Source organism: Lolium perenne, chromosome 2 (assembly GCF_019359855.2).
Source record: "Lolium perenne isolate Kyuss_39 chromosome 2, Kyuss_2.0, whole genome shotgun sequence".
Classification (NCBI taxonomy): Eukaryota; Viridiplantae; Streptophyta; class Magnoliopsida; order Poales; family Poaceae; genus Lolium; species Lolium perenne.
This window is the reverse complement of record NC_067245.2, coordinates 106,556,456-106,628,544: the sequence shown is the minus strand read 5'-3', so window position 1 is coordinate 106,628,544 and position 72,089 is coordinate 106,556,456. Positions and strand designations below refer to the sequence as shown.

Below are 72,089 nucleotides of genomic sequence, written 5' to 3'. Positions count from 1 at the left end.
TGGAAACCCTAACTCGTGTATTAGATGTGTTTCTGCGGTAGCCGGGCAGGAGATTATATAGGCTCGGGAAACCCTAGGCAACGTGGGCCACACCCACGTCGCACGAACGTTTCGAGTCGGTTACAGATAGCCCACGATCCGGGAGCGACCCGAACCGACTAACTGCGACGCATCCGTCTAGGACTCTGTTCGTTTTCCTGAGCTGCAAAAAGTAAGGAAAGTCTCGGCTCGAGGCTCAATCCACTCACCACGAGCGCGGCGCGCGCGTCGTGTCGTGTCGTGTCGTGTCGAGACGAGCGAGGAGGAGGAGGAGCGCGCGCGTGTAGCACTCCTATTCTCACTCACTTACTAGTGGTGGAACAACCCACCTTATAAGGTGGTCTAACTTCCTCCCAACTTTCCATGTAGGACTAAACTTCCCACCTCTTGCCACTCCCTAGTGAGTTGCCACCAACTTGGGCTCAAACTCACAAGGCTGCCACTGTGTGGGCTTTGAGATTTGTAGGAAAAACTGAAATCTAATTTGGGCCACTAAAAGTGGGCCCAATATTTCAACAATGTTTGTGCGTGTCGAGAAAAAATCCATCGCACTCCAGAGTTTCGATGAAATTTGTATGTCACGGCAATGAACATCATGTCCTTGAATAATTGATCGAGTCGTTATCACCTGAATGCATAGACATGGTTGTGGCCCAATATCCTTGAATAATTGATCATGTATTTTAAGTATACATGGAAACAAACTGTCTTGGAAATTAAGCAGATGGCCTCGCCCGGCGAGCTAAAGGAAAATAATGGCCGCGGTGTGTGTGGGAACTGGGAAGGGCACCTGATGGAGTGGAGCCGGCGGCGGAGTGAGAGAGATGAGCAGAGGCGCCGGGACCGACGGCAGCTAGCAGAAATCAAGTGATCCATGCGGCGAGCGAGCTCTGAATTAAGGAGGGGTGAACGAGAGTTGCGGCGCTGAGAAAGGATTAGCAACGCGATCTACGGTGGTTGTGGGAACGAGCAATGGATAAAGTACGTATGGGCCTCTCCATCCTGCTGTGAACGTGCAAGGGGTGAAGCACCTTTGGGCTTCTTTGGCCTGGAGTTTGTTTTTCGCTTTTTTATGTCTAGGTTTGGCTCAGACATACTCATCTGATCGGATTTAATCGACGCATTCCTAACCTAGCCTAATTAGTATACACACTCGCGTCAATCTTATCAGACCGGAGTGAGTATGTGCCAAATGAAGGAATAAAATGAATGGGCAAATTTGAAAAGACAACTTTTCTAATGAAATCAATATCTTTATGGAAACCGGTTTTGCTCACTAAATTGTAGTCGGTGAAGACAATCGGTTCCCCTTTGTAGAGTGGCGCACCAGGGATTCGAGCTGGGCATCACAGGGTGAAGGCCACCGGAACCTCGATCCATGGCGACACACGATGCAAAATGCTGGTGTAGGCTAATGGGTCTTCAAACAAGATGATGCGTAGGGGAACCCAAGAAAGGGGAGGGCAGGACGGCACTACGTACTTAGTGAACAGGAAAAGAGGAAGCCATAGAGATGACACCTCGGAGCTTAGGAAGGTGTTGGAACGCGTGTCTAAAGAAGGAGATGGAGAATCCGTAGCAACGCACGTGCACTTTTGCTAGTCTACAATAAAAGCTTCAACTAATTAATTTTTTGATCCAATAAAAATAGGTAATAAATATTCCTCTACACATTCTACAAAAGAATTTCCTCTAAATAACAAAATTAATCATGCTCCATAAGAAAAATAGTTCAAGACAAGACCTTCTAGAGCCTCTTTGTTTGGGCTTTTAGATGCTTTCCACGAAAATAAGTAGGGGAATTCAAACAAAGGGTGTGGTTGTGCTGTTGACTGAAGCAGCTCGATCTCCTTCATCTCCACTACTATTAAAAGAGCTAGAGCGGCAGATCCAGTTAATCTTAGCCATCTAATCACCAAAATCAGCGGCTCAAATTACTGCTAAAACAGTGTTAGACGCTGCAATGGCCACATCAGCGAACCGTACGAAAAGAAAAAACCCGCTATGCACGACCCCCACTCCCCCAGCCCCAAGTGACGCCTCACGTTGTCAGGCCACCCCCGCGCACGCTGCCCCCAAGTACGCCGCCGCACACGCTGCAGGCTGCCTCCCCTGCAGGCCGCCCCCAAGCACGCCGCCGACTAAATCCGAAGTCACCGCACGTACGCTGCCGATGCCCTGCCCTGTCAACCTCGCCCTGGCCAACGCGATTTGGGCTTCGCACTGCACGCTACCGCATCCGAGGTCACCGCATGTACATCGCCGGCGCCCTGCCCTGGTTAACGCGATTTGGGCTTCGCACTGCACGCTGCCGAACCAGGCGTTGTCCGTGGGTTGTTTTTGAGTCGCAAGGTTCGACTTCACACTCTGATCTTCATTTGTTCTTTGGAGAATATTGTGCTATGATTTCACTCACAATCTTCGGTTCTGAATCTAACATGTATTCCTTCTCTTATATCTAACTATGCAGGGAAAGGTTTTGGGAAATGATGAATCTGAACTAAATTCTTTCTGCCATATTGGATGTTTGTGCTACTATTTAGTAGATTCTAATTTATGTTTGCATCAATTACCAGTATCCCAATTTATGTTTGCATTAAAAAATTTATACCTGCAGATTATGCAAAATGTTTAGGAGACTGAATATGTACAAGACATCTCTAATAAGAAATGTCCAGAGAAAATAGTTTTAATTCTAGAATGGAGAATCTTTTATCAAGAAAAATCTCTACATGTTGATTTGATTGCTTATGCTTATGGCATGGGTTTGTTATCAAACATTGGTTGATTGGATTGTTGTCAGCAGCCTCAGGAACGATGGTGCATGTGGTGTCGGCAATTGAATTTGCCTGATCGTACATGCTATGCACTATCGTTTCGTTTGCTGATTGGACATGAGCTATAGATGGAGTGAGGAGAAACAAAAAATTCAGTTACAAGAGTTTGTAGTATGTATATAAACCATGTATTAGATGGTTGCAACTATTCACGATGGTAGATCAATTTTTTATTCAAGGATTTATCAAATGTTTATATGAGTTCTTGATAAATTGTTTAATCAGGGCTTTATCAATTGTTTAATAGGTAGGAGTATGAGTATCAGTGCTTCATCAGTCGCTTGCTTAAGTGCTTGGTGTTGTTTGGGTATCGGCTTCCTTTCAGTTGGATTATTTGTAAAGCATTGTTATGCATATAGTTTTTGCTATCATTTATTGTATTGAACTGCTATCTTGTGGCCTTCTCTGTATAGAATGCAACTAGGTCCAATCATCTTATGTTGGCAGGAAGCGAGTATCGGAAAGCTGATAAACATGATCTGAAGTTTGTCGAACAACACAAGGTTAGTCCCTGCTGTGCTGATGTGTTTTCACACGATTATGTTTCTGGTGACAAAGGTTTTGTGGATGTCTTCCTGTGTGTAAAATGCATAGAGAAAGAAACTGCTTTTAAACAATATTGAGAAGTTGAGAAAACAGTTGCATGCGAAGCACAAACTTCATCTTCATATAAAGGCTAGGCAGGAAAATGCAAATGAGAAAGCTCAAGCCAGGCAATTAAACTTTAAAAACTGAGAAAAGAATGGATGAACTGACAATAGGAGGTGCATGAAAAGATCGATGAAATGCATCATACAGAAATTTACGGTCAAGGTCTAATCATGCAAGAAAAAACTGCTGGTACTAAGTTGCAAGAAGCTTGGAAACTGGTGAAAGATGTATGGTACTTCAAAATCTTTACTCCAGAGGTTCTGCACTCTTCTCTGAATATTCATGGTTTGTCTAATTGCAGGATATACACCGCTTGAGTGTTCTCAGAAGTAGCCAAGAACACATATAGGTGTCAAGATGCTTGCTCAGAATAAGTTATGACTTGCTTCAACTTTGCATGCAGGAGCGAAAGAGGGACAGAACAAAGGAACATGTTAAAATGCGGGCTGGAGAAGCAGAGATTCAAAATATTCAAAACGCAAATGTAGATGCAAATTATCATACTGAATTGGCAGGTGGAACCAGCCACCCACCTGAACGGTATGCGAAGAAGTTATTACTTCTTTCAAAATGCATAGGCTAAAGGTGTTCTGGGTAGTGTTGTGGATAATGTTTGTGGTAGCACATGGTAACTGTATCACAAGACTGCTTCTTATACTATGGAAGAAACACTGTTCCTTTTGTTCTTCAAGAATTAGGAGCCGTGAGGTGGCCTCCATTTTTGGGCTCCTAGCTAAACAAATTGCAGCAACTTACGGGCCCACTGTTTTTCTTCAAATCCCAGTAAGGATATTTTCAGACATTTTTTCAACCTCTAATAGAGTAATTTCTGAAGTTTCAAACACTCTCTAACACAAAATGTGATGGTTCGGAAAATGGTGTGCTTCTCTCACTCATCATGGATCTTACACATTGAAGCCAAATCGAAAGAAAATATGCTTCATTTCAGGTATACTACCCTTGCTATGTCCTAACATGATTCTTTTTTTACTTCAATGTAGATGCCTATCTAATTTTCTCCGCCATAGCTAGCATGGTTGTTGATGAGCGTGTCGAGGATTTTTAGAGGGTAAGGTAATTTAATTTTGCAACTCACTGTACTTGTTTACACATTTATCATCTACAACTTTTTGTGTTGAACTATGATATGGTACTGTGGCCTTATGGGTCCATATTTACTACACTGTTTTATTTTATGTTGAGGTGGCCCTTTCTGTCCATGCTTAGATATGTAGAGGGCTGCAAAAATAAGAATGTAGAACTTTGTTATTTCTGGATGCCTACCAAAATAGTTAGGTATGAGATTCCCCCTCAACTGAAAAGATGTTCACTTTGCTACAAACTTTTTTTTGGTGAAGCATAAAATGTTTGGCTTGCTGTGCAGCGATGAACCTATCTCAGCATGAAGGTGCATGGATGAAGCTACAGTTAGTTTTGGAGAAGATACGAGAATAAGGAGCTGTCTTATATTACCAGGATAAACTGTTGGAGGCACTGGCTTGGACAACGGATGGGTCTGGGTCTTCCATGTTACTATTTGTGACATTTGTTTTATGAAGGCAAGCTTGAGATTTGAGGCAGTTGTGCCCAATATCTACTCACATCGTCACGAGTTTGTTTCCTTAATGCTTGAGGCAGTTTAGAGCCAAATAATGTTTTCCAAATTACATTGTTGCGATGTTGAAAAGAGAAAAGCTTTAATCATAGTGTTGTTTGCTCGACCGAAACAAAAGTTGTTTATATGAGCTATATGTTCCTGTTGAACCCCCATAATTTTTGCTCACATTTTTCATCTTATAAACATAGAAAGCATGCTAGATTGCATGTCATTTCCTGCAACATATGTTCATATGTACATAAATGATTAGCATTTCAATTTGCATTAGTTGAAACGTGTGTGCACGTGCAATCTTACTAGTAGAAGAAAAAGCACGTATGAGACGTGCTTCCCGAGCTTTTCCCCCTCAGCCCCAAAACGGTATTCTCCTTTGCCCATATCGTTTCGCTTATTTACTCGAGCTTGCCATCGGAGGACAGACCTGCTCGTTTGTGAGGAAAAAAAACAAATAAAAAAGTAAACAGTTGCCTTATCTTCCTCGCGCGGTCACACGACCGAGGTGTCCCCGCCGCCGCACGCTCCATCGCTAGAGCTCGACCCCTGCCGCTCTCCTCCGCCGTCCCGCTCCTTCACCGCTGCTCTCCTCCGACTCCGTCCCCTCCTGGTCCCGTTCCGACGTCCCTCATCTCCTCCGGTCACCGGTAGATCGACCGCGCCGCCCGAGCTCGTCTAGACTGCCGCCAGTGCTCGTCCAAATGCTGCCAGTGCTCGTATGTAATCGTCTCCAAGCTTGTCGCAAACGCTGCCAGTGCTCGTACGTAACCGTCCCCGAACTCGTCTCTGACTGCCGGAGATTGTCCAGATGTTCACGACCCCCGTCCGCTACTCTCGTGACGTGAGCTGCCTTTGCATGTTTGTACACGGTTGGAGGATACGGCTCGGGATACTTTTTCCCTACATGGGTGGCAGCATAGTCTACGGATAGTAGCTCCACCTACACCTTAGGCGTCATATGATTCATCGTTCCGATATGTATCTCGCCTAGTTTTTTATGTAACTTTGGTCACTTGAGACAACAAACGGCTGTGTGCATCCTGGTTGTGCAGAGGCTGGATGTAATTGCTTCTTGAAGTAATAAAGCATCCTTTATTGGAAAAAAAAAATCGACGCCGACGCATGCATTGCTGGATTGCTAGATCAATGCTAGTACTGATGGTGATGGATGCTTGTGACGCCGATTGTCAGTCCCCTGCCCATTGCTGGTTCAATGTGTGATAGCTAGTATAATATAATGGTATGGATCCGTTTTTTTTTAGTTATCCATGTGTTATTTATTACACATGTAAATCCGCAAAAAATATACACATTATTCTCCTGATTTGGAGGGTATTTTAGATAATTTCTCGGTTTACAGCTAGACAACCTCAGATAGCCAAAGAGTAAATCTCAAAACGATAGCTTTTCCTGCACATCAGCTTTCTCTACAAAGCAGCACAGCCAGCCACAGCCAGCCTAAAGACCCCTAGATTGATAATGGCTAGAGATGGATCGAGAAATTGATGCAAATAAATGAGAGATTGGAGGAGAAACATACCTTTGATTGTTGGTGTGTGAAGAAATCATAAATTTCATTTACTCGGTTGCGTCCGTACCGGTGCTCGGTAAAACCTCTATTCCCATTGTTAAAAATCAGAGATTCCGTTGGCATGTGGTACGTTAAGGCCTCTGTGAGTCTGCAAAACTAATTTTTCTTCGTAGAATTTTATACACGGATTTGCACATCAACTAAACTTTGAAAATGGCATTAAAATATATAATCAAAGCAGTACTTTCGTTCAGCACGTGTTAGTGAATAAAATGGGGTGATATTCACATGTTCTTTTCTTCTTTGCATAGGATCTTTGAGCACTCCTTATTAGCACACATAAAAAAAACACTAACAAAAAACTTCTTATTTTCACGTGAGTTGCCTCCCATGAAGCGCTTTTAGTTAAACTCAATTAGCTTGACCTAGATGGTGATTATTTTGGTTTTAGAGTGGAACACCCACTACAAAGTAATTAGCTCTTAAGGTTATGATCCCATCTTCATTATTTTTACCCTTCTTTCTAGGGAAGTGAAATACAAATGATTCTCTAGAGGGTAATCATATTCTCACATTCCCTTCATGCAAATTAATCAAGGTTCATTATTCTCAAAAAATGGCCTACTAAGAATTATAGGTGGTATAAGATCTTCAAAAGAAGATCAATAAGTGCGGGACATCCTTTGATGTTTACAACAATATTTTATTTAATTCCCACAGATTGTTTATAAGTAGAATGAGCTAGATGGATTTTTAATTCAGTAATCTCAAATGGCAAAGGTTTAGTTTATCAAATAAACTTTTAGAGATTGTTTAAACACTCGCACCAAGATCACAAGTAATCTCCAATGTGTTTTACATTCTCAGGTTTGAGTCACCATGAGAGGGTAAGAGGAGAAGGAGCTGAAAAACTAATTACGGTGCCACAACTGGTTAGTTGACACTGCCACCAGACCGGGGAAAGAAGACTAGACCGGTCGATGCCAAAACCAGTCAACTAGCAATGGAATGGATCCAAATGGAGGGTTCAACCGGTCCCAGCTTGGGTCAACCGGCCCGGACACTAGACCAACTCACTGGATCACCTAGTTCATACTAGACAGTGGCCGAATCAAGACCGGACGGGATAAAGTTTGCATTCGATTGGGACCTGCTCCCACTCTAGGTTGACTAGACCAGCCGGTCCATTAGTCGGTCTAACCAACTTGAAACCAGATGTTACTGCCTTTCGTGTAGATTTTGGGTCATGGCCATGTAATTTTATCCAGTCGCATATCCTTTTGTCTCTAGCACTATAAATAGACCCTATGGTTCAGTTTTGAGATTAGAAAATATTGAGAATAGACACGAGCATGTGCTCTTGTCCCAAAAGGGATTTGAAGGCCTCCACCGAGATTCATTTACTAGAGTTGTACAAGACTTCCCCAAGCACTTGATCTCTCATGTTTGTGGATTCTAGTAGCCACTAGATATGATGAGGACATGACATCTATTGATACAACCGTTGTACCTATGGCCACATAAATATAAGGACCAATCACTCGAGCTTGTGCCAAACAACTTAACTATCAGATACTTTCATTTCTTGGAACTATTTCTCACATACATGAGAATATGATGCTGCCTAAATCAGATATGTTTGTTACTCTCAGGAATAATGGACCTAGCATGGATGGGGAGGACAAGCATTGGAGCATGATCACACATGGAGGAGATGGCAACAAGCATTTGAGGATTGAAGAGGATGCCGTAAGTGGAGATTTCAGAACTTTGAAGCCACCATAAGAAGAGATGAAGACATGGACGAAATATAGAGTTCTCCACTTCATAATTTCGTCCATAGCATAATGGGACATAATATGGTGTTGCGTCACCTTTAGTTTCGGGCCATGCCCATGTCATTTTCGCAGGAATTAAGTCAGCCACTTTTTAGAGTCCGTATTGAAGGGGGGGAAGGGCTTCTAGGGTTTTGGTTCGGCCAACATACGTATGGCTGGCCGAAACCCCACATTTTCCTCCTTTAAATGCCCCCATAGCCGTCACGTTTAGACTCGGATTTTGATTAGACTAAAAGTTAGCCATTGTTGCAACTCTCGCGTACTTCTTTTGAGGCCAACGCCCAGAATAAGACCGACTATTCGGAATTCCACCTTTTCAATAAATATTTCATCTACATTCGAAATATTCTGATTGCGTCATTAGTTCTTACTTGTTCTCGATTTCAGGTAGAAATTAAGACCCTCGCTGGTCAGGCTGATCGTGCATCCGCAAGATCAGTAACTCCTGGATATTGTCCTAGCGATTGCATTGGCGCACGAGCTTTCCACGTGTAGTCGGATCGTCAAGCATGAACTCCACCAACAAATCGACACTATCATACTCTCATCGAAAGATCGGCCACCTTTGCCCTATCAAGTGGTATCAGATTTCAGGTTGCTCAGTGAGATTTTACTGTTTTCCTAGTGTAGATTGCATCTGCCATCATACCCATAAACAACGAAAAAGCCAAAAAAAAATATTGTTAGGGTTTAGATCATATCGTCCCATAAACCCCCTGCCACGCATTTGCATTGTCTTTTCAGTTTTGCATAGTTGAATTTGTGTCTGCATCTTCGTGTCGAGTTGCTGGTCTTAGTGTCTAGTTCCTTTAGAGTTTCGAGTTCTGGTCATATTAGTCACGTCGCGGCCGCCGCTCGCGCCATACGCAGAACACCACCACCACTGCCATATACACCACCATATACACTTCCACCACTGCCATATACGCCTACGAGATTGTTTCCGCCACTGCTATATACACCACCATATACACTTCCGCCACTGCCATATACGCCTACCAGATTGTTTCCGCCACCGTCATATACATCTGCCATATACCTTGTGTCCTACCGCGACACGGATTTGTGTTGTTTTCTCTGCCGCGACAGAGTCCGTGTAGACTAAGGTTTTCCTGTTTTCCTTAATAGTTGTTGCCTTCTAATTTCGTCGGTGTTGTACAAAAAATTTCCGTGAGATAAGTTTCGGTCGCCGGTAAAGAATTGTGAAGGAGAGCAAAAAAAAGTCTGGAAACGCCTCCGAATTTTTTTCTGCCTACATTGGTTCTTCACCTTGGCGATCACTCTTCGCCACTAGCCGTTATAGCGACATTTTTTTGTGCCTGCGCGCTTTCCGGAGCACTTCCGAAATTTCGACAATTTTTTTTCTGAGGTATCCTATTTTTAGACCTCAGGGATCAGTTTGAGACACTTGCCATCATAGTGATTGTTCGCATCTCGGTTCGCCACATCGTCGCCATCTCATCGCTGCTAGTTGCTTGTGTGCCGCGCCGTGACCTCGTTAGTTTTCTAGGCTCGCGTCTCTAGTATGGTCTAGCCTAGGACCAGCACAGCACCATTGTTGAGCATATTTTCAATACTGCATCGCTGTTTTGACAATTGCTGGTTTTGTTACCCTATATAAGCCATCCTACAGTTCCACATATTGTCTCCACGTGCTTTGTATCAACACCTGGGAATCTCTTTGGCAATCTTTGGAGACGCTGATCTTGTTGGTTGTTACATTGCCTTCCTCCTGTTTGGTAAGAACTTGTAAGAGCTTTGTATTTTGCTTGACGAATTGTGCGTGAACCACCATATTCCATAGTTTGTAGGCATATATGTTTGTGCTTTTTGCGTACTAATCATGACAGGACCTACACCGGGAGTTGTTGACCCGGCAAATATGATGATTGAGGAGTTGCATGCTCACTTCACCCACCTTTTGGGCGCGCATGCACGTGATGTCGATGCGCACATTGGTGATCTGGACGCCAAACTCGCCGACACGCTGGACAAGCTGGATGGCCTCGAGACAGCTTTCAACTCCAAGCTCGATGCCAAGTTCCAGGAGCTCTTGACTCGGTTGCCGCCACCTCGCGACAACGTGCGACGACGCGCGCATCGTGTTCCTCGTGTGGAGGTGCCTGCGGGTACCGCTTCTGCTGCACCAGCCGCACATGACGCACTTTATGATGAAGGATACGAAGACTATAAAGGGGACGCGGACGAGCGGGTAGATGAGAACATGTTGGACGGTGAGGAAGTCGAACAACCTGCACCGGGTCATCCACGACAACTGAACCGCAATGCTCGCTCACCTCTACGACCGGTACGTGATGATGATCATGTTGCTAAACTGAAACTGAATATTCCGCCATTTGAGGGTACATATAATCATGATGCATACCTTACTTGGGAACTGGAAGTAGATCAACGCTTTGCATGTTTACGCTATCCTGATCATTTGTGTGTTAGTGCTGCTACTTGTGAGTTCACAGATTTTGCATCTATTTGGTGGTCTGAGCATTGTAGAGTACATCATGCTAATATTCATACTACTTGGGTTGGTTTAAAACTTGCTATGCGTACTCGTTTTGTTCCTCCACATTATCAACGTGATTTGCTGAAAAAAATGTCTCGCTTAGAACAAGGAATTTTTTTTTGTAGAAGATTATTATCAAGAATTGCAAACTGGCATGATTCGTTGTGGTATTGTAGAGTATAATGAGGCTATGCTTGCACATTTCTTTGGTGGTTTGAATAAAGAGATTCAGCATATTTTAGATTATAAGGAGTACAACACTATTACTCGCTTCTTTCATCTTACCTGCAAAACTAAACATGAAGTGCAGGATCGTCAACCACCATGGAGAAGAGCTAATGTTTCTGCAGGTCGTACATCGTCGTGGTCTCCGCGGCAATCAGCACTACCATCTCGTGGGGCTGCACCAGCGCCTACTACCTCCAAGTACACCACGTCTGCATCATGAGCACCACCGACTGCTACTCCACCACCATCTTCTGGTCCTCCTCGGAGTTCATCTTCAATGGCCTCCACGGGGAAGACACGCGACATTCAATGTCGCAAATGTTTGGGATTTGGACACATAGAGAGAGAATGCATAACCAAGTGTGTGATGTTGGTGCGTGAAGATGACGAATATGATTCTGCAAGTGACTTTGATGAAGATACATTGGCCCTTATTGCTGCATGTGATGGCGCCAATTCTGATTCTGAGAGAGAGATGGAGGTAATGGAAGCTGACACTGCTGATCAGTACATGAGCTTAGTTGCGCAGCGTGTGTTGAGCGTGCAATTGAGCAAATCGGAGCATGATCAACGCCATAATCTGTTTCAAACAAGAGAAGTTGTAAAAGAGCGAGCTATACAGATCATCATTGATGGAGGGAGCTGTAATAATCTGGCTAGCGTTGACATGGTGGAGAAGCTTTCTCTCCCTACAAGACAGCGTACACATCCATATTACATTCAATGGTTTGAGAGTTCTCGGAAGCTCAATGTAACAAGATCTACACGTGTGCATTTTACTATTGGTACATATTCTGATTTCGTTGATTGTGATGTTGTACCTATGCAAGCTTGCTCTTTGTTACTTGGTAGACCTTGGCAATTTGATAGAGAATCTGTTCATAATGGTAAAACTAATCAGTATTCTCTTATGCATGATGGAAAGAAAATTGGTCTCAAACCTATGATTCCTAAACAAATATTAAAATATGATCTTGCTAAAACTAGTAGAGTAAAAAATGAGGAGAAACATAAGAGTGAAAATCAGATTGTTGCTGCAGATTTTGTGCCACATAAGACTAATACTAAATCTGATTCAAACCATTCTACTGAAATTCGTTTGAAAAATCCTTGTTTGCTTGCTAGCAAATCTGATATTGCTGAACTTGATGTGAACACTACTCAATGCTATGTTATTATTTGCAAAGAAGTTTTGTTTTCATTTGAGGATATGTCTCCTTCTTTACCACCTGCGGTTGCTAACCTTTTGCAGGAATTCATTGATGTGTTTCATCAAGATGTTCCACCTGGATTACCACCTATTTGTGGGATAGAACATCAAATTGACTTGATTCCAGGAGCTTCGCTGCCCAACCGTGCACCATATCGTACCAATCCGGAAGAGACCAAAGAGATTCAACGACAAATTCAGGTTCTCCAAGATAAAGGTTACATTCGTGAGTCTCTTAGCACATGTGATGTTCCTATTATCTTGGTACCTAAGAAAGATGGTTCTTCACGCATGTGTACTGATTGTAGAGCTATTAATAATATTACCATTCGTTATCGTCATCCAATACCTCGTTTAGATGATATGCTTGATGAATTAAGTGGTTCTATTATGTTCTCTAAAGTTTATTTGCGTAGTGGTTACCACCAGATTCATATGCAATTAGGAGATGAATGGAAAATAACGTTTAAAACTAAGTTCGGTTTATATGAGTGGTTAGTAATGCCTTTTGGTTTAACTAATGCACCTAGTACTTTCATGAGACTGATGAACAAAGTTTTACGTGCTTTTATTGGATGATTTGTGGTGGTATACTTTGATGATATTCTGATTTATAGCAAATCTTTAGAGAATCATTGTGTTGTTTTCCATGATTTACGTGATGCACGTTTGTATGGTAATCTTGAGAAGTGCACCTTTTGCACCAATCGAGTTGCGTTTCTTGGCTATGTTGTTACTGCGCAGAGAATTGAAGTTGATCCAGCCAAGATTGAGGCAATTGAGAGTTGGCCGCAGCCAAAGACGGTCACACAAGTGAGGAGTTTTCTTGACCTCACTGGTTTCTATAGGCGCTTTGTGAAAGATTTTGGATCCATTGTTGCGCCGCTGAATGAGCTTACCAACAAGGATGTGCCCTTTGTGTGGAGCGATGCACAACAAGAAGCCTTCATGATTCTGAAAGATAAGTTAACACATGCTCCATTACTCCAACTTCCTGATTTCAATAAGACTTTTGAGCTTGAATGTGATGCTAGTGGAATTGGTTTGGGAGGTGTGTTATTACAAGAGGGCTGATGACCCACAAGTATAGGGGGTGTATCGTAGTATTTTCGATAAGTAAGAGTGTCGAACCCAACGAGGAGCAGAAGGTGTTGACAAGCAGTTTCGATGAAGGATTCACTGTAAATGCTCACAGATAAGTATTCAGGGGGTTTTGATATAGCAGATGAATAAAGTACAAGTAAGTAAAGTGCGAGAAAAATAATTGCAGCGAGTGGCCCAATCCTTTTTAGCACAAAGGACAAGCCGGTTTGTTTACTTATAATGACCAAACGTTCTTGAAGACACACGGGAATTTAGTCTAGTGCTTTCGCTTCATATAGCTGATTAATCTTCATTGTTTTGATAAGTGTTGTGTGGGTGAACCTATGCTAATGCACCGCCCTTCCTAGGACTAATATATACTTGTGGTTATACCCCTTTCAAGCATCCGCAACTACAAGAAAGTAATTAAGATAAATCTAACCACAGCCTTAAACTCTGAGATCCTGCTATCCCTCCTGCATCGATATACCAACGGGGGTTTAGGTTTCTGTCACTCCGGCAACCCCGCAATTGGCAAACGAATACAAGATGTATTCCCCTAGGCCCATAAAGGTGAAGTATCATGTAGTCGACGTTCACATGACACCACTAGAAGAATAACACCACAACTTAAATATCATAACATTGAATATTACTCAACCATAATTCACTACTAACATTTAGACTTCACCCATATCCTCAAGAACTAAACGAACTACTCACGAGACATCATATGGAACATGATCAGAGGTGATATGATGATGAATAACAATCTGAACATAAACCTTGGTTCAACGGTTTCACTCAATAGCATCAATAACAAGTAGAAATCAATACCGGGAGAGTTTCCCCTATCAAACAATCAAGATTCAACCCTAGATGTTACAGCGGTGACGAGGTGCAGCGATGAAGATGGCGGTGATGATGATGAAGATGATGGTGATGATGATCCCAATGATGTCCAGCTCGATGGCGGTGACGATGGCGTCGATTTCCCCTTCCGGGAGGGAATTTTCCCGGCAGATTTCAGCCTGCCGAAGAGCTCTTTTCTCTCTGGTGTTTTCCGCCCCGCAGAGGCGGCTGTGACTCTTCGCGACTATCCTCTGGAGCTTAGGTTTTTGGGACGAAGAAGTACGCGAAGGAGAGGAGGCCAGAGGGGGCTGTGGGCCCCCTCCCTACATGGCGGAGCGGTCAGGCCAGGGCCCGCGCCGGCCTATGGGGGGGCCCATGGAGGCCCTCCTCGGCTCCTCCTTTTGGCTATCTTCGTCTTCTGGAAAAATAGGATTTTTCATGTAATTTCCGTCAATTGTTGATCTTCCGAAATATTGCATTCTGACAGTGCTTTTTCCAGCAGAATCCTGACTCCGGTGCGCGATTCTCCAATAATCATGAAACATGCAAAATAGATGAAATAACATAAGTATCATCTCCAAATATGAAATATATCAATGAATAACAGTAAATTATGATATAAAATAGTGATGCAAAGTGGACCCGGTAAACAGGACCACATGTTTATAGAGTGAAGAGTCGATAAATAAAATACGGACAAGAAGCATCATATTAATTCACACAAGACATTCTAGTGAACAACTTCCTCATACAATTCAACTTGAAACAAGTAGAAGGTAATCACAAATAAAGGTGCGTAAGAAATCATAGTTGGTGATGGCAAACTTCGTTCTTGGTCACAGAACAATTAACAGATTATGTTAAAGCTTATATGGCACAACTTGCATACTCAATCATAATAATCTCTCATAATCATTGATAACTTTCAAAGCTACATTCATTCAGATAAAACTTGCACTAAACAGGGAAGAGTAAAAGGCATGATTAAGCAGATCACAATATAAATGATTTGATCACAACAACTCAAATGCTTGCTTAAGATGGAGGGAAATAGGTTTACTGACTCAACATAAAGTAAAAGACAGGCCCTTCGCAGAGGGAAGCATGGATTATGTGGTGACCCAGCATACCACTGCATGGTGTAGTATGCAAGTCTGATATAACACCAATGAAACACTGTTCCACTAGTATTATATCGCTCAGAGTGGTACAACAGAAACATATGCGGGTCCAAGGCATGTCTATAGAATTACAATATTGACTCTGTTACATAAGATCATCACAGCCTCCTACTTTACAATGAGGTAAAACTGCAAATAAACTCCAGAAGAACGACTCGTAGTCTAGTCTTATCACGAACTCTATTTGTAGAGTATTTAACTAGCTATAGAGGCTATGAATAGATTCTAGCTAAATAGGAGCTAGGTTTAGGAAGCTAGTTCCTTTCTATTGCTAATCTAGGTATTCTCCTTGTTGGATGTGGTATCTGACTCTTCTGACAGGTTCCTGTCCCGTGAAGTAGTTGTTGATTCCCCGGCCTTCGAGTTGTACTGTAGATCCTCCTTCGATGCCTCCATATCTAAGCAGGGGATTTAAGAGTGGGATGAGTACGAGCGTACTCAACAAGTTCATTATAGGAAAGAGGTGTTTAATGCACTAGCTACAGCATTAGACCAGAAAGTCTAATACCAATGCAGGTTTTCATAACCATTTCTTCAAAAGGTTGCTTTTATTCAGAAGAACTATGTCTGTCAGCATTCACCGGTTTACCAGAACTTCATGGAGTTCCTTTCCGGCAGCGTTCGCGGTTCCAAACCCGGAACAGGGAGTGACAGGTCACGATTCATTACACTCTGCAGAGGTGTGTTGCTTTACCCATAAGAGATCTTAACCTTGGTGCCAACCGGGCAATTTCCCCGTCCACACTTCCTTTGGTGTGAGGCCCGGTATAAGGTCATAGCCAATCATATTCCTCCGCTACCTCGTACACCCACCCTTTGCTGCAAACTCCGACCCTGGGTCCTCGCCGGTGCTCTTATACCAATTAAGGACAGCCCCCGACCACGACAACAGTTCAGGTCTCTACCATGAACTCCTTCGCCGGGAGATGCAACCCATCATAGACCGCAATAACCATGGGGACTTCAACGGGACCCCCACCCTACCACTTGTCCTCTCTTGGATCAAGGGTCTACGGTAAAGCGCATCCGTTGATGTACAAGAGGTGGAAATACAATTGACTATTCCGTCCCACTCCAGATCTTATGGTTAACACGGGTATTACGGCACAAGAATCACTGGACGACATTTGTTGTTTAATCCTAGATGGATATAAACCCTTGCAATGGAACCTCCACCATTTCAACACAATCCATGGTTCCATTGCCCACCACATAGTCATATTCATAGTTATGAAAATAGTGGTTTTGCTTTTTATGCAAGAGTGATAAACATAGTACTTTGCAAGTAATTTGGTAAAAATACTCAAATGACATGAGCAAGCGATGAACTTGCCTTTCTTGACTGCAAGATTATGCAGTCAAGGTCTTCGATACGCAATAACTCCAAATTCTGAAATAGCATCATCGTCCGGTAAGGACGATGTTTAAAAGATTGGCAAGGGTGCAATAATGCATAAGTATGAGATGCAATCGTTCTAAGCGTGACTTAACCCCGATGATTTAGGATTAGTGAGTTGTAATGATTAGTTCAGGGTGTGTTGCACTTTTAGAGTGATTCACATACAAGGTTCTTATTAGGGTTTTGTTGTCTAAAAGTAATAAAAAAGGGGTAGGATGTATAATAACAATCATACATATCAAGGAATAGTAGTTGTACAATAAGTAAAGAGCAGTTGTCAATTTTAAGTCCTATAGTGTATGGTTGATGATTACTTGTTATATTCTTCAAAAGAATAACTTCTGAAGAATAGGTTTCTTAATGAACAAGAATTACTACAAGTAGGAGCTAAGTGCTACTAGGGTTTACTATTGGATTAATTTAGTTCTCTAATAGGGACTAGTTGGTTCTTAAGTTGAATAGGTTCGTATGCATCAAGTGTTGGCATGTTTTAGCTAAATATGAACAACAAATTAAATTACTATAATGCATGGTTACTACTATGGTTGCTTATAGGATATTATATCAAAGCATGGTGATCAAGGTGAGTTCACTATGCCTTCTCATTGGCTTTACTAAGTACTCCATAATGGTTTCCTAAACTAGGTGATTCATAACCCTCTAATAATTGTAGGTTTTAGTTGAGCATGAATATATAAAGTGAGTTGCTACAAAGCATTGCCATTTTAGTTGATCATCATGGTTATTCTAAACAATGGGGTTTAAGGTTGATGACATGGAATTAAAAGTGAAGGTTTATTATAATTACTTGATCATATAAGGCCAACTCAACTAGTATATGAAATGATAACCTTATTGGCAAAAGGAACTTATATAACTCTAATAAGGCATAAACATGCATTTCATTTATTTTGTAGAGTTTATAAGTAGAATATAAACATGATTTTGATTGGTTTATTAAAGGTTCTAGAATTAGTTGTTTAGGATAAGACAATCACTATCAATATCCTGTTAGGGTTTAGGGTTTTAAATTGTGGTTGAAATAAGGATGTATCTTCTTTTTTTAGGTTTTGGAATTATATGTTGAAGTAATGATCAATTAGGGTTTTCATGTTATTAAACATAACCATAAAGAAACAATTGTTGTATTATATGAAATTTTAATACAAAGTAATATTTATTGTTTTCTTGATGTGAAAAATAGAAACAAGAAAAATATTTTTGTTTTAGTATTTAGGTCTTAATAGTTTAAGATTTAAAATTTGTCTTCTAAAATTTAGAGGAAAATTCATATTATTGTTCATTTAATTTTAAAGTGTTTTTTTATAAATTATTATAGAGTATTTTTTTTGGATACTCACCTTTTATTTATTGGTTGTTATTTAATTAATTTTTAAATGGTAAAATTTTCTTTATTTCTTTTGAAAGATTTGGCTAGAGTTAGTGGGTCAGTAGTGCATTAGTGGTACACACCCATACATACACACGTTAATAAGCTAGTTTGGCTGAAGCTTTGTATACGGACGATTGGCGAATTAGTTTGGGCTCAGCCCAAAGTACGCACACACGCAACCCAGCCTTCACGCGCACACGCACACGCACACGCATGTGACACTTATCTTGATTCCCCTTTCTTTGCGATGCCGACGATGCTACTCCGGCCAGCCGCCGGCCAACTCCGGCGCTGCCGCTCGCTGGCGCTGCTCCGCCACCATCTCGTCTTTCTCCTCCACCAAATACCCCTCGCTGAGATGCCCCTGTCACCCACGTTCGCTCCCAAGGCTAACCCTAGTCCGGCTTCAATTCCGGCTGTCGCCGGCCGATTCCAGCGCCGCCGCCGGTCGGTGAACCTCGGGCTCGTCCTCCACCGCTATCTCTCCTTCACAGCGCCGCCTCCCTGCACCTGCTTGCGCCCCTGCGGCTAACCCTAGCTGCGGGTCGGCATGGTCGCCGTCGGCTGCTACCGACTGCGGCGCCTCCGGCTGCTCCCCTCCGTCGACACGGACACTTTAACGTTGACTACGCCTCTTCATCGTTTTACCTCGACCATCTCCAGAGCCCCAGCTTGACCTGGCCATGCTCGGCCCTTCGCTGGTCTCTCCGATGGTGTGGAATGTGGTCATGGTACCGCTGGCGAGATTGCTACGGTGACATTTTAATGGCGTTGCTGTGGTTGTGATGGTGTTATGTGGTGGTGTTGGTGCTGCTGGTGAGGTTGAACTCCTCGCCAACGCCAGCGGAACAGTGCTGCAATGCAACCCTGGCGTCATCTCCTGTCGGCTGTTGCTGATGTTGATGCTACCATTCTGCTACATTAACCTCAACGCCGGTGCCTCGTCGTGGCACCCTGGTGAGCTAGTTTTATCCCTCCCCTACCTATGGTCATATGACTACCTTAAGTGTTGCGGATATGCTACTGCTGAATAACTGCTTGGTATACTCTATATGGTGCCTAATGCTACTGATTACTGCAAATGGGTGGTGATTCATGTGCTTATGAATCTCCTGCTAAATAATCTAGTGCTCCTAATGATTGGTATGGCTATTGTGCATCCTAAAATGTCTCAATTTGTATGGTTTCCTTGCTCATCCCTGACATGATGGTTTGCTGCTATCTTAAAACTGACGAAAAGCTGTATTATTTACTTGATGGCTTTGCTTGGTGAGATTATATTAATGCTCATGATTGTTGCAGCTGCTGCAAATTATCACTCATTTTAGTTGTCCTGGTTCCTCTATTTGATTATCCGACTCTAGTGGTCGGGTAGTAATAGTGTTACTGGATTCAGTTAAAATGTGGACTGAACTTTTGGTTCAGGTTGATAATTAGCTTTCTATCTGCACATTGGGTTGGACTAACATATTATGCTGGTAAATCTTGACAGTGATTGAGCCATTTAAATGAGATGGGAAATTATTTCCACAAATCTATATGAGCTAGGATCTGATTGATTGATCATGTGCCTACATGATCCTAGAAAAGTTTATGTTGGTGGTGTGCAAATTGTTGAGATGCACTCAGTAGATAGATCTGATGCTTATAGATGGAGGCTTCATTTGCTGGCTAGCTTGTGGTTAACTGATGATCTTGTAGCTCTGTTTTAATGTCTTTTCTATCTTTGCATAATTGCCCATGTGCTGTCTAGTTATCATATCTATCATGTGGTGCCTCAGATGAGTGTGCACATAATATAGATATGTTGGATTAGAATCTTGTGCTGTAGGTGCTTAAGTAGAGTAGAGAAATAAGCATTGATCTTGGCTAGTATCACATGATGTTAAATGTCCATGCAAAGCTTCTGATGTTGCTTGAGTAAATTTAATTGACAGATCGATGCTTGCTTTAGCCGATGATGCAAAGGCTGAGGCAAAAACTTGGATAAGAACATATATTAATATTTGACTTAAATTCTCTGTGATGAATTTGCATATCACTTCCATGCAACTCTGAGAGTAATCCTTCTTCAATTCCTCCTAGACAGTGTCTAGTTGAAGGGTAGATAAATGGGAGTATTGTATATTCTTCCCTTTGATTATTTCCCCTGATCCTAGTTGTGCAAGCTAAAAAGAACATATGATATGCTTAAGTTGTTGTCTAACAACCTGCTGCTGTAGAGTAGTTTGGTCTTCCTGATTGTTGATTAACCTTCTTCTTGTGGCATGCCTGCTCCTCCTTGCTGCTTGATTTACTTCCTGATACCTAGCTAAAGATATAGATGTATTATGGTTGGTTGATCATTGCTAAGATCTGCTGACATATTCTTGATGCTTTGGTTGATTCAGCTAGTGCAAATGTTTACTAGCTGAGCTGCTGATGCGTTTATGTGCTCAAAGGGCTGCTGGTAGTGAATATAGTGTGAGGTGTGAGCCAAACGGTTTGGCTGGCTGTGATGGCCTGCTTTTATACTGTTGGGCAGTCCCTGGGATGGTGACACCCGAATGGATGACTCCCCCATTGCATGGCCAGCAAGTAGCTGGGTGTCCTCATCTGAATAGCTACAAGTTTCCACCGTTGGGGTTCATCCCCCTTGTAGATGAGCATGGCCGGTTCCTTCCTCTCCAAGTTGAACACTTCTTTTTGATTGCCAAGTGGATTTTCTCTCTATGTGAGATTCTCTATGGTGGGATGTACATGGCAGTAGGCTTTTACCAATTACCTTGGTGGTGAAAACAATCAGAGGCTTTAGTTTCTATTGACAATGTTTTTTCATACTTATACTTCGTTTGTCTTTGATATTTCCTTAGCAGGCAAGGAAAGATAATGAGAAGATTGGGATCAAGATTAGAATAGGATCTTTTTATTTCTTTGAAACTTCTTTTATTTCTAATATTGTATTATTTGTAATTGAATTTCTTTTATGGGACTTGTAAATGATGATTTAGTAATTATAGATGTAATAATTATTTGAATTTCTTATTTATTGTGAGTTTGTATTATCTATAAACTCAAACAATGTATTCTTTTATGATTGTTTGGAATCCAAGTTCAAATTATTATTTGAATTCTATGTCATTCATATTTAGTTTGAATTCAATTTGTTTCCCTCGTAAAACACATGAATTCACAAAGGTCATGTCGAAATTTGTCGCACTCACATCGATGACTAACTCAATTCCACAGATGCAAGAGAAACCTCGATCCCTTTGACAGTTTTATTTGAAAGCGCGAAAATTCCCCAGATTTTCTATGCATGAATGCAATGCACACTTTGGTGTTCTCTTATTTTGTAGCCTCTAAACCTGGGATATTACAGATTAAATCATGTGCTAGAGCTTTTTCAGTTTTGAAATCATATAAAGAGCATAAAAGTAACATTTTGAGAGGTGTTTGTTGTTGTCAACGAATGGTAGCGGGTACTCTAACCCCCTTGCCAGACAAACTCTCAAAGAGCGGCTCCCATAAAATTTTATTTTTGATTGACACTCCTTCCAACCTTTGCTTTCACAAACCACGGCTAACCGAATCCTCGGGTGCCTTCCAATCATTCTCATACCATGAAGGAGTGTCTTTTTATTTTAGTTTTATTTAGATGACACTCCTCCCCACCTTTGCTTTCTCAAGCCATGGCTAACCGAATCCTCGGGTGCCTTCCAACAATCACATACCATGGAAGAGTGTCTATTTGTAAAATTATGAAGGTTGATTAATTGGGGCTGGGAACCCCATTGTCAGCTCTTTTTGCAAAATTATTGGATAAGTGGATGAAGCCACTAGTACATTGGTGAAAGTTGCCCAACAAGATTGAAAGATAAAACACCACATACTTCCTCATGAGCTATAAAACATTGACACAAATAAGAGATAGTAAATTTTGAATTGTTTAAAGGTAGCACACGAAGTATTTACTTGGAATGGCAGAAAATACCATGTAGTAGGTAGGTATGGTGGACACAAATGGCATAGGTTTGGGTTAAGGTTTGGATGCACGAGAAGCATTCCCTCTCAGTACAGGTTTTTGGCTAGCAAGGTTGATTAGCAAGCATAAGAGTTGAGGGAAACAAACAAATATACATGTGATAGAATCATGCATCTTCCTTGTAAGCACAAACAATTTTAACTTCAGAATAATAAGCTAAGAGCTAACAAGAAAGAAAGAAAGACAATGAAACAACTACATGTATTTCTCTTTTCTACTTAAATCTCAAAGTGTTGTTGCTATTGACCAATGCTAAGTTTGCCAAAACCAAATAGATTTACTCAATGCTCCCATAGTGATACAATACTAATAACAAGATCAATCATATAATAGAGATTGCACACTAAGATAAGATGTGCAATATGTAAATGATAAGACTTCTCATTAATATTCCATAACGACAACTCACACCAAGGGATACATAGACAACCAACTAAAGAGAGATACTTCCACACTGCAACCCATCTTATATGATAACTTCCCTACTCATGATATTACACTACTTGATAGTAAAAAGGTAAAAGATAGTGATGATGTGATACCGCGGCAACCCCCCAAGCTTGGAACAAACCAAGGGGGTGCCAATACCAATGATGAATTACTCCTTCGGCGGTGATGGTGGGAAAGCCTGGATGGGAGTAAGGAACCACTCTAGCATTCTGTGAAGTCGGTTGTTCTCCTCCTGAAGTATATCCACTTCCCTTCTCAAAGCACGGTATCGATCACATAATTCATCGGTAACCCGTACAGCTTCTTCCAAGGCAGGGAAAGAGTTGAGGCTAGGAGCAGGTGGTAAGGGTCCCTGCAAGTTATGAGAAAAAGAACGCCGAGTGTTAACCGAACCCACCAAGATTTGCTTACTCCCAACAGCTTGTTGCTCTCTTTTGGGCGACATCTTCTTCACTTCTTCCTTGACGCTCTCATCCATCTCCTTCCACTCGGGATCTTGAATATCTTCTTCAGAAAGCCCCTTGCCCTTGTTGTTGGAGACCATGGTGCTTCTAGATCAAAGACAGATCCTGCCAGAAAACAGCTCGAAACAAAACACGACGAGAAAATGATATACGGACCTCCAGGGGTTCGGGGGATTATATAACCAAAAATTTCACGACAGAAGGAAAGTACCAGGTCGAACTAGAGTCGGAAAGGGGCAACGAGGGGCCCTCCTCATAGGGCGGCGCGGCCAGGCTGGGGCCCGCGCTGGCCTATGGGGGCACGCCCTCGTGCGTCTCCTCCACTCCGTTTCGATCTCGTAATTTCTCATATTTTCCAAAAATAGCAAAATCAGTGTTCGGAAAGTTAAACGAGGACTTTTTATTACTAGTACTGTTACCTATTCAAAGTCGAACTCTGCAGAACTGTCAATTTTACCTTTGATGAAAGCTTCCGGAGTCTCCACTCGAATAACAGCAACATCTTCATTATAAGAATCTCCAGAGATATAATGCTTTAGTCTTTGTCCATTCACCACTTGTGTGGCATCGCCTTGCAGAGAACTAATTTTAATTGCTCCTAAACGATACACCTCCACAATGACATATGGTCCTTCCCATTTTGAGAGTAATTTCCCTGCGAAAAATCTGAGACGAGACCAATACAATAGGACTTTATCCCCAACATTAAATTCTCTTTTGATAATTCTTCTATCATGCCATTTCTTAACTTTCTCTTTAAAGAGTTTAGCATTTTCATAAGCCTCACTTCTCCATTCATCTAGAGAACTCAATTGTAGCAATCTCTTCTTACCGGCAAGTTTAGGATCTTTATTTAGTTCTCTTACAGCCCAATAAGCTTTGTGCTCTAGTTCTAAGGGTAAATGACAAGCTTTTCCATAAACCATTTTATAAGGTGACATCCCCATGGGATTTTTATAAGCAGTTCTATAAGCCCATAGTGCTTCCTTCAATTTACTAGCCCAATTCTTTCTAGATTTATTAACAGTCTTTTGCAAGATAGATTTAATCTCTCTATTTGTTAGTTCTACTTGCCCACTAGTTTGAGGATGATATGCGGAAGCAATCCTATGATTAATACCATATTTAGCAAGAGTTTTTATAAAAACACCATGAATAAAATGAGAACCTCCATCAGTCATAAGATATCTAGGAACTCCAAATCTAAGAAAAAATAATATCTCAAAGCATTCTTAAAGAGGTCTCACCATCAGCACTTTTTGTGGGTATGGCTTCCACCCATTTAGTAACATAATCAACAACAACAAGTATATGAGTGTTACCTTCTGAAGAAGGGAAAGGTCCCATGAAGTCGAATCCCCAACAATCGAATGATTCAATAACAAGAGTATAATTCATAGGCATTTCATTGCGTCTGGAGATATTACCAACCCTTTGACATTCATCACAAGATAAAATAAACTTCCTTGCATCTTTAAAGAGAGTCGGCCAATAAAAACCCGATTGTAGAACCTTTTGCGCGGTTCTATCTCCGGCGTGATGTCCTCCATAAGCACTACCATGACATTTACTCAATATCTCTTGTTGTTCATATTCGGGAACGCATCTTCGCATAATACCATCCACTCCTTCTTTATATAAGTGTGGGTCATCCCAAAAATAATGCCTCAAGTCATAAAAGAATTTCCTCCTTTGCTGAGCTGAAAAGGTTGGAGGCAAGTACTTGGAAACAATAAAGTTAGCATAATCAGCATACCAAGGGCTATCTCGCGAGCTCACCTTTATTACAGCCAATTGTTCATTTGGAAAACTATCATTAACAGGAACAGGATCATAAGCAATATTTTCCAATCTAGACAAGTTAATTATCAGCAACAGGATTATTAGCACCTTTCCTATCTATAATATGCAAATCAAATTCTTGCAACAGAAGCACCCATCTAATAAGCCTTGGCTTAGAATCTTTCTTTTCGATAAGATATCTAATTGCAGCATGATCAGTATGAATTGTAACTTTTGAATGAACAATATAAGGTCTAAACTTGTCACAAGCAAAGACTACAGCTAACAATTCTTTTTCAGTTGTAGCATAATTTCTTTGAGCAGCATCAACAGTTTTACTAGCATAATGAATAACATTCAATTTTTTATCTATTCGCTGTCCAAGGACAACACCTACAGCAAAATCACTAGCATCACACATAATTTCAAAAGGTAAGTTCCAATCAGGAGGTTCAACTATAGGAGCAGTTGTTAAGGCTTTCTTTAGAGTTTCAAAAGCTTCCTTACAATCATCATCAAAAACAAAAGGTACATCTTTTTGAAGAAGATTAGTAAGAGGTTTTGAAATATTAGAAAAGTCTTTAATAAACCTCCTATAAAACCCAGAATGACCAAGAACACTACGAATACCTTTAACATCCCTGGGATAGGGCATCTTCTCAATTGCTTCAACTTTAGCTCTATCAACTTCAATACCTCTCTCGGAAATTTTATGTCCCAATACAATTCCTTCATTAACCATAAAGTGGCATTTCTCCCAATTAAGAACAAGGTTAGTTTCTTCACATCTCTGCAAAACTTTATCAAGGTTCCGCAAGCAATTATCAAAAGAATTCCCATAACCAGAAAAATCATCAATGAATACCTCCACAATATTCTCGCAAAAGCCATGAAAAATAGCAGACATGCATCTTTGAAAAGTAGCAGGAGCATTACATAAACCAAAAGGCATACGTCTATAAGCATAAGTTCCATAGGGACAAGTGAAAGTGGTTTTCTCTTGATCCTTAGTTTTAACAGAAATTTGTGAAAACCCAGAATAACCATCAAGAAAGCAAAAATGAGTATTTTTAGATAACCTTTCTAACATTTGATCAATAAAAGGTAAAGGGTAATGATCTTTCTTAGTAACTTTATTAACTTTTCGATAATCAATGCACATTCTATACACTACAACTACTATTTGAGGGATGAGCTCATCATTATCATTAGGTACAACGGTTATTCCTCCTTTCTTAGGAACACAATGCAGAGGACTAACCCATCTACTATCAGCAATAGGATATATAATACCAGCTTCAAGAAGTTTTAATACCTCATTCCTTACCACATCCTTCATCTTAGGAATTAGACGATGCTGATGTTCAACAACAGGCTTTGCATCATCTTCCATATTAATGGCATGTTGGCAAATAGAGGGAGAAATCCCCTTCAAGTCATCAAGAGTGTAGCCAATAGCTCCTCGATGTTTCTTCAATATTTCCAATAACCTTTTTCCTCAATCTCTGAAAGCTTAGAACTAATAATAACAGGATATATTTTCTTATCATCAGTATGAGCATATTTAAGATTATCAGGCAATGGTTTTAAATCAAAAACAGGATCTTCCTTTGGTGGTAGTGTTGTACCTAGATCTTCTACCGGTAAATCATGCTTAAGAATAGGTTGACGAAGGAAAATTTCATCAAGCTCATTTCTTTCTTCCCTAAAGACTTCACTCTCACTATTCTCCAATTATTGCTGCAAAGGATTATTAGGAGCAAGAGCAATAGATGCACACTGTTCAACTCTAAAATCATTATTTGGCAAATCAGCTTTATAAGGAGTTTTGGCAAATTTGGAGAAATTAAACTCATAAGATTCACCAGCAAATTTTGTCAAAATTTTCTCTTTCTTGCAATCTATAACAGCTCCACAAGTATTTAGAAAAGGTCTACCAAAAATGATATGACAATACTTACTAGCAGAAGAACCAAGTACCAAAAAGTCAGCAGGATATTTAATCTTACCACATGGAACTTCCACATCTCGAACAATACCAATTGGAGAAATAGTTTCTCTATTAGCTAGCCGAATAACCACATCAATATCTTCAAGTTCACAAGAACCAATTTCATGCATGATCTCCGTGTAAAGCTCATAAGGAATAGCACTAATACTTGCACCAATATCGCATAAACCATAGTAGCAATGATCACCAATTCTAACAGATAGCATAGGAACACTAGTTTTCCTAGACTTATTAGGATGTGAAACAATATTAGAAGCATCTTCACAGAAAATAATATGACCATCTTCAACATTTTCAGTCACAAGATCTTTAACTATTGCAATAGCAGGTTCAACCTTTATTTGCTCTTCAGGTTCTATAGGTTTCTTTGCACTTTTATTAACAGCACTATTTATAACAGAATACTCCTTCATTTTAGCAGGGAAAGGAGTTTTTTCAATATAAGCTCCAGGAATAACATGATCAACAGTTTCAATTACAACACATTTATTTATAGATGAATCAATTTTATCTTTATACGGTTCATGATACTTATCAAAATTCTTCTTAGGCAATTCATAATGAGAGGCAAAAGCTTTATAAAGATTTGCAACGACTTGAGAATCAAGACCATAAGTAGCACTCATATTACGAAATTTATCAGTATCCATAAAAGTTTCATTGCATTCATAATCATAATTTATACCTGACTCTCTATCTTTGTCGTTCTCCCATCCTTCAGCATTCTCCTGAATCCGATCAAGAAGGTCCCTTTTAAACTCTTCTTTGTTGCATGTAAATGATCCAGAACAAGAAGTATTCAGCAAGGTTTTATCTTGAAAAGAAAGTCTTGCATAGAAATTATCAATGATGATATTACCAGGAAGCTCATGAATGGGGCATTTGAGCATTAAAGACTTCAATCTCCCCCACGCTTGGGCAATACTCTCTCCATCATGAGGCCAGAAATTATATATGCGGTTCCGGTCTTTGTGAATTTCACTTGGAGGATAAAATTTAGAATAAAATAGCGGCACAATATCATTCCATTCAAGAGAATCCCCATTCTTCAGTAATTTATACCAATGCGCCGCTTTACCAGACAGCGATATAGAGAATAGTTTCTTCCTAACTTCATCCATAGCAGTACCTGCACACTTGAATAAACCGCATAATTCATGTAAGAACAGTAAATGATCACCAGGATGGACAGTTCCATCCCCTTCATAGCGGTTATCCACAACACGTTAATAATTTTCATAGGTATTTTGTATAGAACCTCTTTCTCACCTGGCGCCTCATCCACTACCTTTGCAGTAGTAGTAGATTTTCCAAATAGGAATTCAAGAGAAGATCTCTCCATAATGAATTATAGCAGCAGGCAGAAATAAAATCAGCACGTACAGAAAAAGTTTCCCTTACAAATTCCACTTACCAATAGCGCTTCACTCCCCGGCAACGGCGCCAGAAAATAGTCTTGATGACCCACAAGTATAGGGGGTGTATCGTAGTATTTTCGGTAAGTAAGAGTGTCAAACCCAACGAGGAGTAGAAGGTGTTGACAAGCAGTTTCGATGAAGGATTCACTGTAAATGCTCACAGACAAGTATTCAGGGGGTTTTGATATAGCAGATGAATAAAGTACGAGTAAGTAAAGTGCGAGAGAAATAATTGCACCGAGTGGCCCAATCCTTTTTAGCACAAAGGACAAGCCGGTTTGTTTACTTATAAGTGTTGTGTGGGTGAACCTATGCTAATGCACCGCCCTTCCGAGGACTAATACATACTTGTGATTGTACCCCTTGCAAGCATCCGCAACTACAAGAAAGTAATTAAGATAAATCTAACCATAGCCTTAAACTCTGAGATCCTGCTATCCCTCCTGCATCGATATACCAACGGGGGTTTAGGTTTCTGTCACTCCGGCAACCCCGATTTTGTCAAACGAATACAAGATGTATTCCCCTAGGCCCATAAAGGTGAAGTATCATGTAGTCGACGTTCACATGACACCACTAGAAGAATAACACCACAACTTAAATATCATAACATTGAATATTACTCAACCATAATTCACTACTAACATTTAGACTTCACCCATGTCCTCAAGAACTAAACGAACTACTCACGAGACATCATATGGAACATGATCAGAGGTGATATGATGATGAATAACAATCTGAACATAAACCTTGGTTCAACGGTTTCACTCAATAGCATCAATAACAAGTAGAAATCAATACCGGGAGAGTTTCCCCTATCAAACAATCAAGATTCAACCCTAGATGTTACAGTGGTGACGAGGTGCAGCGATGGAGATGGCGGTGATGATGATGAAGATGATGTTGATGATGATCCCAATGATGTCCAGCTCGATGGCGGTGACGATGGCATCGATTGCCCCCACCGGGAGGGAATTTCCCCGGCAGATTTCAGCCTGCCGAAGAGCTCTTTTCTCTCTGGTGTTTTCCGCCCCGCAGAGGCGGCTGTGACTCTTCGCGACTATCCTCTGGAGCTTAGGTTTTCGGGACGAAGAAGTACGCGAAGGAGAGGAGGCCAGACGGGGCTGTGGGCCCCCTCCCCACATGGCGGCGCGGCCAGGCCAGGGCCCGCGCCGGCCTATGGGGGGCCCATGGCGGCCCTCCTCGGTTCCTCCTTTTGGCTATCTTCGTCTTCTGGAAAAATAGGATTTTTCATGTAATTTCCGTCAATTGTTGATCTTCCGAAATATTGCATTCTGACAGTACTTTTTCAAGCAGAATCCTGACTCCGGTGCGCGATTCTCCAATAATCATGAAACATGCAAAATAGATGAAATAACATAAGTATCATCTCCAAATATGAAATATATCAATGAATAACAGTAAATTATGATATAAAATAGTGATGCAAAATGGACGTATCAAGGGCAAACCTGTTGCATATTTTAGTGAGAAATTGAGTGGGCCTAGTCTGAACCATTCTACTTATGATAAAGAATTATATGCGCTAGTTCGGACATTAGAAACTTGGCAACATTATGTATGGCCTAAAGAATTTGTTATACATTATGATCATGAATCTTTGAAGCATATTCATAGTCAAGCTAAGTTGAATCTCCGCTATGCAAAGTGGGTTGAGTTTATAGAGTATTTTCCTTATGTTATCAAACACAAAAAGGGTAAAGATAATGTTATTGTTGATGCTTTGTCGCGCCGTTATACTATGCTATCTCAACTTGACTTCAAGATTTTTGGATTAGAAACCATAAAGGAACAATACTTGCATGATGCTGATTTTAAAGATTTGTTGCTGAAGTGTAGAGATGGTAGAACATGGAACAAATTCGTCCTCGATGATGGATTTGTGTTCCCTGCTAACAAGCTATGCATCCCAGATAGTTCCGTTCGTCTTTTGTTGTTGCAGGAGGCGCATGGAGGAGGACTGATGGGTCACTTTGGTGTGAAGAAGACGGAGGATGTACTTGTTGCACACTTATTTTGGCCACGTATGCGTCGAGATGTTGAGAGATTTGTGGTACGATGCACTACATGTCAAAAAGCTAAGTCTCGACTTAATCCACATGGTTTATATATGCCTCTTCCTGTTCCTAGTGTACCTTGGGAGGATATTTCTATGGATTTTGTTTTGGGTTTGCCTCGTACACAGACGGGGAGAGATAGTGTGTTTGTTGTTGTGGATCGGTTTTCTAAGATGGCACACTTTATTCCATGTCACAAGATTGATGATGCTACACATGTTGCTGATTTATTGTTTCACGAAATTGTTCGTTTACATGGTGTGCCAAATACTATTGTTTCTGATCGTGATACTAAGTTTCTAAGCCACTTTTGGAGATCTTTATGGGCCAAGTTGGGTACTAAATTGTTGTTTAGTACTACATGTCATCCCCAAACTGATGGGCAAACTGAAGTAGTAAATAGAACATTGTCTACTATGATGCGGGCTGTTTTGAAGAAGAACTTAAAATTGTGGGATGAATGTTTACCTCATATTGAATTTCCTTACAATCATTCACTGCATTCTACCACTAAGATGTGCTCTTTTGAGATTGTGTATGGTTTTGTACCACGTGCACTTATTGATTTGTTGCCTTTACCATCTTCGGTGCAAAATAATTTGGATGCTACAGACCGTGCTGAATTAATACTAAAATTGCATGAGACTACTAAAGACAACATAGAACGCATGAATGCTAAATATAAAATTGTTGGGGATAGAGGAAGAAAGCATGTTCTGTTTGATGTTGGTGATCTTGTTTGGTTGCATTTGTGCAAAGATCGTTTTCCTGAATTGCGCAAGTCTAAACTAATGCCACGCGCTGCTGGTCCTTTTAAGTTGTTAGAGAAAATAAATGATAATGCATATAAACTTGAGCTTCCTGCAGAATTGGGCCCGGTTAGTCCTACATTTAACATTGCAGATTTGAAGCCTTACTTTGGTGAAGAAGAGGAGCTTTCGTCGAGGACGACTTCAATTCAAGAAGGGCCAATCACTGATGTACCTACAGCCACACAAATACAAGGACCAATCACTCGAGCTCGTGCCAAACAACTTAACTATCAGGTACTTTCATTTCTTGGAACTATTTCTCACATACATGAGAATATGATGCTGCCTAAATCAGATATGTTTGTTACTCTCAGGAATGATGGACCTAGTATGGATGAGGAGGACAAGCATTGGAGCATGATCACACATGGAGGAGACGGCAACAAGCATTTGAGGATTGAAGAGGACGCCGCAAGTGGAGATTTCAGAACTTTGAATCCACCATAAGAAGAGATGAAGACATGGACAAAATATAGAGTTCCCCACTTCATAATTTCGTACATAGCATAATATGGTGTTGTGTCACCTTTAGTTTTCGGCCAGGCCCATGTCATTTTCGCAGGAATTACATCAGCCACTTTTTAGAGTCTATATTGAAGGGCGAAAGGCCTTCTAGGGTTTGGTTCGGCCACCATACGTATGTGATACGGGGTGACCTTCGGTCTTCATCGCATCATGTGCTTCATCGCCAAGACGGCACGCAAAGATGAATCTTCTCCTTTACGCGTGCCTAGAATAACCTATGTGGAACGATATACTACTTCATACTCCGTCAAATCTTGATGATAGGAACTCGATGACAAGTACAGATGGAAGAGAGGAAGCCATGGAGACCCAAGGACGCAAGGCCGATGTCACGGATGCATGGAAGAGAAGGAGGAAGAAGCGTTGGACGCTCCAGGTCGGAACTTCCGCCCAACCTCGCCGGAACTTCCGCCCAGATGCTGTCAAGACCAAAGGTGCTCACACAGAAGAGCTACGGCAGGAACTTCCGCCCCTGATGGTCGGAACTTCCGCCTAGCCGGAACTTCTGCCCCTAGGGGCTGGAACTTCCACCCCACCGAACCTCAGCCAGATCTCAGCCCCCTTTGGCTTGTAACTTACCCCTTCGGCCCCCTACCTATAAATAGGAACCTACCCCCACCTTCATGAGAGAGAGATGATATTTAGATGAATTGGCTTATGCCTCTATTATCCCTTTGTGGATTTTGGAAACCCGCACCTTAGATTACACATCTAGTGTATCCCTCCTTGTTGAATCCTTGTGATCTCTTTGGTGACTTCTATCGATCGTTGGTCTTTTGCTTGCACTTCTACCGTTTGATATTTTGCTTGCACTTCTATCAACCTCAGTCTTTTCACCCTTCTAGATCTCTCGGATTCGACTCGTCGATCTCTTTGCGGGACTTCTACCGAAAGGTCTTTTCTCGCAACCTCTATCGAGTTGGTGGTTCGGGCCAACGAGGATAACCGATTTGTGTGTGTGCGTGTGTTTGTATCGAGTTCTTCGCGTTCATCCACTTCCCCGCGAATCCCCATCCGCAATCACACTCACCCGGGTCAATTCGTGAGATCAGGCAACCCACACGGGCTCAGCCCGCATCATATGGTATCATAGCAAAGGTTGCCACGGATTTGACCCACCAATTTCGCCCAAAAATTTCCCCAAAAAATTTTGCCCCAAAAAATAGCTCGAATTTGAATCTCAGGATTTGTTGCGTCTTTGTAGTTTTGGTCCACAGATCTGTTGTCTTTGGTGTTGATCTATCATCCCTCCAATTTTCACCGGCCAATTCCACCTATTCCTCTCGAAATCGACGATTTTATCCTCGTTTTTCCGCCCCCGAGTTCGTGATGTTCATCATCTCAGATTCAGGTCTGGAAATATCTGCATTTCCGGAACTTCCGACCTCCCCTAGCGGAACTTCCAGCCGGGCAAAAAAATCCCCAAATTGCCTCGCCAGCGCGCAGCACATGCTCAGCTTCCGCGCAGAAAAATCGCTCCAGATCGCCAGAAATTTCCCCAGACCGGAACTTCCGGTTCTAGGCAGCGGAACTTCCGCCCGAGCGGTACTTCCGCCCTTGTTCCGCCCAACTTCCGAAAACGCGTGATTTGGCTCGCAGTAACCCCTGGATACACGCTGAGAATTTCCGGAACTTGGCCGGAAGTAGGCCGGAACTTCCGCCCGGCGCACTTTTTGACCCCAATTTCAGCAACTTTTGACAACTTTCCGGAGCCCGTTTGACTTCAAATTTTGACCAGTTTGACAATCCATCTTGACTCCAATTTTGACAATTTTCCCGAGCCCATTTGACTCCAAAATTTTGACAACTTCGATCGCTCATTTTGACCCAACTTTTCGGGCATTGACTTTTGTGTTCGGATTTCTTTGTGGAGTGCATTGGTTGTCTATTCCGCTTCCGCGTCTACGTCAACACCGCGACGACACCTTTGGCACCCCGGATTCCGGCGCAACTTCGACACCATCATCGACACCACCTCGATCATCGCAAGTTCGTGTGCTTGACACCGCCTAACATCAATAGGTATAACTTGCCCCACCCCTTGTAGCCCCTTTCTTTCTTTGTGTACATATCTCATTGAGAGTGGCTTTCCGAGTGTTGCGAAGCATTGCACAAATGTCACGACCGTGAGAGGGTGTGTGTGTGTTGTGTTGAGCAAAGCTCCGAAGCAAGCTCGGTGAGAAAGATACACAAAAGAAGACAAAGTGTGATATAGAGAAAAATAAAGCTTCTAAGCATAGAAAAAAAAATGAAAAAAGAAAAGAGAAAAGAGAAAAAGAAAAAGAAATCTTCTCTTTCTTAATAGATGACCCCATTTTGCTGGTCTCATAGCGAGCCACGTCACCTCCTTTATCCCACTCCCACGCTGTGCTTCCCTACGTCGGTCACGAGTCACAAAATAATTCTGTGTGGGCGGGTCGAGCCACCTAGGCCAGAACCCCTTTCGTGGGCTGGCAGACTCATGTCGGGAGTCAAGACTTGCTCAGGCCCGCCGTTTCTAAAAGAAAAGGTTGTTTCTGTTCGCATTCCGTATTGGCTAATCACCGGCGATAATTACTCCGCCGCGAGTCAGCGACCGTCCAGCCTCCTGCCACAAATGTTCCTGCCACGAACGCCCCCCTCACCACAAATGCTCGAGAAACCGCCCAATAAATTGAGCACTGATCAAGTAAAAAGCTAGATGGAACAGATCCACCCCCGCGTCCTCCAGGTTAAAAACCAATTCCGTGCGACCATCTGCATCAATATTCAATCATGTCAATCCGTGCTTGCGTCGCGGCCTCTGGCAATGGTATCCACGCTGGTACCGGCCGCTTCCGATTTTACTCTCTCCTTTGTCTTTCCAATCTCTCAACATATCTTTTCAATCTGGTAGGTTGCCCCTCCAACGATTTGATTAGATCATGCCTGCTAGCTCAAAATCACCATGTTTTGTTTGGATTAATTGGATTGGTCACATCTCTGGCTTTCCATGCATGACTTCGTCAAAGAGGAACCATTCGTGCCATTGTAACACCCAGCCGGATCGTTGCCGGCAGCCCGCCCGCCCATACGCCGGTGCCTGTACTAACTATGGTTCTTAGAGTTACCTGCCCGCCCTGCCGTTTAACAGATTTTTTACGTGTAGATTCCAGGAGCTTTGCCTGTTCTTAGATTTGCAGTTTCGTATTTCATCCTACAAAATTTGATTGGCTTTAATTCAGGCTCTTAGGTTCACGTGGGTGGAGGGATGTCAAAAGGAAGCCATGGAGTTGCTCATATTCATATAATCAGCAGCGAGAAATGGTAGCTTTGATCTGAGCAAATATAGAAGGAGCATATGTAAGGTGCGCTCACCCTGAATCCCTGATTGCTCTAATGATATTCAGTATTGTCTTCAATTATCAGTGCAGACGTTGATGATTCAAATAATTACATATTTCACTACTAAATTTTGAAACTACACTAACGAAGTTTGTTTATTTACATTGTCATCTCAAGTAGTAACTTTCTATTGCATATTAGATGTGGCATGCCTCTTTTACAGATTATCTACAATAATCAGGTATATATGTACTGATATATCTTCTATTCCTGTTTGGAAGTTTCCTCACATATATAATGTAGTTTTAAAGGTGTAAGTGCATGCAGTTGCTTTATATGTGATACTATAACCATTGTCGAAAGCCTTCAGGTTTGCTTAATGGACTACATTCATCTTCGATAACACACGAGGTATGTCGTTCCAAATTCTTTGAAATTTTATGCTAATTAACTGTTCTATGATTACGATTATTAAAATTATTTTTACTGCCCAACATATATCCCTTCATCCAACCACAGTTGTGAAGGGAGGAACTACGTGTTAACTGTTAAGGTGTGTTGTCAAATTCTCTCCGATTAACCTCTAGATGTACCTTTAACCACGCATCACTGTAAAGAGGTAGGATGTATAATAACAATCATACATATCAAGGAATAGTAGTTGTACAATAAGTAAAGAGCAGTTGTCAATTTTAAGTCCTATAGTGTATGGTTGATGATTACTTGTTATATTCTTCAAAAGAATAACTTCTGAAGAATAGGTTTCTTAATGAACAAGAATTACTACAAGTAGGAGCTAAGTGCTACTAGGGTTTACTATTGGATTAATTTAGTTCTCTAATAGGGACTAGTTGGTTCTTAAGTTGAATAGGTTCGTATGCATCAAGTGTTGGCATGTTTTAGCTAAATATGAACAACAAATTAAATTACTATAATGCATGGTTACTACTATGGTTGCTTATAGGATATTATATCAAAGCATGGTGATCAAGGTGAGTTCACTATGCCTTCTCATTGGCTTTACTAAGTACTCCATAATGATTTCCTAAACTAGGTGATTCATAACCCTCTAATAATTGTAGGTTTTAGTTGAGCATGAATATATAAAGTGAGTTGCTACAAAGTATTGCCATTTTAGTTGATCATCATGGTTATTCTAAACAATGGGGTTTAAGGTTGATGACATGGAATTAAAAGTGAAGGTTTATTTTAATTACTTGATCATATAAGGCCAACTCAACTAGTATATGAAATGATAACCTTATTGGCAAAAGGAACTTATATAACTCTAATAAGGCATAAACATGCATTTCATTTATTTTGTAGAGTTTATAAGTAGAATATAAACATGATTTTGATTGGTTTATTAAAGGTTCTAGAATTAGTTGTTTAGGATAAGACAATCACTATCAATATCCTGTTAGGGTTTAGGGTTTTAAATTGTGGTTGAAATAAGGATGTATCTTCTTTTTTTAGGTTTTGGAATTATATGTTGAAGTAATGATCAATTAGGGTTTTCATGTTATTAAACATAACCATAAAGAAACAATTGTTGTATTATATGAAATTTTAATACAAAGTAATATTTATTGTTTTCTTGATGTGAAAAATAGAAACAAGAAAAATATTTTTGTTTTAGTATTTAGGTCTTAATAGTTTAAGATTTAAAATTTGTCTTCTAAAATTTAGAGGAAAATTCATATTATTGTTCATTTAATTTTAAAGTGTTTTTTTATAAATTATTATAGAGTATTTTTTTTGTATACTCACCTTTTATTTATTGGTTGTTATTTAATTAATTTTTAAATGGTAAAATTTTCTTTATTTCTTTTGAAAGATTTGGCTAGAGTTAGTGGGTCAGTAGTGCATTAGTGGTACACACCCATACATACACACGTTAATAAGCTAGTTTGGCTGAAGCTTTGTATACGGACGATTGGCGAATTAGTTTGGGCTCAGCCCAAAGTACGCACACACGCAACCCAGCCTTCACGCGCACACGCACATGCACACGCATGTGACACTTATCTTGATTCCCCTTTCTTTGCGATGCCGACGATGCTACTCCGGCCAGCCGCCGGCCAACTCCGGCGCTGCCGCTCGCTGGCGCTGCTCCGCCACCATCTCGTCTTTCTCCTCCACCAAATAACCCTCGCCGAGATGCCCCTATCACCCACGTTCGCTCCCAAGGCTAACCCTAGTCCGGCTTCAATTCCGGCTGTCGCCGGCCGATTCCAGCGCCGCCGCCGGTCGGTGAACCTCGGGCTCGTCCTCCACCGCTATCTCTCCTTCACAGCGCCGCCTCCCTGCACCTGCTTGCGCCCCTGCGGCTAACCCTAGCTGCGGGTCGGCATGGTCGCCGTCGGCTGCTACCGACTGCGGCGCCTCCGGCTGCTCCCCTCCGTCGACACGGACACTTTAACGTTGACTACGCCTCTTCATCGTTTTACCTCGACCATCTCCAGAGCCCCAGCTTGACCTGGCCATGCTCGGCCCTTCGCTGGTCTCTCCGATGGTGTGGAATGTGGTCATGGTACCGCTGGCGAGATTGCTACGGTGACATTTTAATGGCGTTGCTGTGGTTGTGATGGTGTTATGTGGTGGTGTTGGTGCTGCTGGTGAGGTTGAACTCCTCGCCAACGCTAGCGGAACAGTGCTGCAATGCAACCCTGGCGTCATCTCCTGTCGGCTGTTGCTGATGTTGATGCTACCATTCTGCTACATTAACCTCAACGCCGTTGCCTCGTCGTGGCACCCTGGTGAGCTAGTTTTATCCCTCCCCTACCTATGGTCATATGACTACCTTAAGTGTTGCGGATATGCTACTGCTGAATAACTGCTTGGTATACTCTATATGGTGCCTAACGCTACTGATTACTGCAAATGGGTGGTGATTCATGTGCTTATGAATCTCCTGCTAAATAATCTAGTGCTCCTAATGATTGGTATGGCTATTGTGCATCCTAAAATGTCTCAATTTGTATGGTTTCCTTGCTCATCCCTGACATGATGGTTTGCTGCTATCTTAAAACTGACGAAAAGCTGTATTATTTACTTGATGGCTTTGCTTGGTGAGATTATATTAATGCTCATGATTGTTGCAGCTGCTGCAAATTATCACTCATTTTAGTTGTCCTGGTTCCTCTATTTGATTATCCGACTCTAGTGGTCGGGTAGTAATAGTGTTACTGGATTCAGTTAAAATGTGGACTGAACTTTTGGTTCAGGTTGATAATTAGCTTTCTATCTGCACATTGGGTTGGACTAACATATTATGCTGGTAAATCTTGACAGTGATTGAGCCATTTAAATGAGATGGGAAATTATTTCCACAAATCTATATGAGCTAGGATCTGATTGATTGATCATGTGCCTACATGATCCTAGAAAAGTTTATGTTGGTGGTGTGCAAATTGTTGAGATGCACTCAGTAGATAGATCTGATGCTTATAGATGGAGGCTTCATTTGCTGGCTAGCTTGTGGTTAACTGATGATCTTGTAGCTCTGTTTTAATGTCTTTTCTATCTTTGCATAATTGCCCATGTGCTGTCTAGTTATCATATCTATCATGTGGTGCCTCAAATGAGTGTGCACATAATATAGATATGTTGGATTAGAATCTTGTGCTGTAGGTGCTTAAGTAGAGTAGAGAAATAAGCATTGATCTTGGCTAGTATCACATGATGTTAAATGTCCATGCAAAGCTTCTGATGTTGCTTGAGTAAATTTAATGGACAGATCGATGCTTGCTTTAGCCGATGATGCAAAGGCTGAGGCAAAAACTTGGATAAGAACATATATTAATATTTGACTTAAATTCTCTGTGATGAATTCGCATATCACTTCCATGCAACTCTGAGAGTAATCCTTCTTCAATTCCTCCTAGACAGAGTCTAGTTGAAGGGTAGATAAATGGGAGTATTGTATATTCTTCCCTTTGATTATTTCCCCTGATCCTAGTTGTGCAAGCTAAAAAGAACATATGATATGCTTAAGTTGTTGTCTAACAACCTGCTGCTATAGAGTAGTTTGGTCTTCCTGATTGTTGATTAACCTTCTTCTTGTGGCATGCCTGCTCCTCCTTGCTGCTTGATTTACTTCCTGATACCTAGCTAAAGATATAGATGTATTATGGTTGGTTGATCATTGCTAAGATCTGCTGACATATTCTTGATGCTTTGGTTGATTCAGCTAGTGCAAATGTTTACTAGCTGAGCTGCTGATGCGTTTATGTGCTCAAAGGGCTGCTGGTAGTGAATATAGTGTGAGGTGTGAGCCAAACGGTTTGGCTGGCTGTGATGGCCTGCTTTTATACTGTTGGGCAATCCCTGGGATGGTGACACCCGAATGGATGACTCCCCCATTGCATGGCCAACAAGTAGCTGGGTGTCCTCATCTGAATAGCTACAAGTTTCCACCGTTGGGGTTCATCCCCCTTGTAGATGAGCATGGCCGGTTCCTTCCTCTCCAAGTTGAACACTTCTTTTTGATTGCCAAGTGGATTTTCTCTCTATGTGAGATTCTCTATGGTGGGATGTACATGGCAGTAGGCTTTTACCAATTACCTTGGTGGTGAAAACAATCAGAGGCTTTAGTTTCTATTGACAATGTTTATTCATACTTATACTTCGTTTGTCTTTGATATTTCCTTAGCAGGCAAGGAAAGATAATGAGAAGATTGGGATCAAGATTAGAATAGGATCTTTTTATTTCTTTGAAACTTCTTTTATTTCTAATATTGTATTATTTGTAATTGAATTTCTTTTATGGGACTTGTAAATTATGATTTAGTAATTATAGATGTAATAATTATTTGAATTTCTTATTTATTGTGAGTTTGTATTATCTACAAACTCAAACAATGTATTCTTTTATGATTGTTTGGAATCCAAGTTCAAATTATTATTTGAATTCTATGTCATTCATATTTAGTTTGAATTCAATTTGTTTCCCTCGTAAAACACATGAATTCACAAAGGTCATGTCGAAATTTGTCGCACTCACATCGATGACTAACTCAATTCCACAGATGCAAGAGAAACCTCGATCCCTTTGACAGTTTTATTTGAAAGCGCGAAAATTCCCCAGATTTTCTATGCATGAATGCAATGCACACTTTGGTGTTCTCTTATTTTGTAGCCTCTAAACCTGGGATATTACAGATTAAATCATGTGCTAGAGCTTTTTCAGTTTTGAAATCATATAAAGAGCATAAAAGTAACATTTTGAGAGGTGTTTGTTGTTGTCAACGAATGGTAGCGGGTACTCTAACCCCCTTGCCAGACAAACTCTCAAAGAGCGGCTCCCATAAAATTTTATTTTTGATTGACACTCCTTCCAACCTTTGCTTTCACAAACCACGGCTAACCGAATCCTCGGGTGCCTTCCAATCATTCTCATACCATGAAGGAGTGTCTTTTTATTTTAGTTTTATTTAGATGACACTCCTCCCCACCTTTTCTTTCTCAAGCCATGGCTAACCGAATCCTCGGGTGCCTTCCAACAATCACATACCATGGAAGAGTGTCTATTTGTAAAATTATGAAGGTTGATTAATTGGGGCTGGGAACCCCATTGCCAGCTCTTTTTGCAAAATTATTGGATAAGTGGATGAAGCCACTAGTCCATTGGTGAAAGTTGCCCAACAAGATTGAAAGATAAAACACCACATACTTCCTCATGAGCTATAAAACATTGACACAAATAAGAGATATTAAATTTTGAATTGTTTAAAGGTAGCACACGAAGTATTTACTTGGAATGGCAGAAAATACCATGTAGTAGGTAGGTATGGTGGACACAAATGGCATAGGTTTGGGTTAAGGTTTGGATGCACGAGAAGCATTCCCTCTCAGTACAGGTTTTTGGCTAGCAAGGTTGATTAGCAAGCATAAGAGTTGAGGGAAACAAACAAATATACATGTGATAGAAACAATCATGCATCTTCCTTGTAAGCACAAACAATTTTAACTTCAGAATAATAAGCTAAGAGCTAACAAGAAAGAAAGATAATGAAACAACTACATGTATTTCTCTTTTCTACTTAAATCTCAAAGTGTTGTTGCTATTGACCAATGCTAAGTTTGCCAAAACCAAATAGATTTACTCAATGCTCCCATAGTGATACCAATACTAATAACAAGATCAATCATATAATAGAGATTGCACACTAAGATAAGATGTGCAATATGTAAATGATAAGACTTCTCATTAATATTCCATAACGACAACTCACACCAAGGGTGTAACATCCCAAGAATTTCAAAACACAACAACTGAACTTCCCTAGTTCCAAATTTTGGAACCAACAAAAACTTTTATAAATAGAGTATGATACATAGTGATCTTGCTTAATTCTTGTGCTATTGCCATGATTGCTTGTTAAAGTAGATTGAAATAATCTTAAACCCTAAACCTCACCCCTCTTTACACCCTCTTAGTTAAAATAAAATAAAAGGAAATTAAATAAGAAAAAGGCATATGTGCCTATGGCTATTTTTACAAAACTTTACCCTAAGCTTTTCTACTTTGCTTAGAGGTTTGGAAAAACCTTCATACACCTTACCTAGGACTTATCAAACCTAATCCAAGTTGTTTCCAAAGAAAATAAAAAGGAACTAAAAATGCCATAGAGGCATATGAGAGTAAAATAGCAAATATGTGAATTTAAGAATCTTGACCCTAAGACATGTGGTGAATGGTTGGATCACTCCTCTATACCATTTCAACATTCAACCACACCAATTGGGTCAAGCCAAGTCAAATTGAAAATCAAATGCAACATATGCATAGAGGCATATGTGACACATACCCATTTCACCAAACCTTGACCTATGACTTTAAACCTTGACCAAATGGTGTGAAACCATCTCTAAACCTAATCTAACACTAAATTGACCCTAACCCATGCCCAAGGGAAGCAAGATGAACAATTAACAAGAATAATGAAATTTGACACATCACCTCTTATGTGTTATGGCCATTTTTGCAAATCTTTGAGCAAGACCATTTGAATTGGTTTCAATGGTTGGAAAATGTTTCTAAACTAATAAGAACCACATTAGAGTCAAGAAAAGTCAAATCAAATGGAGAGAAATCAAATGGTGAGATAATCCCAATTTCACTCACATACACATAAGACCAATTTTGCAAATCTTCACCAAAGGCCACCATTGCTTGATCTATTGTTTGTAAAACTCTTATATATGATAAACAAACACAATTGCATCAAAGAAACCAAAATCAAATCAAGGCAAAACTCAAAATCAACATACATGTGATAATGGTCATTTTACCATTTTATAAAATGTTCACTACTTTACCCCCTGGTTTTGACTTTTCTTCAAACTATACTTGGTCAACCAAAGCCATGTCATCCAAGACCAGGTCAAGGTGAGTAACTTTCATGTTGACCACCATGGCTAGAGTTGACTAGGTTGACCAGTATAAATGTGACAATTAGTGTATGTGAAGCAAAGTGAAGATCAACCTCAAATTTGAAACTTTGCAAAACCTCTCCAAATTTCAAACCAATGCCACACATTGTTGCCCAACATCATTTAGAACACAACCATGCAGCCATTTGTCCAAAATTACACACAAGGGAGGTCATTGCTTTGGAGATGAGAAGTACACATAAAGTGAAAAAGGGGTACAATTCACTTTAATCATCACTTTCTCACTTTTTCTCTCTCCCTCTCTTTCCATCCTTGATAGTACACCATGGTACTCTGAAAGCACCTCAATGAGTGACTCCACCTTAGCCATGATCATCACCTTGCTCATGCATGCCACTTCTATGCATGTGTCACACATACCTTTTAACTTTAATCAAATGGCACACCCCTAGCCCTCTCCAACCTGGTGCACTATGTCACATAGACTCATCACACCTCAACCAAGCTTGCAGCACTCATAGACCAAGAAAATGATGCAAAGAGGACCATGCCAAGCCCATGCCATTGATGTAGACCTCACCATGCCAACCCTTGTCCTCCTCCATCTCTAGTCACCCTCACCTTGTCAAATAAGCTTCACTCACCTCACTGACCCCCACCATGCCAAGGTTGACCTCAGGAGAAGCATAGCATAGCCCATGTCACACCATGCCCCTCACATGCTCACCACCATGCACCCCCATGCCCTGGCCCTTTTCCCTCCCTCTAATCATGTCACCTACAGTCCCCTGGACCCTAGACACCTGCCAGACATGGTCCTGGGTGGAGGAGAGCAAGGACTCGACCACCATGCTCATGCCATTGTCCATGATCACCCTCCCGTGGACACCATCACCTCTCTGCGTGCACACTGCAAACCAATGCTTCCTACTGCGCCACTAGCTTCCTCTCTCCCCCACGCACCTCCTAGACATGACCGTTCGGCCCAGAACACCCTGTAGCCACGCGCCCGGCGACATGGCCATCATGCCGGCCATGCCCCGCCCCTCTCCCCTGGACACTATATAAACCCCGCCCCTCGCCCTGGATAGCACCACACCATCTCACAGCACACCCTTCCTCCTCTTAGCACCTCCCTCTCGCCCTCCTCGCAGCTCACCGGCGTCAACAAGCTCACCGGCGGCATCCCTCAAAACCGCCCATAATTTCATCACCATAGCCCCCGACACCTACAGTAAAGTTGTAGCCCTTGGAAATAGCTTTCCAACGCACCTAACCACGCCTCAATCCGAGCTCCGAGGTGAGAGAAATCGCCCCCGCAAGCCTGCAGTGTCGGGAGGAAGACGAAGGCCCAGCACCGTCGGATCGTCATCCGACGATCTGCGCGCCCCGCGCGCGGGCGACGTGCATGCGCCATGCACGCACGGCCCGGGCAGCAGCTGGGCCGGCCCAACTTCTTCCCGCCCTCAGTTTGAATTGAATTTCCGTTTTATCTTTTTCCTTTATTTTTGCATACTGATACAGTGCTAGAAATTGAATAGCTTTAAATCTACAAATCCAAATCTGGTGATTCAAAATGCTATAGAAAGCTTATGAAATTATCTAGCTAACCTCACTGGATTCAACCTCATATGTTGTGTAGATTTTGAATAACAAAAATAACAAAACAGAGACTTTTCAGTATTCAAATAAATCTTAAAAATCAACCAATTTGAATTTTGAAGTGAATCCAATTGCAATAATTCACATTTAACAAACTCGAATTTATTATGTAAAAATATGATATATGTTCTGTATATGATCATGGGCTAGAAGCAGAATATTGGCTATGTAGTCAATACTAGCCCATTCAAACTATTTCAAATTTTAGGAATTTAAATCTATGAGGTGTAGCACCTCATTTAAATCATTCTCACAAGTGATATGAAGTAATGTGTTGACCTTTAATTGCTTAGGCTCATACTTGCTCACTTGTAGAATTTAAATCAAATTAGTATTTAAAATTGCCATGGTTATTTAAATCACATGAGATGATGAATCTCATTTAATTCATGTTTCTCAAATGATAAGTGTGAAATGTTGACCTTGGTCAACATGTGATCACCCCTGGTTATTTGAGAAGATTAAATCTTAAGAAGATTCAATGAGAGGAAATTATTTCTCCAAACCAAAGAGAAACCCTAATTCCAATTTTCAATGAGAGGAAATTATTTTCCTAATGATTAAATAAAGAAACCCTAGAATAATTTTTGGATAACTGTTAAGTAGTGATGCTAGATCAATTGTGTGAGCCATTAAGGCTAATTAAGAATACTTAAGTGTTGTATGGTGATTGTATCCTCGTGTTCGTTTATAGACGCTAGTACCGGAGACTATCAAGAGGAAGAGGTCTTCTACCAAGAGGAAGAGCAAGAAAACTTTGATCACATCACCAATCAAGGCAAGCTATTACCAATGCAAGCTAGACTAATGCAAACCATTTTGGTTGCAAGTTTATATTTTTGCAAAGTGCAAAGCTCTACAAGAGCAAGGCACCATTACATTTTTTTACCTTATGAACCTATCCCAAGTTTTTACTTTACAAGCTTTACTTGATTTTATTTATCAAAGTTACTTTTTGGTTTATGATTCACTTGGTTGAATTATAGAGTAGTACAAGAGCATCACACTTAGCCTAGCCAGCTCCAAGATACTTAGCACCCCTCATGACTAGTTGCTAGTGCTCAATATTAAAAGTGACTACTCTAGTTGGGAACTTGTGAATTTAAATGACTTTGAAAACCTTGGAATGATGAGTCATTCTATTGAAAGATTTTGAAGGTGAATACGACTGGTGAATGACTTGGTGAATTTTACTAAAACACTGATGGTTGGGTTCGGATGCGATACCATTCCAATTTTACAAGTACCCCCACAATACCTGAATCTGGGTAAGGCTTAGCTGGAAACTTATGTATTTTTAGTATGGGTTCCCTCTGAACAAGCGTCATCGGGGTTATGCTGGAGGCTGCCTCTACAGAAGGAATGATGTGAAATGACGTGAAATGAGGTGAATGTCCGGCCCAAGCCCTGTGCAGTTCCCAGGCTGACCGCGTGTCTTCACTGGGAGGCCAAGCTCATGGGGAGAGGTGCCTATACTAGAGTATGTAAATGAAAGGTTAGGATTGGTAGTTCGCATACTGCATACGATAAATCAGGGCCAGTTACCCCTGACGAACTATTGCAATTGTTGTGGCACAAGTGTACAACCTCTGCAGAGTTAAACCTATTCGAATAGCCGCGTCCGCGGTTATGGACAGTTGGAAAGGCCATATTGTTCCGTCATCAGAACTTTTCTAAAAATATGAATGGTGACTTGTGATTTGAATTGAAAGGTGACGTTGACTTTGAATCACAACTGAGTTGTGGGAATGACACTAATGTTCCCACTTGAGTTAGTTAAGCAAATGAGAGTTTTTGATTATTAAAGTGTTTTATGAAATAAAACTGGCTTTATGCAAATGAAACTAGAGCTTAGAACCCCCGTACTATAGTTGATAGTATTTACCTTAGTATTAGTTTGCGAGTACTTTAAAGTACTCATGGCTATGTCCCTGGCTATTCAAATGGCCAGACTATGAAGACGAGTACCAGAACCCGGAAGAAGGACAGCAGGACGTCTACGACAACTAGGATCACTCCTGACGTCAACAGTTGCCTGTGGAATAGATGGACTACTACTACACTACTTTCGCTTCCGCTATGTGTTATGTAATGAATAAATAAAACTTCTATTATTGTAATGAGACTGGATCATGTGATCCTTTATTTGTAAGACGATTATGGTATGTAATGAATGATGTGTTGTGATATCAATCTATTATGTCTCGCAAAAACAATATTCCTGGGATTGCGATGAATGGCATAATAGGCATCTGGACTTAAAAATCCGGGTGTTGACAACTTGGTATCAGAGCCATTGTTGACCTTAGGAGACCCTAGTTAGAATGGATGTCTGAAAAATTTAGTTTCAAAACAAATGAAGTGACTATTTAAGAAAACTTATTCTCCCTCTTATCATTGAGATCTTTTTCAAAATAAGAAAGTTATGCTCTATTCTTCTTATACTACTACATAAAATTTTGACACACTTCTCAAACTTACTCATCATAATTCTTCACAGATGGAGTACACCTGCAAGTCTTATCAGCTTGGCCACGGAGGAAACCTCATGTTCGAGAAGGATTTGAAACAACTGGTTGAGTATTTAGGACGCCCGTACCCCGAGTTCTTCGGAATACCCCTCAACGATCCATCAGGAGGACCACCTCGGTGGGAAGATACTACAGATTTGAGAGGAAAGCTTGGAGCCCCAATATGGGAAACCATCTGGTTTTCTGTAACGGGAAGCACTTGGAAGGAAGGACTAGTCAGAGCGATGCAAGAAGCAATTGCCCGTCTGTGCGGACAGAATATCAACAAGCTCCAGAATACCCGCTTCATTTACTACCCAGGACATGACCTAATGGGAAGACCAATAATCATGCCCCCGCACCCGGAGATGAACCACTATGTTGCCTACCTCGACTATATGCTGTACAAGACCCGCAAGGAATTGGACAACGCCCTCGCCTTTCGCCAAGCACATTACCCGTGAAGATGAAGAATTCCCCCCGGAAGAGTAGTATCGTTTAAAAGCACTTTCGTAGGTGTGAGTTTGTATCAGGATCCCCTTGTATCGTAGAGCGATGAATGGTTCTTCAAACCAACGGTGTGTTAGATTTGTAATGTATGATGCTTGGTATGAATGAAAAAGTGTTGTTGGTTTTTACCCCCGCAACACTACTCAAGTTTTCAATATTATGAACTTTTTAAACTTTAACAAAACAAACCATAGAAATTTCCCTCTTATCTTATCTTATCATCCACTCTGATGTTCAGATGGCCCCTCCCAATCGCACCAACGACGCGATGATGCAACTGCTGCAAACCCTGCTTGCCGACCGAGAAGTCGAGAGAGCTGAACGCCAAGCCAACATTACCGCACTGCAACAGATAGCTCAGAACAATCAAGGCCACGGAAACCACGATCACCCTGGATCGAAGCTGAAGAACTTTCAGCACACCAACCCTCCGGTATTCAACAAGACTGAAGAGCCCCTCGATGCTGATGACTGGCTCCAGACCATGGAAAACAACCTCGAAGTTGCGGGAGTTGAAGCCGCAGAAAAAGTACTGTTTGCCACCCACTATCTGTCAGGACCTGCCAGAGCCTGGTGGACAAGTGCCCGTGCAATGAATGCGGGACAGATGATGACATGGGAAGACTTCAAGCTGAAGTTCAGCAAATACCATGTGCCCCAAGGACTGATCAAGAAGATGAGAGACGAGTTCCGTGAACTCAAGCAAGGAAGGATGTCCGTGGTGGAATACCGTGACAGGTTTCTAACGCTGTCAAGGTACGCCCCGGATGAGACCGACACCAATGAGAAGAGGAAGGAGAGATTTCTGAACGGACTGCACGACGAGATGCAAACTGTGTTAGTGAACATTCCGTTCGCTGACTTAGAAGCCCTCGTGGACTCAGCCATACAGATGGAAGGAAAGCTACATCAAGCCAATGAGAACCGCAAACGCAGAATGATGAACCAGAATGGACCCCACCATACCCAGAAGTACCGCAATAACTCCTCTGGAGGATTCACCCCAAGATACAACAAGCCCCCTGCCCAGAATTATCGCCCCAACAACCACAACAACAACGGAGGACCCCCGAAGCCCGGAGGCAACAACAACAACAACAACAACCACAACAACAACAACCACCCCAACAACAGCAACAACAATGGAAACAACAACAACACCAATACTGCCCCAAGGACTAGAAGCAACGCTACCCCCGTAATCCCCAAAGACAAGTCCACCATCAACTGCTATGAATGTGGAGTTGTGGGTCACTTCTCCAATGAGTGCCCCAAGAAGCTTGCCAGGATTGCCGCCAATACCGCAGCACCTGCTCAGCAACAACGCCGCTTTGTCGGAAGAAGGAACCAGAACAACAACAACGGCCGTCTCTACCACATGACTGCCACTGAAGCTCAGGAAGCACCCCAGACCATGCCAAGTATGTCCTTCTGTTAATAAAATGCTCAATCTCTTTTAGGAACCTAACTTTTCTTAAAATCTCGGGATGAGATTTGTTTAAGGGGGAAGGGTTTGTAACACCCCAAGAATTTCAAAACACAACAACTGAACTTCCCTAGTTCCAAATTTTGGAACCAACAAAAACTTTTATAAATAGAGTATGATACATAGTGATCTTGCTTAATTCTTGTGCTATTGCCATGATTGCTTGTTAAAGTAGATTGAAATAATCTTAAACCCTAAACCTCACCCCTCTTTACACCCTCTTAGTTAAAATAAAATAAAAGGAAATTAAATAAGAAAAAGGCATATGTGCCTATGGCTATTTTTACAAAACTTTACCCTAAGCTTTTCTACTTTGCTTAGAGGTTTGGAAAAACCTTCATACACCTTACCTAGGACTTATCAAACCTAATCCAAGTTGTTTCCAAAGAAAATAAAAAGGAACTAAAAATGCCATAGAGGCATATGAGAGTAAAATAGCAAATATGTGAATTTAAGAATCTTGACCCTAAGACATGTGGTGAATGGTTGGATCACTCCTCTATACCATTTCAACACTCAACCACACCAATTGGGTCAAGACAAGTCAAATTGAAAATCAAATGCAACATATGCATAGAGGCATATGTGACACATACCCATTTCACCAAACCTTGACCTATGACTTTAAACCTTGACCAAATGGTGTGAAACCATCTCTAAACCTAATCTAACACTAAATTGACCCTAACCCATGCCCAAGGGAAGCAAGATGAACAATTAACAAGAATAATGAAATTTGACACATCACCTCTTATGTGTTATGGCCATTTTTGCAAATCTTTGAGCAAGACCATTTGAATTGGTTTCAATGGTTGGAAAATGTTTCTAAACTAATAAGAACCACATTAGAGTCAAGAAAAGTCAAATCAAATGGAGAGAAATCAAATGGTGAGATAATCCCAATTTCACTCACATACACATAAGACCAATTTTGCAAATCTTCACCAAAGGCCACCATTGCTTGATCTATTGTTTGTAAAACTCTTATATATGATAAACAAACACAATTGCATCAAAGAAACCAAAATCAAATCAAGGCAAAACTCAAAATCAACATACATGTGATAATGGTCATTTTGCCATTTTATAAAATGTTCACTACTTTACCCCCTAGTTTTGACTTTTCTTCAAACTAAACTTGGTCAACCAAAGCCATGTCATCCAAGACCAGGTCAAGGTGAGTAACTTTCATGTTGACCACCATGGCTAGAGTTGACTAGGTTGACCAGTATAAATGTGACAATTAGTGTATGTGAAGCAAAGTGAAGATCAACCTCAAATTTGAAACTTTGCAAAACCTCTCCAAATTTCAAACCAATGCCACACATTGTTGCCCAACATCATTTAGAACACAACCATGCAGCCATTTGTCCAAAATTACACACAAGGGAGGTCATTGCTTTGGAGATGAGAAGTACACATAAAGTGAAAAAGGGGTACAATTCACTTTAATCATCACTTTCTCACTTTTTCTCTCTCCCTCTCTTTCCATCCTTGATAGTACACCATGGTACTCTGAAAGCACCTCAATGAGTGACTCCACCTTAGCCATGATCATCACCTTGCTCATGCATGCCACTTCTATGCATGTGTCACACATACCTTTTAACTTTAATCAAATGGCACACCCCTAGCCCTCTCCAACCTGGTGCACTATGTCACATAGACTCATCACACCTCAACCAAGCTTGCAGCACTCATAGACCAAGAAAATGATGCAAAGAGGACCATGCCAAGCCCATGCCATTGATGTAGACCTCACCATGCCAACCCTTGTCCTCCTCCATCTCTAGTCACCCTCACCTTGTCAAATAAGCTTCACTCACCTCACTGGCCCCCAACCATGCCAAGGTTGACCTCAGGAGAAGCATAGCATAGCCCATGTCACACCATGCCCCTCACATGCTCACCACCATGCACCCCCATGCCCTGGCCCTTTTCCCTCCCTCTAATCATGTCACCTACAGTCCCCTGGACCCTAGACACACACGGACATGGTCCTGGGTGGAGGAGAGCAAGGACTCGACCACCATGCTCATGCCATTGTCCATGATCACCCTCCCGTGGACACCATCACCTCTCTGCGTGCACACTGCAAACCAATGCTTCCTACTACGCCACTAGCTTCCTCTCTCCCCCACGCACCTCCTAGACATGACCGTTCGGCCCAGAACACCCTGTAGCCACGCGCCCGGCGACATGGACATCATGCCGGCCATGCCCCGCCCCTCTCCCCTGGACACTATATAAACCCCGCCCCTCGCCCTGGATAGCACCACACCATCTCACAGCACCCCCTTCCTCCTCCTAGCACCTCCCTCTCGCCCTCCTCGCAGCTCACCGGCGTCAACAAGCTCACCGGCGGCATCCCTCAAAACCTCCCAGAATTTCATCACCATAGCCCCCGACACCTACAGCAAAGTTGTAGCCCTTGGAAATAGCTTTCCAACGCACCTAACCACGCCTCAATCCGAGCTCCGAGGTGAGAGAAATCGCCCCTGCAAGCCTGCAGTGTCGGGAGGAAGACGAAGGCCCAGCACCGTCGGATCGTCATCCGATGATCTGCGCGCCCCGCGCGCGGGCGACGTGCATGCGCCATGCACGCACGGCCCGGGCAGCAGCTGGGCCGGCCCAACTTCTTCCCGCCCTCAGTTTGAATTGAATTTCCGTTTTATCTTTTTCCTTTATTTTTGCATACTGATGCAGTGCTAGAAATTGAATAGCTTTAAATCTACAAATCCAAATCTGGTGATTCAAAATGCTATAGAAAGCTTATGAAATTATCTAGCTAACCTCACTAGATTCAACCTCATATGTTGTGTAGATTTTGAATAGCAAAAATAACAAAACAGAGACTTTTTAGTATTCAAATAAATCTTAAAAATCAACCAATTTGAATTTTGAAGTGAATCCAATTGCAATAATTCACATTTAACAAACTCTAATTTATTATGTAAAAATATGATATATGTTCTGTATATGATCATGGGCTAGAAGCAGAATATTGGCTATGTAGTCAATACTAGCCCATTCAAACTATTTCAAATTTTAGGAATTTAAATCTATGAGGTGTAGCACCTCATTTAAATCATTCTCACAAGTGATATGAAGTAATGTGTTGACCTTTAATTGCTTAGGCTCATACTTGCTCACTTGTAGAATTTAAATCAAATTAGTATTTAAAATTGCCATGGTTATTTAAATCACATAAGATGATGAATCTCATTTAATTCATGTTTCTCAAATGATAAGTGTGAAATGTTGACCTTGGTCAACATGTGATCACCCCTGGTTATTTGAGAAGATTAAATCTTAAGAAGATTCAATGAGAGGAAATTATTTCTCCAAACCAAAGAGAAACCCTAATTCCAATTTTCAATGAGAGGAAATTATTTTCCTAATGATTAAATAAAGAAACCCTAGAATAATTTTTGGATAACTGTTAAGTAGTGATGCTAGATCAATTGTGTGAGCCATTAAGGCTAATTAAGAATACTTAAGTGTTGTATGGTGATTGTATCCTCGTGTTCGTTTATAGACGCTAGTTAGGAGACTATCAAGAGGAAGAGGTCTTCTACCAAGAGGAAGAGCAAGAAAACTTTGATCACATCACCAATCAAGGCAAGCTATTACCAATGCAAGCTAGACTAATGCAAACCATTTTGGTTGCAAGTTTATATTTTTGCAAAGTGCAAAGGTCTACAAGAGCAAGGCACTATTACATTTTTTTACCTTATGAACCTATCCCAAGTTTTTACTTTACAAGCTTTACTTGATTTTATTTATCAAAGTTACTTTTTGGTTTATGATTCACTTGGTTGAATTATAGAGTAGTACAAGAACATCACACTTAGCCTAGCCAGCTCCAAGATACTTAGCACCCCTCATGACTAGTTGCTAGTGCTCAATATTAAAAGTGACTACTCTAGTTGGGAACTTGTGAATTTAAATGACTTTGAAAACCTTGGAATGATGAGTCATTCTATTGAAAGATTTTGAAGGTGAATACGACTGGTGAATGACTTGGTGAATTTTACTAAAACACTGATGGTTGGGTTCGGATGCGATACCATTCCAATTTTACAAGTACCCCCACAATACCTGAATCTGGGTAAGGCTTAGCTGGAAACTTATGTATTTTAGTATGGGTTCCCTCTGAACAAGCGTCATCAGGGTTATGCTGGAGGCTGCCTCTACAGAAGGAATGATGTGAAATGACGTGAAATGAGGTGAATGTCTGGCCCAAGCCCTGTGCAGTTCCCAGGCTGACCGCGTGTCTTCACTGGGAGGCCAAGCTCATGGGGAGAGGTGCCTATACTAGAGTATGTAAATGAAAGGTTATGATTGTGTTATCACCAGAATTTGACCGAGTCAGAGGTGGGCCGCGATCAAGATGGATTTGAAGAATATACATGGAAGAAATACGTGAATCGGCCTGTTATGCAAAGTTTGGGCTAGTTGGCCCGTGTATCTGTAATATAGTAGGATACGTGTCGGTTAGTTAGAGTTTGTCTCGTGCACGGTGGGGATTTTTCCCGCGTTAGAAAGTCCCCTGGACTATAAATATGTATCTAGGGTTTATGGAATAAACAACAACCAACGTTCACCACAAATCAATCTCGGCGCATCGCCAACTCCTTCGTCTCGAGGGTTTCTTTTGGTAAGCATCATGCTGCCTAGATCGCATCTTGCGATCTAGGCAGCACAAGCTTATTTTGTTGTTCATGCGTTGCTCGTACTGAAGCCTTTTTGATGGCGAGCAACGTAGTTATCTTAGATGTGTTAGGGTTAGCATTGTTCTTCGTATCATATGCTGTCGTAGTGCAACCCTTATACATCTAGCCGCCCTTACACCTATCTTAGGTGTAGGGCGACACCCGCTTGATCATTATTTAGTAGATCCGATCCGTTACGGTTGCTCCTTGTTCTTCAAGGATTAGTTTAATATCTGCAATAGTTAGGCCTTACAAAGGGTTGGAGGATCCAGCGACGCGTAGGGTGTAGTTTGCTAGCCCTAGACAGGATGTTCCGAGGATCAACCTCGTGTTGGTTTTTAGGCCTTGTCTAGGATCGGCTTACGATCACCGTGCATGACCGCGAGGCCCAATCGTGAGTAGGATGATCCGATTATGCGGTGAAAACCCTAAATCGTCGTAGATCGTTTTAGCTTTATCTTGATCAAGCAGGACCACCATATATTCGTACACCTCGTACGAATCATGGGTGGATCGGCTCTTTGGGCCGATTCACAGGATAACCTGAGAGCCGATCGAGGCTCGTATTTAATGTTTACGTGTATGCCATGCAGGAAACTAAGCGAGGCATCTCCATCACCTTCCTGACCAGGTATAGGTCAGGTGGCACGCCCTTGCACCAGCATCGAACGTGCGTGCCGGAGGCTTTGCGGGCCATCGCTCGGAGGGACCAGGGCCAGCCGCAGCCCTAAGTTGTTCCCGGCTCTACTGTGTTGCCCGTCGTTGCTCGCCGGTGGGTTTCTGACCGCAACACATTCTGGCACGCCCGGTGGGACAATCTTCGACATCAACCACATCGCCATCTACATCTGAGATGGCGGACGGCACCCCAGTCACGTACGAGGATCTGACCGACGAGCTCAAGAAGAAGTATGACGAGGTCAAAGCTATCCTCGAGGCCGACCTCATCGGCTCTTTTCACAGAACCCGTTCACATGGCATCGGGTGGAAAGGGTTCTCGCCTGATGGTGCGCTCGATGGAATAGACATGTCTGCCCCGTCAGAAGAGCGCACCAGGTCCCTACGTCAGGAGATTAACTACATGGTGGCTCACTCGCTGCACCGCCACTCTGAGAACCTGGTGAACACTTTGGAGCGTGTCGCTCTTCGGGTGATCCAGGAGATCATGAGGCACCAGTACTCTCCGTCAGGACCAGCTCTCGGGACACACCAAGGAGAGATGCCACTCCAGTCCCGTCCACCACTGCCATTTGCGTTGGCAGCACCAGAAGTGCCGAATTCACCGGCATTCGTCGTCTACAAGATCGGTGGTGACCCTAGTGACTGCCAGTTCTTGCATGAGGCGCCTAAGGAGATCCCTCACGGGTACATGTGCACATACGTGCCAGACTGCGGTAACTGGGCACTCACAAGCCAGGCCGCAACATCAGGGACTTCTGGAAAAGCAGGAGGAACGTTAGCGACAGATCTTGAGAAGCAGACGTGGCTAGCTAAGTATGCCACTCCGACGAACCTCCAGAGCTCAGCTCCTGCAGTTGGCTCAGAGCTGGAAAAGCAAGCATGGCTGGCTAAGTACGCCACCCCGGCAAATCTTCAGAGTTCGACTCCTGCAGCCAGCACCGCGGATCAAATCAGTACGATCCTGAGAGACCAGTTTGGCATGGTGCCGAAAAGGAGGACAATCGGCTATTCCAAGCCATACCCCGACGAGTACGAATTGGTCCCGCTACCACCCAAATATCGGCTCCCTGACTTCTCTAAATTCAGTGGATCAGATGGTTCCAGCTCCATCGAGCATGTGAGCCGATATTTGGCACAGCTAGGAACGGCCTCAGCGTCGGATCCACTACGCGTGAGGTTCTTCGCACAATCCCTCACGGGATCGGCTTTCGGGTGGTACACTTCGTTGCCACCGGACTCGATCCGGACTTGGAAGCAGTTGGAAGAACAGTTCCACATGCAGTTTCACTCAGAAGCTTCCGAGGCCGGCATTGCCGATCTAGCTCAGACACGTCAGAAGCGTGGAGAAACCATGGCAGAATACATCCAGCGCTTCAGAAATCTGAGGAACCGATGTTATTCGGCTCGTGTGACTGAAAAGGAAGCAGTCGAGTTGGCAGTGGTGGGCCTTGCCTCACAAATCAAGGATATGGCTTCCCAAGCAGACTACCCTTCACTGGCGCACATGATTCGTAAGCACAAGATATGAACAGCGCCATCCGGACTTGTACCAGGACAAATTCAAGCGTGCGGTAGTCCTGGTTGAGGCAGATGAAGACGAAGGCTCTGCGGGAGATCAAGAGGTAGCAGTGGCTGAATGGACTCGGGGGGCAACCCCCGTGTCCTGCAAATGGGTAAAGCCACCAGGTCCGCCCAGAGGGTTTGATTTTGACGTGACTAAAACGGAGCAAATCTTCGACCTCCTACTTAAGGAAAAGCAGTTGAAGATACCCGAAGGCCTCAAAATCCCCACGGTACAGGAGCTGAACGGAAAGCCATACTGCAAATGGCATAACTCGGTCTCCCATGCCACCAACGACTGCAGGGTGTGGCGTCAGCAGATCCAAATGGCGATAGAACAAGGACGTCTGATTTTCAACCAGTACGCCATGAAGGTCGACACTCACCCCTTTCCCGCCGTTAACATGGTGGAGTGCACTTACCCTGAAGGTTGCCAGCCAGGATCCTCGTTCAGTATCAACATGGTAGGACCTGGGCACCACTCTGGCAAGGATGGAGACGAGGGCAGCTGCACTCGTAGCAAGGACACAGAGGAGGCCACTCCACGCGATCGGCTCCGTCACGATGGCAAGCGCTACGTCACGGAGGGAGAAGTAAAGAACATAAGATATCAGCGACCTCTCTCTGATCACCTCCTCAACAAGTATGTGAGTCAATATAGCCAACGCCGACGATCCAGCAACGATGATGATAGAGACTGTCTGGCTAGGGATGCCAGGAGACATCGTCGGCATGATCGCGATGAGGAGGAGTACGAGCGCCGTGCCAAGGAAGAATCGAGGGAGCAAGACGACGAGGATAGACACTGGGACTGCCCCTTCTTCAGACACTGCTGGGATTCAGGAATGAGCCGATTGCCTACAATCGGCAACTGCCCAGAATGTAGACAGAAGAGGAAGGATGCAGCTAACGTGTCCGTGTTCAAACGTCTAGGGCCTCTCCCACCACAAAGCAAACACGCTGAGTCCCCTCGGATGGAAGATCTCGAGGATTTGGAAGACGAGGAAGAAGAAGAAGACAGGTACCACCGGCCAAGGTGGTGCCCTGATGGACTCAGCCGTTCCCAAAAGCGCAGGGTTCAGCGATTGCGCGGCTTGGAAGAAGCCGAAAGGTTATATCTGCACACGCTAAGGAAGGCGCGGCCTGATCTGGCCGCAAAGATCCAGCGAACCCTGGATGAAGAGGGTCGACCACAAAAAATGGAGTGGCGCCCCAAGCAAAGGAAAGCCGATGATGAAACATCGGCTGGCACAAACATGGTGTTCATCCTTCCTTCGGAGTTCAGTGCTCCAGGATTAGACGAGGCACCTGTGGCACAACTTGACTGCGGCCCACGGCCGGTTATCTTTGAGAAGCCACGAGAAAGAAGCTACAGACATCTGAAGGCCCTGTACTTGCGAGGTTATATCGATGGAAGGCCTGTCAATAAGATGCTGGTGGACACCGGAGCGGCAGTCAACATCATGCCATACTCTATGCTACGTCGGTTGGGACGCTCTAGCTCGGATCTGATCAAGACCAACGTGACATTGAGCGATTTCAACGGCCAAGCGTCTGACGCACAAGGTGTTCTGAACGTGGATCTGACCGTAGGAAGGAAAACTATCCCTACAATGTTCTTCATCGTCGATAGCAAGAGCACTTATGCTGTTCTGCTAGGAAGAGATTGGATCCACGCCAACTGTTGCATTCTCTCCATGATGCACCAATGTGTAATACAGTGGGACGGAGATGAGGTAGAGGTCATCCAGGCCGATGACTCAGCCGAGATTTCAACGGCTGGCATGAATGCGTGGGAAGCAGCAGGCCAAGAGCCACTCTCAGGTATCAATTTGGATGACTGCGAGCGCATCGACGTGACGAAGGGCAGGGTTAGGCTGGTCTTATCCACTGGCCTGACCGTGTAGCAAGAACGAACCGATGAGCAAACGTGGCGAGGCCGATCCTTGGGATCGGCCCCAAAGATATATGAAGGAAAATTACAAAACCTTCATTGAGCACTTCGATCAATATGGAGGCCGATTCTAGCAATCGGCCTAAAAATTTATCCTCACCACATGTTCTGCTTGTGTTCAACATTAATCTACTGGGCAGCGGTTTTACGTCGGCTGATGAGTTAAGAAAAATCAACATTGGTCCTACCAGAGCCGACGTGCAAATACAGTGCCTTGGCTATCTACAGAGCCGATATCTGCAGATACCTGACAGATTCGGCTCGGGGGGCATCTAATCATCAGATGAACAGGTGCAGATGAACATGTGTGCAGTGAAACATTGGGGGCCGATTAGAAAAAATCGGCCAGTAAAAAAAAAATCATGACATATAGCCGATGCAAGGACATCGACTTTAGAACTAAGAAACAAAGCCGATGCACAGCCATCGACTCTAGTACAATTACACAAGATCTGCTGGCTATGTGTTCAAAGCGTGGATCTTCACCAAGTCCAGTTCAGCTGTGGGGCCTTCTGCTTCCTAGAGGGAGTAAAACAATGAGAGCTTCCTCAGTTACCTTGAGCCGATTCTGGTGCCTGAACCTTCTTGTCGAGGATTTTCAACCCTTTGTGCCAGTTCAGCAGTGCTGTCAGAAGAAATATATCGGCTATCGAGGGAAGAAAGGTGATCGGCTTTGGTGCATCCTCACCGATATTCTCGCCTTGAGTAAGGCTCGGGGGGCAGCAGGCCTGGTAGATGCTCTGTTTAGGAGCTGATTGGGGTACCATCGGCTGATCCTTCGTCGCAACCTTCTTCACAAAATGATGAGTGCTCCAAGAAGACCATTGGGCCTGGTTGGAAGAATTCAAAGACTCTCTTGAAGACTCTACATTATCCACCAGATCTCAAGGTCATCAGTTGAAGAATTGGAGGATGGATCGTGGAGGACCGATGCGTTGCTATCGGCTCATTAAGCATTGGCTAAGGGGACGATTCGGCGAAATCAGTATGAGGAGAAATCGGCTAAATTGGCTCAAGAGAAATCGGCAAAATCAAATTGGGGAAATTCTTCATTGATAAGCAAGATTTCTTACATAAAGAGCTGATTGCTCTCAAAAGGAAGTACTAGGGGATACATTGCCCCATCTACTACAACTGATCCTATGCTAATGGTCCTAATCTACGGGCCGTCGCTGCCCTCGTCGTCGCCGTCGTCGCCGCTGTCGGCGCTACTCCCGGTGGGCTCGTCGTCGCTACTCCAGCGGCCGCCGGCCGGGCCCTCATTGTCCTCATCCTCCTCGTCAGCGTCGTCATCGTCGCTGTCGAAGTCGCTAAGGTTCCCCGGCCAGGGGCAGAACCGTTTGGCCGGCGGCTCGTCGGAGGAGGTGTCGTCCTCCTCCTCTTCCTCCTCCTTCTCCTCCTCCTCCTCGGGGGAGGTGAAGTCATCGCAGGAGAAGCGATCGTCATCGCTCTCCTCCTCCGTATCCCCGTCGGCGAGGAAGCGGAGGTCACTTTCCCCGTCGGTCAAGGACTTGTCGTCCTCAGACCAGACGGAGAAGTCATGGCTAGACTCCTCCCCGGCTTCGATGGTGCGGCGGGTGTTCGCCGCGTGGACCTCCTCCTGGTTCGGCTCCGGCGTCGGCTCGCGGGAAGAGGAGGACTGGGTGGAAAGATCCGATGAAGCAGAGGAGGAAGAAGACATGGTGGCGCAGGAGGGCTTTTGGAGTGCTAATGCGAAGGGGATGCGGAAGTAAACTGTTCGGAGCGGTTAAATAAAAGGGGATATAGTGGAAATTCAATGCCACAACAGTTTCCGAGGAAGTGGTGCCTAAAGAAAAAAAAAACTGCCAGGTCACGCGGAGAAATTGAGAAGGCAAGGCATCATGATGAAGGATACTGCGACGGTTCTGCCACGACATGACCCGACGAAGAAAAAGCAGAGTGATTTTGGAATTATCAATTCCAAAACCAGGGGGCATGTGTTATCACCAGAATTTGACCGAGTCAGAGGTGGGCCGCGATCAAGATGGATTTGAAGAATATACATGGAAGAAATACGTGAATCGGCCTGTTATGCAAAGTTTGGGCTAGTTGGCCCGTGTATCTGTAATATAGTAGGATACGTGTCGGTTAGTTAGAGTTTGTCTCGTGCACGGTGGGGATTTTTCCCACGTTAGAAAGTCCCCTGGACTATAAATATGTATCTAGGGTTTATGGAATAAACAACAACCAACGTTCACCACAAATCAATCTCGGCGCATCGCCAACTCCTTCGTCTCGAGGGTTTCTTTTGGTAAGCATCATGCTGCCTAGATCGCATCTTGCGATCTAGGCAGCACAAGCTTATTTCGTTGTTCATGCGTTGCTCGTACTGAAGCCTTTTTGATGGCGAGCAACGTAGTTATCTTAGATGTGTTAGGATTAGCATTGTTCTTCATATCATATGCTGTCGTAGTGCAACCCTTATACATCTAGCCGCCCTTACACCTATCTTAGGTGTAGGGGCGGCACCCCGCTTGATCATTATTTAGTAGATCCGATCCGTTACGGTTGCTCCTTGTTCTTCAAGGATTAGTTTAATATCTGCAATAGTTAGGCCTTACAAAGGGTTGGAGGATCCAGGGACGCGTAGGGTGTAGTTTGCTAGCCCTAGACAGGATGTTCCGAGGATCAACCTCGTGTTGGTTTTTAGGCCTTGTCTAGGATCGGCTTACGATCACCGTGCGTGACCGCGAGGCCCAATCGTGAGTAGGATGATCCGATTATGCGGTGAAAACCCTAAATCGTCGTAGATCGTTTTAGCTTTATCTTGATCAAGCAGGACCACCATATATTCGTACACCTCGTACGAATCATGGGTGGATCGGCTCTTTGGGCCGATTCACAGGATAACCTGAGAGCCGATCGAGGCTCGTATTTAATGTTTACGTGTATGCCATGCAGGAAACTAAGCGAGGCATCTCCATCACCTTCCTGACCAGGTATAGGTCAGGTGGCACGCCCTTGCACCAGCATCGGACGTGTGTGCCGGAGGCTTTGCGGGCCGTCGCTCGGAGGGACCAGGGCCAGCCGCAGCCCTAAGTTATTCCCGGCTCTACTGTGTTGCCCGTCGTTGCTCGCCGGTGGGTTTCTGACCGCAACAGATTGGTAGTTCGCGTACTGCGTACGATAAATCAGGGCCAGTTACCCCTGATGAACTATTGCAATTGTTGTGGCACAAGTGTACAACCTCTGCAGAGTTAAACCTATTCGAATAGCCGCGTCCGCGGTTATGGACAGTTGGAAAGGCCATATTGTTCCGTCATCAGAACTTTTCTAAAAATATGAATGGTGACTTGTGATTTGAATTGAAAGGTGACGTTGACTTTGAATCACAACTGAGTTGTGGGAATGACACTAATGTTCCCACTTGAGTTAGTTAAGCAAATGAGAGTTTTTGATTATTAAAGTGTTTTATGAAATAAAACTGGCTTTATGCAAATGAAACTAGAGCTTAGAACCCCCGTACTATAGTTGATAGTATTTACCTTAGTATTAGTTTGCGAGTACTTTAAAGTACTCATGGCTATGTCCCTGGCTATTCAAATGGCCAGACTATGAAGACGAGTACCAGAACCCGGAAGAAGGACAGCAGGACGTCTACGACAACTAGGATCACTCCTGACGTCAACAGTTGCCTGTGGAATAGATGGACTACTACTACGCTACTTTCGCTTCCGCTATGTGTTATGTAATGAATAAATAGAACTTCTATTATTGTAATGAGACTGGATCATGTGATCCTTTATTTGTAAGACGATTATGGTATGTAATGAATGATGTGTTGTGATATCAATCTATTATGTCTCGCAAAAACAATATTCCTGGGATTGCGATGAATGGCATAATAGGCATCTGGACTTAAAAATCCGGGTGTTGACAAAGGGATATATAGACAACCAACTAAAGAGGGATACTTCCACACTGCAACCCATCTTATATGATAACTTCCCTACTCATGATATGACACTACTTGATAGTAAAAAGGTAAAAGATAGTGATGATGTGATACCGCGGCACCCCCCCCCCCCAAGCTTGGAACAAACCAAGGGGTGCCAATACCAATGATGAATTACTCCTTCGGCGGTGATGGTGGGAAAGCCTGGATGGGAGTAAGGAACCGCTCTAGCATTCTGCGAAGTCGGTTGTTCTCCTCCTGAAGTATATCCACTTCCCTTCTCAAAGCACGGTATTGATCACATAATTCATCGGTAACCCGTACAGCTTCTTCCAAGGCAGGGAAAGAGTTGAGGCTAGGAGCAGGTGGTAAGGGTCCCTGCAAGTTATGAGAAAAAGAACGCCGAGTGTTAACCAAACCCACCAAGATTTGCTTACTCCCAACAGCTTGTTGCTCTCTTTTGGGCGACATCTTCTTCACTTCTTCCTTGACGCTCTCATCCATCTCCTTCCACTCGGGATCTTGAATATCTTCTTCAGAAAGCCCCTTGCCCTTGTTGTTGGAGACCATGGTGCTTCTAGATCAAAGACAGATCCTGCCAGAAAACAGCTCGAAACAAAACACGATGAGAAAACGATATACGGACCTCCAGGGGTCCGGGGGATTATATAACAAAAAATTTCACGACAGAAGGAAAGTACCAGGTCGAACTAGAGTCGGAAAGGGGCAACGAGGGGCCCTCCTCATAGGGCGGCGCGGCCAGGCTGGGGCCCGCGCCGGCCTATGGGGGCACGCCCTCGTGCGTCTCCTCCACTCCGTTTCGATCTCGTAATTTCTCATATTTTCCAAAAACAGCAAAATCATTGTTCGGAAAATTAAACGCGGACTTTTTATACTAGTACTGTTACCTATTCAAAGTCGAACTCTGCAGAACTGTCAATTTTACTTTTGATGAAAGCTTCCGGAGTCTCCACTCGAATAACATCAACATCTTCATTATAAGAATCTCCAGAGATATAATGCTTTAGTCTTTGTCCATTCACCACTTGTGTGGCATCGCCTTGCAGAGAACTAATTTTAATTGCTCCTGAACGATACACCTCCACAATGACATATGGTCCTTCCCATTTTGAGAGTAATTTCCCTGCGAAAAATCTGAGACGAGACCAATACAATAGGACTTTATCCCCAACATTAAATTCTCTTTTGATAATTCTTCTATCATGCCATTTCTTAACTTTCTCTTTAAAGAGTTTAGCATTTTCATAAGCTTCACTTCTCCATTCATCTAGAGAACTCAATTGTAGCAATCTCTTCTTACCGGCAAGTTTAGGATCTTTATTTAGTTCTCTTACAGCCCAATAAGCTTTGTGCTCTAGTTCTAAGGGTAAATGACAAGCTTTTCCATAAACCATTTTATAAGGTGACATCCCCATGGGATTTTTATAAGCAGTTCTATAAGCCCATAGTGCTTCCTTCAATTTACTAGCCCAATTCTTTCTAGATTTATTAACAGTCTTTTGCAAGATAGATTTAATCTCTCTATTTGTTAGTTCTACTTGCCCACTAGTTTGAGGATGATAAGCGGAAGCAATCCTATGATTAATACCATATTTAGCAAGAGTTTTTCTAAAACCACCATGAATAAAATGAGAACCTCCATCAGTCATAAGATATCTAGGAACTCCAAATCTAGGAAAAATAATATCTCAAAGCATTCTTAAAGAGGTCCCACCATCAGCACTTTTTGTGGGTATGGCTTCCACCCATTTAGTAACATAATCAACAGCAACAAGTATATGAGTGTTACCTTCTGAAGAAGGGAAAGGTCCCATGAAGTCGAATCCCCAACAATCGAATGATTCAATAACAAGAGTATAATTCATAGGCATTTCATTGCGTCTGGAGATATTACCAACCCTTTGACATTCATCACAAGATAAAATAAACTTCCTTGCATATTTAAAGAGAGTCGGCCAATAAAAACCCGATTGTAGAACCTTTTGCGCGGTTCTATCTCCGGCGTGATGTCCTCCATAAGCACTACCATGACATTTACTCAATATCTCTTGTTGTTCATATTCGGGAACGCATCTTCGCATAATACCATCCACTCCTTCTTTATATAAGTGTGGGTCATCCCAAAAATAATGCCTCAAGTCATAAAATAATTTCCTCCTTTGCTGAGCTGAAAAGGTTGGAGGCAAGTACTTGGAAACAATAAAGTTAGCATAATCAGCATACCAAGGGCTATCTCGCGAGCTCACCTTTATTACAGCCAATTGTTCATTTGGAAAACTATCATTAACAGGAACATGATCATAAGCAATATTTTCCAATCTAGACAAGTTATCAGCAACAGGATTATCAGCACCTTTCCTATCTATAATATGCAAATCAAATTCTTGCAACAGAAGCACCCATCTAATAAGCCTTGGCTTAGAATCTTTCTTTTCGATAAGATATCTAATTGCAGCATGATCAGTATGAATTGTAACTTTTGAATCAACAATATAAGGTCTAAACTTGTCACAAGCAAAGACTACAGCTAACAATTCTTTTTCAGTTGTAGCATAATTTCTTTGAGCAGCATCAAGAGTTTTACTAGCATAATGAATAACATTCAATTTTTTATCTATTCGCTGTCCAAGGACAACACCTACAGCAAAATCACTAGCATCACACATAATTTCAAAAGGTAAGTTCCAATCAGGAGGTTCAACTATAGGAGCAGTTGTTAAGGCTTTCTTTAGAGTTTCAAAAGCTTCCTTACAATCATCATAAAAAACAAAAGGTACATCTTTTTGAAGAAGATTAGTAAGAGGTTTTGAAATATTAGAAAAGTCTTTAATAAACCTCCTATAAAACCCAGCATGACCAAGAACACTACGAATACCTTTAACATCCTTGGGATAGGGCATCTTCTCAATTGCTTCAACTTTAGCTCTATCAACTTCAATACCTCTCTCGGAAATTTTATGTCCCAATACAATTCCTTCATTAACCATAAAGTGGCATTTCTCCCAATTAAGAACAAGGTTAGTTTCTTCACATCTCTGCAAAACTTTATCAAGGTTCCGCAAGCAATTATCAAAAGAATTCCCATAGACAGAAAAATCATCAATGAATACCTCCACAATATTCTCGCAAAAGCCATGAAAAATAGCAGACATGCATCTTTGAAAAGTAGCAGGAGCATTACATAAACCAAAAGGCATACGTCTATAAGCATAAGTTCCATAGGGACAAGTGAAAGTGGTTTTCTCTTGATCCTTAGTTTTAACAGAAATTTGTGAAAACCCAGAATAACCATCAAGAAAGCAAAAATGAGTATTTTTAGATAACCTTTCTAACATTTGATCAATAAAAGGTAAAGGGTAATGATCTTTCTTAGTAACTTTATTAACTTTTCGATAATCAATGCACATTCTATACCCTACAACTACTCTTTGAGGGATGAGCTCATCATTATCATTAGGTACAACGGTTATTCCTCCTTTCTTAGGAACACAATGCAGAGGACTAACCCATCTACTATCAGCAATAGGATATATAATACCAGCTTCAAGAAGTTTTAATACCTCATTCCTTACCACATCCTTCATCTTAGGAATTAGACGACGCTGATGTTCAACAACAGGCTTTGCATCATCTTCCATATTAATGGCATGTTGGCAAATAGAGGGAGAAATCCCCTTCAAGTCATCAATAGTGTAGCCAATAGCTCCTCGGTGTTTCTTCAATATTTCCAATAACCTTTTTCCTCAATCTCTGAAAGCTTAGAACTAATAATAACAGGATATATTTTCTTATCATCAATATGAGCATATTTAAGATTATCAGGCAATGGTTTTAAATCAAAAACAGGATCTTCCTTTGGTGGTAGTGTTGTACCTAGATCTTCTACCGGTAAATCATGCTTAAGAATAGGTTGACGAAGGAAAATTTCATCAAGCTCATTTCTTTTCACTAAAGACTTCACTCTCACTATTCTCCAAATGTTGCTGCAAAGGATTATTAGGAGCAAGAGCAATAGATGCACACTGTTCAACTCTAAAATCATTATTTGGCAAATCAGCTTTATAAGGAGTTTTGGCAAATTTGGAGAAATTAAACTCATAAGATTCACCAGCAAATTTTGTCAAAATTTTCTCTTTCTTGCAATCTATAACAGCTCCACAAGTATTTAGAAAAGGTCAATGATAGGACAATACTTACTAGCAGAAGAACCAAGTACCAAAAAGTCAGCAGGATATTTAATCTTACCACATAGAACTTCCACATCTCGAACAATACCAATTGTTGAAATAGTTTCTCTATTAGCTAGCCGAATAACCACATCAATATCTTCAAGTTCACAAGAACCAATTTCATGCATGATCTCCATGTAAAGCTCATAAGGAATAGCACTAATACTTGCACCAATATCGCATAAACCATAGTAGCAATGATCACCAATTCTAACAGATAGCATAGGAACACTAGTTTTCCTAGACTTATTAGGATGTGAAACAATATTAGAAGCATCTTCACAGAAAATAATATGACCATCTTCAACATTTTTAGTCACAAGATCTTTAACTATTGCAATAGCAGGTTCAACCTTTATTTGCTCTTCAGGTTCTATAGGTTTCTTTGCACTTTTATTAACAGCACTATTTATAACAGAATACTCCTTCATTTTAGCAGGGAAAGGAGTTTTTTCAATATAAGCTTAAGGAATAACATGATCAACAGTTTCAATTACAACACATTTATTTATAGATGAATCAATTTTATCTTTATACAGTTCATGATACTTATCAAAATTCTTCTTAGGCAATTCATAATGAGAGGCAAAAGCTTTATAAAGATTTGCAACGACTTGAGAATCAAGACCATAAGTAGCACTCATATTACGAAATTTATCAGTATCCATAAAAGTTTCATTGCATTCATAATCATAATTTATACCTGACTCTCTATCTTTGTCATTCTCCCATCCTTCAGCATTCTCCTGAATCCGATCAAGAAGGTCCCTTTTAAACTCTTCTTTGTTGCGTGTAAATGATCCAGAACAAGAAGTATCCAGCAAGGTTTTATCTTGAAAAGAAAGTCTTGCATAGAAATTATCAATGATGATATTACCAGGAAGCTCATGAATGGGGCATTTGAGCATTAAAGACTTCAATCTCCCCCACGCTTGGGCAATACTCTCTCCATCATGAGGCCAGAAATTATATATGCGGTTCCGGTCTTTGTGAATTTCACTTGGAGGATAAAATTTAGAATAAAATAGGGGCACAATATCATTCCATTCAAGAGAATCCCCATTCTTCAGTAATTTATACCAATGCGCCGCTTTACCAGACAGCGATATAGAGAATAGTTTCTTCCTAACTTCATCCATAGAAATACCTGCACACTTGAATAAACCGCATAATTCATGTAAGAACAGTAAATGATCACCAGGATGGACAGTTCCATCCCCTTCATAGCGGTTATCCACAACACGTTAATAATTTTCATAGGTATTTTGTATGGAACCTCTTTCTCACCTGGCGCCTCATCCACTACCTTTGCAGTAGTAGTAGATTTTCCAAATAGGAATTCAAGAGAAGATCTCTCCATAATGAATTATAGCAGAAGGCAGAAATAAAATCAGCACGTACAGAAAAAGTTTCCCTTACAAATTCCACTTACCAATAGCGCTTCACTCCCCGGCAACGGCGCCAGAAAATAGTCTTGATGACCCACAAGTATAGGGGGTGTATCGTAGTATTTTCGGTAAGTAAGAGTGTCGAACCCAACGAGGAGCAGAAGGTGTTGACAAGCAGTTTCGATGAAGGATTCACTGTAAATGCTCACAGACAAGTATTCAGGGGGTTTTGATATAGCAGATGAATAAAGTACGAGTAAGTAAAGTGCGAGAGAAATAATTGCAGCGAGTGGCCCAATCCTTTTTAGCACAAAGGACAAGCCGGTTTGTTTACTTATAAGTGTTGTGTGGGTGAACCTATGCTAATGCACCGCCCTTCCGAGGACTAATACATACTTGTGATTATACCCCTTGCAAGCATCCGCAACTACAAGAAAGTAATTAAGATAAATCTAACCACAGCCTTAAACTCTGAGATCCTGCTATCCCTCCTGCATCGATATACCAACAGGGGTTTAGGTTTCTGTCACTCCGGCAACCCCGATTTTGGCAAACGAATACAAGATGTATTCCCCTAGGCCCATAAAGGTGAAGTATCATGTAGTCGACGTTCAGATGACACCACTAGAAGAATAACACCACAACTTAAATATCATAACATTGAATATTACTCAACCATAATTCACTACTAACATTTAGACTTCACCCATGTCCTCAAGAACTAAACGAACTACTCACGAGACATCATATGGAACATGATCAGAGGTGATATGATGATGAATAACAATCTGAACATAAACCTTGGTTCAACGGTTTCACTCAATAGCATCAATAACAAGTAGAAATCAATACCGGGAGAGTTTCCCCTATCAAACAATCAAGATTCAACCCTAGATGTTACAGCGGTGACGAGGTGCAGCGATGGAGATGGCGGTGATGATGATGAAGATGATGTTGATGATGATCCCAATGATGTCCAGCTCGATGGCGGTGACGATGGCGTCGATTGCCCCCACCGGGAGGGAATTTCCCCGGCAGATTTCAGCCTGCCGGAGAGCTCTTTTCTCTCTGGTGTTTTCCGCCCCGCAGAGGCGGCTGTGACTCTTCGCGACTATCCTCTGGAGCTTAGGTTTTCGGGACGAAGAAGTACGCGAAGGAGAGGAGGCCAGAGGGGGCTGTGGGCCCCCTCCCCACATGGCGGCGCGGCCAGGCCAGGGCCAGCGCCAGCCTATGGGGGGGCCATGGCGGCCCTCCTCGGCTCCTCCTTTTGGCTATCTTCGTCTTCTGGAAAAATAGGATTTTTCATGTAATTTCCGTCAATTGTTGATCTTCCGAAATATTGCATTCTGACAGTGCTTTTTCCAGCAGAATCCTGACTCCGGTGCGCGATTCTCCAATAATCATGAAACATGCAAAATAGATGAAATAACATAAGTATCATCTCCAAATATGAAATATATCAATGAATAACAGTAAATTATGATATAAAATAGTGATGCAAAATGGACGTATCAAGGGCAAACCTGTTGCATATTTTAGTGAGAAATTGAGTGGGCCTAGTCTGAACCATTCTACTTATGATAAAGAATTATATGCGCTAGTTCGGACATTAGAAACTTGGCAACATTATGTATGTCCTAAAGAATTTGTTATACATTATGATCATGAATCTTTGAAGCATATTCATGGTCAAGCTAAGTTGAATCTCCGCTATGCAAAGTGGGTTGAGTTTATAGAGTATTTTCCTTATGTTATCAAACACAAAAAGGGTAAAGATAATGTTATTGTTGATGCTTTGTCGCGCCGTTATACTATGCTATCTCAACTTGACTTCAAGATTTTTGGATTAGAAACCATAAAGGAACAATACTTGCATGATGCTGATTTTAAAGATTTGTTGCTGAAGTGTAGAGATGGTAGAACATGGAACAAATTCGTCCTCGATGATGGATTTGTGTTCCATGCTAACAAGCTATGCATCCCAGATAGTTCCGTTCGTCTTTTGTTGTTGCAGGAGGCGCATGGAGGAGGACTGATGGGTCACTTTGGTGTGAAGAAGACGGAGGATGTACTTGTTGCACACTTATTTTGGCCACGTATGCGTCGAGATGTTGAGAGATTTGTGGCACGATGCACTACATGTCAAAAAGCTAAGTCTCGACTTAATCCACATGGTTTATATATGCCTCTTCCTGTTCCTAGTGTACCTTGGGAGGATATTTCTATGGATTTTGTTTTGGGTTTGCCTCAAACACGGACGGGGAGAGATAGTGTGTTTGTTGTTGTGGATCGGTTTTCTAAGATGGCACACTTTATTCCATGTCACAAGATTGATGATGCTACACATGTTGCTGATTTATTGTTTCACGAAATTGTTCGTTTACATGGTGTGCCAAATACTATTGTTTCTGATCGTGATACTAAGTTTCTAAGCCACTTTTGGAGATCTTTATGGGCCAAGTTGGGTACTAAATTGTTGTTTAGTACTACATGTCATCCCCAAACTGATGGGCAAACTGAAGTAGTAAATAGAACATTGTCTACTATGATGCGGGCTGTTTTGAAGAAGAACTTAAAATTGTGGGACGAATGTTTACCTCATATTGAATTTCCTTACAATCATTCACTGCATTCTACCACTAAGATGTGCTCTTTTGAGATTGTGTATGGTTTTGTACCACGTGCACTCATTGATTTGTTGCCTTTACCATCTTCGGTGCAAAATAATTTGGATGCTACAGACCGTGCTGAATTGATACTAAAATTGCATGAGACTACTAAAGACAACATAGAACGCATGAATGCTAAATATAAAATTGTTGGGGATAGAGGAAGAAAGCATGTTCTGTTTGATGTTGGTGATCTTGTTTGGTTGCATTTGTGCAAAGATCGTTTTCCTGAATTGCGCAAGTCTAAACTAATGCCACGCGCTGCTGGTCCTTTTAAGTTGTTAGAGAAAATAAATGATAATGCATATAAACTTGAGCTTCCTGCAGAATTGGGCCCGGTTAGTCCTACATTTAACATTGCAGATTTGAAGGCTTACTTTGGTGAAGAAGAGGAGCTTTCGTCGAGGACGACTTCAATTCAAGAAGGGCCAATCACTGATGTACCTACAGCCGCACAAATACAAGGACCAATCACTCGAGCTCGTGCCAAACAACTTAACTATCAGGTACTTTCATTTCTTGGAACTATTTCTCACATACATGAGAATATGATGCTGCCTAAATCAGATATGTTTGTTACTCTCAGGAATGATGGACCTAGCATGGATGAGGAGGACAAGCATTGGAGCATGATCACACATGGAGGAGATGGCAACAAGCATTTGAGGATTGAAGAGGACGCCGCAAGTGGAGATTTCAGAACTTTGAATCCACCATAAGAAGAGATGAAGACATGGACAAAATATAGAGTTCCCCACTTCATAATTTCATACATAGCATAATATGGTGTTGTGTCACTGACGTGGGCATTACCCTTCGAGTAACCGACGTTGCCCTATCCTGTATTGACCAACTGGAGGCCCATGAAGACACCCGAAGGCTAGATGGGCCACTAGGTCGGCGCACCAGAAGATCCCTTGACGGGCAAGACAAGGAAGCGAACGAACAAGGAAAGATTGGATCTAAACTACTGTAAAACTAGTCGTATTCGGTTAGACCTCTTGAGACCTGGCCTCCTATATAAAGGCCAGGAGAGGGGCTACCGAAGGACACGAACAATCTTAGCAATCTTAGCCAGGAAAAGCTTAGAGCTAGGTAACCCTAGCAACAGCAATCTCGCCTAGATCTCAGCCGAACTATTCGGCACCCCATTGTAACCCATTATTCTCATAATCAAAGAACAGACAGGCAGGACGTAAGGGTTTTACCTCATCGAGGGCCCCGAACCTGGGTAAATTGCTCTCCCCGCTTGTCTGTGAACCGATGTCTCGTGTCAGCCTACAGGATTCCGTCAACCCTAAGCCCCTATCGGAGGGCATTGGCGAGGAGAACCCTCAACAATTGGCGCCGTCTGTGGGAAGCCTGTCGGCACAAGGCAGGTCATCGGCAGCACCAGTTACGTCTGCGGCGTTCTTACTTGAGTCGCCGACTCCAGCAAAGCCAAGAGATCCGGTCCGCTGCGGATCCTTTGAATTCGTACCGTACCGCGAAGAGCTTCACCCGAACCCTATGGCATCGTCTCGCAACGCGGAAACTATTTTCGGTGGTGTCCACTTCGTCGTCGACTCCGGAGGTTTTCTTCGCCTCCCCGGTGCCGGTGCGTCCCACTCAAAGGTCGTGCCTCAGGAGGGTATCCCTTCGGCAGCAACCTTAGAGACCTCGCCCAGAGTCATGCGAGAAAGCATCCGTGAAAGTCCCGGCACCGCAGCTGGACAAAGGAAGAGACGGAGGAGCTCACATCGTGAAGAGGAGGGCAGAACAGTAGTCCACTCCCGATGCTATGACATGTCGTCAATCAGAGGACGCACCCGTTCTCCACACCTCTCAGATACAGAGCAACTTGAGGAGCCATGCTATCTTCACTCTTACTTCGATCCTAAGGATGGCCGGGAGAAGTCCAGCCATCTATTAAGGAACTGCCGACACTTCCTAGAGATTCGACAGTTCTGCGACGACCTTGGAACCGAAGCTGCATCGAGAGTCCGCATAATGGAAGAGAAAGCAAAGTCCTATGGTCATCAGCCAGAGCCATATGTACCAGAACCATATGAGCCAATGGAAAAAGATGAATATGTACCAGTCGAAGCATTTCCAGCACTGCGTGGACACATCAACATGATCCACAAAACCAGCTTTTCGAAAAGA

The 72,089-nt window shown here is 42.4% G+C and overlaps 3 long non-coding RNA genes across 5 annotated transcripts; all 3 read left to right on the top strand.

The window, feature by feature from the left end:
• Positions 1-18,371: 18,371 nt before the first annotated feature.
• On the top strand, positions 18,372-21,485 carry LOC127333722 (uncharacterized). Its single transcript, XR_007871474.2, has 2 exons — positions 18,372-19,332; positions 21,231-21,485. It is a non-coding gene; the product is annotated as an uncharacterized lncRNA (long non-coding RNA).
• A 12,973-nt stretch (positions 21,486-34,458) lies between these two features.
• LOC127333720 (uncharacterized) lies at positions 34,459-35,766 on the top strand. Of its 2 annotated transcripts, none has more exons than XR_007871471.1 (3): positions 34,459-35,268; positions 35,447-35,486; positions 35,564-35,766. It is a non-coding gene; the product is annotated as an uncharacterized lncRNA (long non-coding RNA). The 2 variants fall into 2 exon arrangements; XR_007871470.2 differs by having other exon boundaries at positions 34,990-35,268; positions 35,616-35,766.
• Positions 35,767-37,028: 1,262 nt separating this feature from the next.
• Positions 37,029-40,157, top strand: LOC127333721 (uncharacterized). Of its 2 annotated transcripts, none has more exons than XR_007871472.2 (2): positions 37,029-38,004; positions 39,903-40,157. It is a non-coding gene; the product is annotated as an uncharacterized lncRNA (long non-coding RNA). The 2 variants fall into 2 exon arrangements; XR_007871473.2 differs by having other exon boundaries at positions 39,900-40,157.
• Positions 40,158-72,089: the final 31,932 nt, after the last annotated feature.